Consider the following 72,089-nt stretch of genomic DNA (forward strand, 5'->3'; position numbering starts at 1 on the left):
AGCTGAAGGCACAAATTTGATAGATCTGCTCTGAATACTCAAACAGCTCATTACAGATACTGGTACTTGCTTTTGAATTGGATTGAATCCTGGCTGTAGGTCCAAACTACAGCCATATTTCATTTTTTTTCCATTGCAAACTCTGCTGGTGCAAGTACTTTTTCCCAAAAGAAATTAGATTACATTCTATTTAAATGTACTTGCAAACCCTGCAAATATTTAAGGCTATATTGTCAATCCCTTTTTTTAATAGACCTATAGATTTCCTCTTTTCATAATAGTGAAATTTCCATACCAATGACCAAGTCTTCATTATTTTCTTAATGACCTGGATTCTTAATTATATTATTTTTAAAAGCCTTATTAACCGAATCTCTCTCCCTTTCCACACTGAGATATCTAAACTGGATTTTTTACTATATATTAAAATTGTTCAGGATGTTAATCTATATTTAAAACAGCTTTCTCAAGGTATTTATAGGGGACTGTGAGGGGAAGAGAGCAAGTTTTTGTATCCAAGCACATAATAAACACCTTCCTGGTTTTACTGATGGTCTGAAGACTGGCATCCAGAAAGATGGAAAAGATGGAAGGAGAAGTGAAAAAAATTACTTTAAGGTCACCTTGCTAGAATTAACCTGCAAATAGCTCAATTATACATACACAAGTAATGTGTACATATAGTGATGCTTCAACATATGATTAAGGTTTAAAATATCTAGGCATAGTAGAGATATTCTTCTATTTAAAACAATATAAATAACCTTTCAGAAGCATCAAGCAAAATATTTATACAGCATGATTTTAAGAGAAAAGGAGTATGCCAATGTATTATTCAGGTTGATTAGCAGAGATACAACCAATCTGGCAAATCAGTAGGAGACCTAAGAAAAACTCTGTTCTATTTATAGCAAGGGCTTCAGAGCAAGCTTTGCTCTTTTATATGAAGCTGCAAAGTTACAACTGCAGAACAAGCACTTTGTGGATCTATGGCACTTGGCAGGAGAAGAAAACTGGTTCAAGGCCAAAGAAATAACACCAAAGGTGCTGCTGTTGGGACAAAAGAGGAAAAGCTAAAGGTAGTGATACACAAAAAGTACAAAACCATGGGTAGCCTCTGGAACCTAATTTTACCCAAAGCATAGAGAAGCAAGTTGTGGTGGGAATGAAATTAAAATGGGCAGGCATGGGATGGGTTTTGGGGCCAAGCAGCAGACAACCAAACAGGCACACAGTGTATTTCCAGCAGCAAGAAAACATTCTCCTAGGCAAGGACTCACAATATTTTCCATCAGCAGTGAACCGCTGATATTCTGCATGCAGGTGAGGGATGCTGGTCTATAAAATTCTGGTTTCCAGGTGCTGTTTTGACTGAAATAACATGCTAATGAAATGGGTGGCTGTTGGCTGAGCTGAAAGTAAGGCTGAACCTGTAGAGGTCACAGCCTATGAATACAGAAAAGGTTATTCCTGATTCCATTAGACCTCAGATGCAAAAATTGGGGCAGAAACAGTACCAAATGACTAGATGAACAGGGTGCCCCCCCAGCTTCTGATGTCCTGAAACTAATTTTTTTCAGTGCAGAAGCCACGTAAATCTGTCTTCCATCCTTCCTGAATGGAGTTAGCAGATTTATTATTCAAAATGTAACTGAGGAAATCCAGAAGTGCAGCTCAGCTATGAGTGCACATATTGTTGCCACTGCCCTCTTTGAGGTGGGTCCCAAATACAGAGGGCATAAATGAAAATTGCAAGGGGAAAAGATACTCTCTTAGGATATCCAATCCAGCATCGTGGAATACTAAAGGTGTCAATGCATTAGGTGGCATTAGTCTAAGTATTTGAGAAAGCAACTGTCAGACAACTTTTACTGCGGTGAGGGTTTCTGTGGCAGAATAAAAATGTTGCTGATGAGACTCTCAGGTTAAAACAAGCTTTCACATTTGACAAGAAAATGTTTCTTTTTCAACTAGGCTCAGCTTTTTCTGGATTTCTTTCTCATTTCCTGAAAAACAAGTAGAAATCTTAGGAACATGGATTCATATTTGGGTTCCCTAAGAAGTAAAAATAGAATCCCTAAATTCCAGTGAACTAAAACCAGAAACAGTTAATTTTTGTCTGTTAGCTCAGAAAAACATATGGATGATCATATGATGTCTACTGTCATCAGCCAGCTGAAATATGCAAAGCATTTTGCAAACCCAGCTCTTTCAAGCTGTTTCAGCCTATCTGGTTTTATTTTATTCTACCCCTAGATGGGAAATTTGTGTGGCTCTGGTGCTAGAAACAATCAGTACTATAGCTCTGCTAGAAAATTCTAATCCTGACAAATCAGTTTCCATTACTCATACTTTTATGAAAGTTTAATCAGTCAAATAAAAAAAAAAAAGTGGTAACAAATTTACATTATACTAACATCCAAAAGGTAAATGACTTTCAAGTTTTATCATCAATATTAAATGGGAAAGCAGATCTCTGATTTGCTCCCTGCTGGAGTAGCCTTAGCTCCCCAGGTCACAGTTTAAAACACAGTTTAAAAGATGATGAATTTTACTGGTTTTACTTAAGCCTCAAAAGGGAGCAAGTTATGTTTACTCCTCAGACTTCAAGGAGGAATTAAATGGCTCAAGCATGTGTATCGCCTTTAAAACTACACAGTGCTTTGCCTTAATGGCAAAAAATTATCTTTTTTTCCTTCTGCCCGCCACTTCCCACCCCCCCACCCCCACCCCCAATTAGTAAGTGTTTTTATTTCTTTTGTATTTACTGTATTTGAACAGAAGGGAAGTAAGTTTCCTGACCTATGAATTTTTCTGCTCTCCCAATGCATGTGAGCGTTACTAGTGTGTAAATGACATGGCTGCATGTTAGGCGATTCTGACTGTCGGCTGAGCACTCACTAGGCAGCTGAGATGTATTAGTCTGGTACAGTCTTGAAACACAATGGAACAAAGTCTGCATGCCAGGAATGAATTTCTGACAGGATTTGTAGCTCTGGTTCAAAAATACCCCTTAGGGTATGAGCTTCATTTAAAGATCACTTTGAAGTATTAACTTAATAGAACTAAATACACGTCTAAATATATGGATTTCCTTTAAAGCCTTGCTGAATTTATGCCTTTAATGAATAAAAGACTTGAACATCTGGGAAGAAGTTATAAATTGCAAGTGTGTGGTGTCCAAGGAATGATAAAAGATACTGTGAAGTAGACATGAAGTTGTTTGTGCACTAGTGCAATAAAAAAGCTTACATGATCAATGAGAGGCATAATTTTGCAAGTCATTGACAGTAAATTCTGAATCTGATATGGCATTGCATGAAGAACCACATGACAGATTCAAAGTGAGTGATGTAGTCAGCTAACCTGATGATCACGCGATTTGTTTTATGTTGACTGTGATTCGTTTCTCTGTCATCTAATAAGACAGAAAACATAAAGCAGGCTCCACCATTGCTCTCTGTCCTAGGAAGATCTTAGGCTGTCTTCTACACCAGGTTGCGTAGGTCATCTTTTGTGCGTTCCTCCACGTACAGTGTGTCTGTCTTAGAGATTTTCTTGATTGATTTTTGAGATATGCCTAATTATTTCTAGCTTCCAGAAAAATTTAGAGAAAAAAGTATTTACTATTTTGATGAAAATGGATGCATTTTCAAATACCCTGCATTAACTACATAGTGCTTTCTGCTCTAGCTATATTTTGCTGTGTCTTCAGCTTTAATTGTGTTAAATTAACTACACTGAAATTAAGTTCATAGGTGTTTTTAAACTGTAGATTTTTGATGATCAGCTGAAACTGCTGCTTTGGCAATTCAGACGTTATTTTAGGGGGGTTATTAGATTCACATTACCAGTTAAGAAAATGAATGGTCCGTGTATCCTTTTGCCTTCTACCATAATACCTGAGCTGAGACCTGGTTTGGTTTTGTGATTAATTATTAGCTCTGCTTGTGCAGTTTGGGAAGAAAATATTCTCTGCTGGCATGTTTTCTGATCACTTTTTAAAATAACAAACTCATGTAATTTCCTCTTAAAGATTTCTTTTAAAAAATCACTTCTTCAAAGAACAGTTACACTTAGAAAATCTGAATCTAGAAAAGAGGTTTTAAATCAGGTATTGTCAACATTGTATGAGTCTGTGTTTTACCACACTACAATCAAGGGCAACACAGGTAGATGTTAGAGAATAAATTCTCACTGGCATTATTTTCTGTTACTATAGACTTCTGCAATCTGACCTTAACCTTAATGTGAAACCTTTTCAAAGCTAATTATTTCTGTTGGTAGACCTTAAACTTCAAGATGTTCCTGAATGAATTGTAGTATGGAATGCCAAATACTTCATTAAAAACTAAAAGTTGCATATTAAAGGGGGTTTGGTGGCTTTTTTCAATCTGTTGGCCTTTTTGATATCTATACTAATATTGAAAATCTGATGAATGTGTGACTTTTCAGGTCAAAATCCAAGCTTTGTATCTTTAACCAGTTACTGCCTTCTTGCTGGCTAATGTGGTGCTATGGTAAACTGGTTATCACCAAAAGAAATAAAATGTCTCACTAACTATTGGAGTAACTTAAATCATTTTTCTTTGATACTTAGTCCATAATGACATTTTTTCCAGAGCTTTTATTCATCCTATATTTCATTTAAAAGACCAAATATATTAGTGATGAGTTCATCACCACAAATTTCCCACTGGCTTAGATTTACCAACAGATTTCCTTGACTTCAGCCTCTTTCTGCATGTATTGTTTCTTTGTGGTGTAAGAAACTGTTCTATGTAATAATGAATGTTTAATTTCCATTACAACTTAATAGATTCGTTGATGCTAATCCTCAAATAGTTCTTTGAAACATTTTATTATACTCTTCCTTTTTTATTATTATCACTGTAGTGAGGTTTTTTTTCTTTGTTTATTCTTATTATATTAGAACTTCTTATTGGTATGAACTCACTACTTGGAATTGAGGCACTATTTCGCCATCATTCTTTTCACCATTTTCTTCAGATTCTTTGCCAGTTATTCATGTATTTCATTTTCTTTCCTTCCTAATTCCTCTTTGCATTTTTTCCATGTTGTTTATTTTTCTTTTCACAGAGTTCTATTTTTCTTCACCCACACAGTGCAGTTTTTCTGATAATCATCTACTCTGATCGCAGCATCCACGTTGCTATTGTGCCAAAAATATTGTGTCAGTTTAATATTGATCCTTTATGTTGAAACCAGGTTTTGTGTATTCTTCAACTAGACTCAAAATTGTTACTCTAAGCTTGTATATACTAGCTTTTTGCTACCAATTTTCTTGAGTTTTCTGGTGGATCTTTTATAATTGAACTTCACTTTAACCATGTACCACTTACGCTAATTCAGATTTCAGATCTTCTGTACCCTAGGAAATGAATGTATATGTCCTTCATAGCTGGACATAACAGGTTTTTTCTTCTTTTTTCAAGGTACTTTGAGGATTTCCAAATTATCTGAAATATCTTTATGTAGGAATACTGGTCTACTAGCTATGTACTGACAAGAAACAGAAATGACTGTTTCTTTCACTACTGTGCTGGGAGAGAAAAGGCCACTGAAATTATGCATTCCTGAGCGTATGTTAAAGAGCAAAATACTGTTATCTAGGGTTCATAAGTAATTATGAGCTTGGTTGTAGTAATCTTTTAGTTTGCTTGGATTTTTTTACTGTTGTTTGATCCATAGTTTGTTGTTATGTCTGCACTGCTGAGAGCAACATGGGTTTGAGAGAGTCCTGTTGGCTTTGCATGAGGAAGGTGGTGGGAATTGTCTGGCTATAGTAGCAGAGGCATCAGCACTGGTTCTGTCAACTCACTTAAAAACAGAGCAGAGCTGCCAGTGAAGGGTCTGACTTTTCACTAGCTGAAATAGTGTGGTATTTCTATGTCAAAGTACAGCGCACAACAAACAGCAGCCTTTACCCTGGCTTAGATGTCTTCCCCTCTCTCAGTTCTAATACAGTTTTTCAATCATTATTACATTATTTATTCATTTCAGTTTTTAATTGTTTTTAGGGAGTCTTCAAATGCTAATGGCCCTTTATTCCAAGGGCTTCAAAATTGCATGCATTCAGTATTTTTCTTTCATAACTTGTTACTATCACAGAAATGCATCTCCACAGACACTTACTCTTTTCCCCCACCCTCTTCCTTTCTACTTACCAGAAATTCAAGCTCTGGTAGTGTCCCCAAGGCTTTCTGTCATGAAGTAGTAAGGGACTGCAGAAATAGAAAGGCTAAAGAGGAGAAGAACTTTTTATTATTATTTAATCTTTCCCTTTTCTCCTCAAAAAGCTCTTTGTAGCTTGCAAACAATGTTTGCAATATAAATGACCAAATAGTTGCCAAGGTAACAGCTAAAGTAGCTAAAGTCCGCAGAAGAAAAGAATGAAGCAAAAAATCTTTAAATTAGGAAATAACTGAGAGTGGTTTCTGGTAATGCTATAGCCATTCAAGTTGCTCACATTTTTCACTTGAAAGGGACTGAATTGTACCAGTGCTCCACAAAAATGTGTGATTATGATCAGGTAATTGAGTGAGTGAAGCGCAGTCCAGCTAATGTACTTTCCCAGTGAAATTCATGAGTGTAAAGAATGAAGGGCTGCACATATTTTTCAATTAAAAAATTATGAATCTCTCATTAGTTTGTTTTGCCTAACTTAAATAATTTCTGAATAGTTAGGCAATTAAAAGTAAGTAATTACAGGGGGTATTCCTCACATGGATTGTCACACATTCAGTGTTTTCCAAATGTCATTACTCTGGGAGATTTGAACCTAATAATTTTGAAAAAACTGTTAGTACAACAGGAAAGATTATGATCATTTATTCAAGATACAATGCCTTGTTATTGCTTATGTTCCTGTTTCATTTAGGAGCTGTTGTCATAGATCAGAACTTTACTGCATTGGAATGAACATCACCATGGGAGCAAGAGGATCCCAAGCTCCTACTCTCTTTCTGCCTGTTTGTTTCAGCAGTGTGTATTTATATAGAACCTGTTTAGATCTGAGGTAACAATATGAAAATCTATTTTGCAGCAGAAGCTGAGGCTGAAGGTGGTTTAATGTTAAAGCATGCTCGAACAATAAGTGCTTGTCTTGGATGCTTTGTTATGTACAGCCTGTAAAAGGCTGCTTCCATTCATTCCTCTCAAAATCATAGGATACCAAAAGTTTTAAAAATCCAGATCATACTGGTTTGAAATTCACATTCTTTAGATTGTATGGGATGTCCAACAGCACCACGACCACAGCTTTAGCTCTTTACTAGTAGGTTAGTTCTGCAAACCTGGAAAACAATTTGTTGCTACGTAACATACCTTCTTGCCCTGGGTGCACATCTGAATTCGAACTTATTCAAAACCTAAAACTTTGAGATTTCAGTTCCAATGTAGCTACCCACCAGCAGTGAATTTATGTGATTGTTTCAAAGCCAAATCCTAAATAAACCATTATATGGAGAAAAATAATAACTCATTCAGCCAGTGTGTGACAAACTGTTCAATATCAAAATTCATGTAAGAGCAGGTCTATGTGAGTTTTTCCCAAACTATGGTCACACACATTCTCTCCTGCTTAAAAAATTATTTTTCTGAACAATATAATTAAATGAACTACAGTTTACAAGATGCCCGAGAATACTGTCAAATATAAAGGGGACAGTTGTTTCCTTCTCAAGAAGGAGGAGAGAGGTAACTGCTGATTCCTTCACTGAACACTCAGCAAGTTAGTGACAGTAGATTTTGATGCTGATCTGTAAACAAAAGATTGCTAGCTAGACTATCAAAGTTCCACTGTTTTAAAGTTTTTTCAAGTAGAAGTGCCTCAAAGTTAGCCAAAGGAAAATATTTTATATACAGGTAGGAAAACCATTTGAGGCTAGTTTACAGCTGTCCTTTATCATTTATACCTAGTAATTAAAAATACGTGCTTTTGCAGTGAAATGTTATTTTTACTGACAGCACTAATACACCCAACCTTACAACTGAGAATTTTTCCAAGGAAACTTTACGTTACCTTGAATAAGTAATATTTTGAGGTAATCTACTTACCGAAAATTACGTAACTCAAGCAAAACTACTAAAATAAAAATAGAATCACCTCTTTATAGCATTACAGCCATACTACATTATCACAAATATATAGAAAAGGCAGAGGTGAAGACAGACAGACAAATGCATTCCTGTCATCATCATTAGTCATTGTGTTTAATTGACTTATGGTAGACATATTAAAAAGAAATCCTTTAATCCCTTCATTCATCCAACTTTCTGTTTTCCTCCCAACAAGAATAGCTAGGGTTTCACTTCTTTTCATTATGTTCTTTCCCTCTTGGCTGACAAATGCAGCTGTTACAACAAATCTCTTTCCACCTTTAAAGTCCAAATCTCTCACCTTCGCTGTGGCACTGATTGGGAACAGGGAGAAGTGATGCACTGGCCTGTACCTACCAGGACAATAAATCAGATGTGAGGTGAGCATACAAATAGACACTTGTCTGGAATGTATGTCATCTCTTGATAAACCTGACAATAGTGAAACACTTGAGGATAGTGGACCTCTAACCCCTTCAGCTTTAGTAAACTTCAGCACCAATTCAGTCACTTAAGAAATCACACTAGAACTCAAACAAAAGAGTCAGATGTAAATACATCCCAATTTTAGCCTAATTTTAGCCTACATTTTAGCCTTATAATACTTACACGAATGACAGCATAATAATTATGCATTAACTTTTGATATGATACCAGAATTGTTCCCATTTTGTGACTCCCAGGGTGTCTTAATATGGCTCATTTTACATGGGGGAGGGAAGAGGCTGTGTTAAACCAAAGGAACGACTGAAATCAAACATGCGTTTGTATGCTCAAAACAATGCCAGAGTGGGCAGCAGCAAAAAACCGATGGATTTAAATGGCTTTTTATGGTGTTTTTTCTCCCTTTGTATAAATGTGCCAACTGTTTCTCCTAAGCTGACTGCTCTCCATTTAACAAAGTGACTAAAACCATTGATGAAATCTTACCTTATAGTCAGCAAGCACAGTAATTTTTGACCATGAAGGTCTGGGGGATTTTAACACAGATTTGGTGGTGTTGGAGAATACCAAACACCTCAGACTAAATGTTTTCCAGAAACAAAAGCAAACAGTGCTCTTCTGCTCCAGGTTGTCTTTCATGGTACTTTCTCTGCTTATCAAAGACAAATTTTCCTCCCAACTGTGGCTTCCTGCTGTAAACTATTTGTCTGTTCAGTCATTTGCATTCAGTAGAACTGACTGTGATTTAAGTACATAGGCTGTTAAAAGTTGCAATTGGTGTAACAGGTACCCCAAAAAATGGTCTAAAAGAGCCCAATCAGTGAAATGCGAACCTGCAGAGTTCAGTGGTATATGGATGACAACCCAACAGCACAATTTCCTAAGGACCAGACAAGGTGCAAGTTACATCATTTCAATCTTGTTTAGCCCTTCTGAATCTGAGCGTATTTCCTGCACCTCACATGGCCCAGGAAGTAGTTGGTAACAGCTGGCAGTTACAACTAATTTAAGCTGTGTTCTGCCTGAAACATGTCTATAAAATAATCCCTCCCTTTTCATGCTGGATGTCTCTGATATGGTCTCTGCCTGGTGGGGATGGATTGCAAACATGGGACTGAAAGCAAGAAGTCATGAACCTGAGAGAAGTCCTCAAACACAGTGCTGTGTGTGACAGTTGCGATAGGAAGCCTTTAATATATAAGTTAAACATTCCCACTTTAAAATCTAGTAAGTGGAAAGCAAAAAGGGATGTGTTAAAATCAGTGATCCAGTTTCAGGGCAGACATTAAAAGCTGGATATGTGAAAACATGCTGTCAGTTGAAGTAAGTGATGGAAAGATTGGCAAAAGTTGTATGTTAAATTGCACAGCCCCTTTTTACATGACAGCAAGAAATACTAGGCAACTGTAGAACAGACATAAAAGTTTTGGGATTCAATTTATCATTCCACAATTTTCTTTAAAACAGAATTGTTCTTTTGGTTGTTTTTTTGTGGTTTTTTTTTAAGCTATGAAAAGCATGGGAAAAGGTGCTCTGTGCAGGTTCCCTTTCATCAGTTCCAGACATGAAATGAATGAAACTCTGCCATTCCTGGTCTTTCATTTGAAAAAGTATCTGGGTGGCTAGCTGCTCTGCAAGTTTTACCATAAGTCTTGGGTAAGAAGAATTCAATTCTCTTTCATGGAAAGAAAAATGAACTAGTATGCAGTCTGTCAAGTATTAATGGCTTAATGAACATTTACTCAGTACCTTTGCTTGTAAATATTTCACAGGCACACTAATAATTTTAAGTACAATTCATTTTTTTTAAAAAAAGTTCTCTAAGTGCAACGTTGTATATTAATTACCAAAGAAGTATTTGGAGATACATTGAGCAGAAAATGAGCAAAGTTCACCTAAATTTAGATTATCACCATAGCTGTCAGCAGCTGAGGCTAACACGATGACAGTGTGATTTAGGAGGCGTACAGCATAGTGTACCAGCAACAGAAACTTCTCATCTGTAATAAAGACTTGGCCCAGAGCTGCTTTTAAGCATTAGCTCCAAGGCTCAGCTTGACACACCCCACTGAAACCTGCCCATCACACTGAAGTTTCCTCAGGTGCCAAAAGGGCTCTCCATCACGTCTCCAGTAACATCAGACTCACTGTTCATGCAGTGTAGAGTCCTCTGCATCTTGGCAAAATTTTGCATGATGGTCCCAGAGGTTCCCAGGAAGCTAAGCTGATCCTGACGTATTTCTACTCATACTTCCCCTTGATTTCTCATTGCTGAGGCCAGCCTTTCCTCTGTGGATTATTATTTTGCAGCAAGTCATTGATCAGCATGAATTAATCAGAAAACTTTACTGGTCCATGCAAAGAAGATGTGCCAATAACCTCACATTGTATAAACTGAATTTCATTATTCCCTAGAACTATCAGGACTTCCAAAAAAAATCTTGTGTCAAGGTTTCTGCAAAATTAAATTTCAATAGAAATGTGGGCACAATCTCAGCAGTTCATATACTTGTTTGTTTTTAATAACGGACTGTGTTTGTTACCTAGAAAAAGGCATCCTGATTAGTATTTTGAGGGGTGTCTACTTTGCTGCTACAATTGTTGCTTCCTTACTGTGAAATTTTTATAGCAATTTATTCTAGATTAGGAAAAAAACAAGGTCATAAACTGCAGTTTCACTGCAACAAATTTGTTAAATGAAACTAATAGAAAAGAAGTACAATTAGCTAAAAGCTTTAAATCAAATTTCAGAACTTGGCAGACTTCCCATTACCCAAAACCAAGTGTTGAACTGAGAAGAATTCATTAACAAATTTGACAAGGACCTCAGGATGATTGCTAGCACATGGCCCATAAATGATTTGGTATCAAATCCCACAGTCACACAAAAGAAAACAAGTGTAGTTATTACAAATCAGTGAAATTAAAATAAAAAACATTCCTTTTCTGTAGTTGTGATGCTTTACACTCTAATGTTGTAATAGCTCACTGCTTGAGCAGCCTTATAGGAATGGAGTGGCAACTGCTTCTGGTATTAATCCCTAACTTATTTTGCAGACTTTCCATGTATAAAGGGTGGTTACACACAACTTTTATTTTATATGTGTGTGTGTGTCTGTGTGCGTATGTATGCAGTTGTGTGTATATGTAAGGAGTGTTTAAAATAAAAAATTCCTGTTACAAAGTTATTAAAGTGTCCTAGTCCAATTAAACCAAAAGAAACTAACATTTGCAAAGATGCAAGAGCTAAGGATGGAGAGATTTCTCCATCTCCAGTGAAATAAGTTAACGTGGCAGCTGGCATGGGCTGAGTTTCATTGATGGTAGTGTTAGCATGTGAGCTTTGAATAATCCTGCTGGGTATCAGAGCAGCCAAGTTATAAGAGTAGAGAAGCAGTCTCAGGGCAAACTACCAGCTGATGGATGTGAAAACTGCAGGTGCGTGGAGAAACTGGTGCTCAGGGTTGGCTGCGAGTGCCTGTGGTGGCGACAGCCTGCACTTGGGCGCTGAGTGAAGCTCTGTGAGTTGATGCAAAACTGGGTGTTTGCTACCCCAGCCCATCACAGAAGGTGTCTGGTGCCAGTCGTGACAACTGAGGAAAAATGGAGGCGCTCAGGAGAGGTGCAATGAAAAACACTGAAGAAAAGGTAAGCCACCTGCAAAAGAAGTTGAACATTTTTTTAAAAAAATTGAAAGTTGATTTGGAGGCAGAGGTGATTGTGCAGTAATATGGAAATGAAGGATGAAAGCCTTCAGTTTCTTACATGAGATAGACAGGGTGTCAAAGAGGGAACTTGGGATAAAAGCAGTGTGGTGAGGGGGAGCAGGTCACCCCAGAGTATGACCCAACAAACACGTCCCCTAGTCAAAGAGTAACCAGCATGTGGTCCCTTAGCTAGCAGTGATGACGAGAAAAAAATATGTTGAGGGAGAGAGATGGAAAATTAGAAATGGAACAGAAAAGGAAAAGAACTGAGGAGCAGGCTGATTTTCCATAATAAGGCAAATGTACTTGAGCTATTGGTAAATATGTAGCAAACAGGAGATGGATGTCCTTCCTCCCAGCCATATCAATAAACATGATGCACAGGTGAGGTGGTTGGAGTGATAAAAGATAAATCAAGGAAAGATGTTGAAAAGGCAGCTGGAGGTGTAATGCTTCATGAATTTAAATTGAACATGTCTGAGAATGCAAAATCACCAGAAAAGGCTGTGAAGAAGGAAATGAAAATAAAATTTAAACATTAATGGATGCCAGGGTCCTGATTGCACTTACAAGCTCTGCAACCTGGCTCTACAACCTTGCCTGCCCCCCACCCCTTGAAGTTTTGGCTGCCTGTGCTCATCGTCAGCTTTGCTATAGTGCGATCACAGACCAGTTTGCAGGAAAAAGAGTTTTTGGGAAGCTGTGCTGGGGGCTCTTCCCCCATGTGTTAGGGAACTGCTTGCTGGTGCTGGGTCTCTGCCTGTCAGGGACAGCTGGAGGGGGTTGCTCCACAAGGGATGGCAAGTCAGGTGCTGGGGTGATTGCAGGGCAGTGCTTCAATGGGACTTGTTCCTGCTCTTCCCAGAAGCCTACCCTGCCTCCTACATGGCTGTGCAACATCCCAGCTGCCCTCCAAAACAGACAGCTATGCAACCCCGTGCAGAAATGTCAGCACTGTCTTCAGTGCTTCAGACCTTAGGGCTAAGAGTGAAAAGGATGCAAAAATGCAGCATTTTCATTTGCAAAAGTGAAGCATATTTCATATGCAAAGACACTTCAATGAGATGCTTTAAATGAAATAAAAATCTTTTTTTCAGGTTCAATTTCACCTCTGTTGAAGAAATACCAAAGTCTCAATTTTGAAAACATGGCTGTTTAGCATATTGTCACACAGGTAATCAAACACATTCAGTGCCATTCAGACTGGAACTCACAAAAGGGAACCAGAGCAGCAGCACTTGCTTCTGCTCCGATGCCAGCAAACTAAGGAGTAAGTTGGCAGAACTAGAATGAAATCTACCCCTAAATAAAGGCATAGTTTTTCTAGTGGGACATTACAATGTTGAAAAATAAAATATGCAACAAAAGTAGAATAAATTCCACTGGTCGTAGAGGAGGTTGACATATAAAGACGTTAAATCAAGTTAACAAACCAAACGCCTCAGTGAGTTACAGCAAGCCTATTTGAATAGCTCTCAGCCCTAGGGCTCAGCTGTCTGCAATCCAGGGTCTGGTCTGGTACAACATGACTCTCGGTTTGCTCTGTCCTACTCAGGAAACTCTTCTGAAGGTAAAGGAAAATATGTGAGCTAAACCATGCAAGATAAAAAAGTGAAAACACAGAGAGTATTAGGAAACAGACACTCCGAAGACAGCAACAAGACAGCACGGAGGTGCAGCCCCAAGACCAAGGAGCAGCCGTGGCTGACCCTTTCTTTCTGTCTGACAATAGTCTGGCCAGGAAAGGCTCTACTGCTACTTCAGTGAAGTGGGTGTGAGCATATTAATGCTTAGCTTAGTAGCTCATTACTCTTCGTTTCCCTATTGTGTGCAATAGCTAATAAATAATTGCTTACTCTTAATTTGTGTATATCCTGCTTCCCTCTGTGTAAGATAAAAGTCCAATGTAAGTGACCCAGAGGGAAGGTTACATATAAATTGGTGTTTCCGTTCTAACAATGAGGATATAGTATTGGATCTATACAGTGACAACCAGGAAAGCAATGTTGACTGGGATATGCTGAAAGGGATGCAGAAGCAGGAAATACAACTGTAATGAGAGACTTTAATTACTCTCAGGCAGACTAGAGAAATGTCATACCCGGATGTGAAGCAGATGATTTTTAGTTGTCATCAGTGGCTCCTGCAATAAATAGCAAAACAGCCGATTAGGGAGCCTGCAGTAGGAAACACAGCCCTGGGCTGGGCTGCAAGTAACGTGTAGGTTCTGTTTCAAAGGCAACCAGGCAAAAAGCAGCTCTCTAGTACTGGCCACTGGGAACTGGGAATTGGAAATACAAAGGCCAAAAGTCCCCTAATTGGAGTGTTGAGCTTCAAAAAAAGGGAAACTAGTAAAACTGAGGGAAATTGTTAAAATGAAAGTTGCCAAAAGGAGCAGTTCAAAATGTCAAACAGTTAGATCCTTGCAAACAATAAGAAGAAAAAGCCTTACTGTAAGCACAGCAGCAGTACATATCCCTATTAAAGTCTTGAATAAGATGAGAGGAAACTATGTATCCAAATGAGGAAAATTAAAACATAAAACAACTTGAAAATTCTGGCAAAGGAGGTATAAAAATACAATAAGAAGAACAGGTCAGGAATGAGTAATAAAGAATCAAAATTAATATTAAATCCTTCTTCAAACACAGCAGGAGAATAAAGCCTTTCGAAGAGTCTGTAGGGCAAACTGGTGATCAGGATGTATAAAGGGAAGGCACGAGGAGGACAAAGCCATTATAGGGAATCAAAACAGAAAAGTACTGAGCAGCGTTCACTGCTGAAGAAGTGGGAAGGTTCCTTTGACCTAACCCTTTCCTTCACGAGGAAGGGTTCAATAAACATGTCTACAATTTAAGTGGTTCTTGCTGAGGCTTTGAAAACTATTAACACAAGAACACTAGGAGATCTTCAGATCAAGCAATATTCACCCAAATATTGTAAGAGGGCTCATGAAGGAAAGCTAAATTACTAATAGTGTATTTGGTAAGTCAGAGGTAGTGTGTAACTCCTAAGTGAAACATTTCTTCATATATGAGGAATGAAGGACGGCAAATAGATGTCGTTTTTAAACACCTTTGGGGAGAAGTCACACTGTAGTCCTTTGGTTCTCCTGCTTTCCTCAGTCTTGACAAATTTATTTTTTGTTTTTCAGCTATGTCCTCTCCCAACTGTGTCATAATAACAGTATACAAAAGCACAAAAGCAGTATTGAACAGTGTTCTTGTAGGTTATTAATACAAAGAACAGTTTTCAATCAACTGTGTCCATTATAATCTTTAATGCCACTTCAGTTATTGACAAAATAATTTCCAAGCTCAAAATCAGAATGTTAAAATGCTGTACAACATTCTGTATTTAGATACAGAGAGAACAGGCAAGTGTCAACCACTGAAATTGGGATTTCATTTCTTTTTTAATTAGTTCACAATCATGTAGTCATATCAATATTTTGAGTAATTTTAGGAGAAATATTTTTACTGTGAAATATTTTGCATCTCATATGTAGTTAGTCTTCTTTCAATGTACTGGAACAATAACTACAATTTTCTAGAATAAAGCACTGAATGTTCATCATCAGCTTAGTCCACTTTATGGAATGGCAGCAATGAGAATGTTCTTTTACCTTTGTTTTCCTAATTGATAACTCTGCACAGAATTCATCTTCCCTTGTCCCTCCTGGGCTTTATTATCAGATCTAATAAAAATTGCCTTTGTTCCAAGTGATTGTACAGTTTCCCACTACTCCTAAACGTTTGCTTCACTTCCCTTTCTTTTTGTAAATAAACGCTACCCTTTTTTTTCCCTGTATTAGATATTACTTGTAAAATATCTGATCACGCTTCAAAAGTCACAGACTTCAGGAGATGTAAAGCTTGTGTTGCATGCCTTAAAGCTACTACAGCAGCCTTCTGGCCACTTAATGTCATGATACAAAAACAATGTGCAGCAGCCATCAAAGCCAATGACCACTGACATCAGTGGGAACTGAATTTACCCCATCACTGTTTCAACTCTCACTGGTTTCTCCACTGAAAAGTCCCACAAGAGGACACAAGAGGCTTGGCCAGTGTCCAGGTCAGCAAAGGTCTTATCATGGACTTCGCTGAAGGAGAGTCAGGTCCATGGTTAGGGTTCCCTGTACCTCAGGGAGAGTATGGACTATGAGACTCCTTGATTTTGGAAAATATTGGCTCTAATAGAGTTCAGGACAAAGTACTTAACCCAATAAGAAATTTGACAAATAATAGCAATGGGAAAACCTGTTCATCCTTTACATTCAATGAAGGCTTGTTGTCTGAAAAAAAAAACCCTAATAAACAAAAAACCAAACCAAACCAAACCAAAAAAAAAAAAAAAACCAACCACACAAAAAAGCACAAAACCCAAAAAGCAAAGAGGGTAATCTCTAAAAGCAAAACTTTTAAAGGTCAAATGTACTCTCAGACAGGTTTTCATCATACCATTCTGTGTTACAAAAGAGAGCTAATGTTTCATTTCAGCTCTAAAGCAGTATCACTGGTTTCCTCTCTTTCATTCCTTTCCAGCCCTTGCTGGGCAGCCAGTGCACCAAGCACAATCACGCATTGCCCTGCCAAAGTTAGCTGGCTTTGCTGCTGCTCTCGAGCTGTGTGCTGCAGCGATCCCACATCAGTTCTACCACCACCTTCCCCAGACTGATGCTGCTGCTTCTCCACATAGAGCTGATTTCCCCTTACAGTGTTACAGGGAGAGAAGGCAGCAGAGGAAAAGAAGAAAGGAGAAAATATTGAAAGTTGGCTGAAGGGGTATTAAAAAAAGACCACAATGTCAGATTGCTGCACTAATCCAAGTATCTGTGAAAGCAGTTCTAATATAGTGTGGGCTTAGGCATTTGTTATTTGTTCTGCTGGATGGGTCTTACTGAATATAGTTTAATTTTATATAACATCTTTCAGATCTCTAAATGGTTTCTAGAAATAAATAACACGGTAAAAGCCAAAAAATCTGAGCTTAGAAAAGGAAGATTTTGGGTGGCTGAGTGGGCAGGCAAAGAGGAGATACATTTTTCAGATGAAATTTGAAAATTGAGTTGATGAGACAGAGATACAGAGAAAAATGCTTTCTTCAGTGTATTTGTATTACACAGAAGAGATATTTATGCATAAAAAGAGTTTTTGCAATGTGACAGTTATCATGCTTTCCAGGCAGTCAGTTGCTTGACTGTGTTCACATGGGAATCTAGACCCCTTGGAAGCTGAAAAAAAACCAATGTCAACTTGCAGAAAGTTTTGCAATGTGATCTGTTCTGCATCATCTCTATATTGCTGTGTTTTGGAACAACATATATCATCACACACCACAGATATTTGTTTATAGTTAGTTAATTTTCTCTTGATGACATAATCCCTTTTTGGTTGGTTGACCACAGGTTGTTACATCACAAAGCCAAGTAGAAATGCTGTAGAGAAAATCTTGTCTGAAATGATAGTAAGGAGCTGTAGTAATAACCATATATTCAGTGCCATATTTTGGCAAAGATTATATCCTAATATTATCCATTTCCAATCACTTCATCCACAGCCACTCATTTATTCAGGAACTACTTGACAATTTTAAGCTCCTTTATACTGTGTGTCTTACATCTGGGTAGCTGTGGCTGAATCCTGTATTCAGTTCCATGAAAATGAGGTCAGGCTTTCCCCTAGATTTATGCTCACTCCTAATTATTTAAGGCCTACCAAGTACTGTTGAAAAAACCCCTGTCTTTAAAGCCTCAGTTCTGAGCAAACTATATTGAACAGCTCTCTGGTTTTTTAGGGTGTAAGAAACCTCACATATATCCAAACTCTGATAAAGTCATAAACTGGAGGTAAGGCTGGAGCTGCCACGTGTGCTCTCCTCGAACACACAGCTGGTAGAAAGCTCATCCCTGCATGGCAGAGCAGTGATACAAGTGCTTTGCTGTCCCATTACACCATGTTAACTTGGCTGCCAAGTGGGTGGCCCGTGAGGGCAAACAGCAAGGTCTCGTGTGGAGAGAGGGAGCAGGAGACAGGCACTGTGCACCCAGTTGGGAAGATCTTGATGCAGAACATGCATGTGAACACAGCAAAAGAGCCGTTGTGGGTGTCTCACATGCGGGAAGTAAGACCAGGCCAACCGGTGTTTAAATTTGTTCTGAATATTCCAGGCTTTAGCTGAGTTTCAGGATTTCACTTTTAAGAGCCCTGAAACATTTTACACTGTCAGCTCTTCATTAATACCTATTATGTCTGGTGTATTTTTCTTACTGATGGAGATAACATACAGTCAGAAGCAGGGCTGCAGCGCACCCAGACATACAGGAGCACCTTTAAACCTTCTCAGTATTGATGTGCTGGCTTCACATTCTGTGTAGGTTAGCCAACAGAATATTTACTCAGGTCCTGGATAGGTTTTGCCAGCCATGCTGAGCTCTGCATTGTAGCAACATTACTGTTTCCATACCTGGGCTAGCTAGTTTTCATCTAGCATAGATATAATTAACTCGGTAATAATATTTTTTTGCTGATTTGCAATGGAACATCTTTCATGATCCTTCCACTTAGTTTTTCTTTCCTAGCTTTCAAGGCAGTTTGCAAAGGAAATATAGTGTTGTCACTTCTGCTTTATCTGTAAGGAAACTGAGGCCAAGAGCAAATGCCTGTAGTCATATGGAAGTCACCGACTGAAGCAGAAATAGCACCCAGAAATCTTGCTTGCGGTCCAGATATGGATCTTCTGAACCATACTGCCACCCACACATAGATTAAGAACTGTACATTTCCATAAAAATTAAAGGCTAAATAGTAAACACTGGCTCTAAATTTGCATCCCAAATGTTCACCTACCAATAAAAGAAATGAATGGCATACCCAGGCTGCGTATAGTATGTGTAACTCACAAATTAATTCGCTATTTCAGTATAGCAAAAAGGAAGGCAACAAATAAAAATAAGCAAATCTTTACCTTTATTGCAGAGACGCTTAATAAAATCTGACGCATGAACACTATGTTTCATATATAACTGCTCATAAAATTCTGTAAATAGAATCTATATTACAGAAGGAAATACAGCATTTTATCACAAAGTGAAAAACATATCCTGAAAAATGTATATGCCTTTGGTCCAACTTAGCCTCCAGAATGACATGCCTGCGGTACTATTGCTATCAATCTTCACTTGTAGTTCAAGAAAATAAAATTATGTATTTGAAAAAAGAAGTAGATCTGTCTTGCACGATCTTAGTTCAGGGTTCGTTGTTTTTCCTACAGACTCTCATACACCTCAAGGCATTGCAAGAACTTGTTTTTTTCCATAACACTTCTGTTACTTTTGATTTTTAAAAAATCTTAGAACTTTGAATACTGTTTATCACAGAAATTGTTTTGGAGTATTCAATTGCAATCTAAAGACTGCACTTGCATTAAAAGGAATGAGCGTTTTAAAGCAGGATTATTCACTTGTTTTGCAAAAGTATTTCTTTTTAATGATTTTAAAAGGAAAAGAAATCTATTGAAATGTTTAATGTTGTTTTGTGGTTTTTTTTAATTAAATATATGAAACCAGACAGGATAGGTAGCATGTTACCCAGCTTTGAAGTAACAACTTTGGAGGAAGCAACTGTCAACACACTGGATTATTTCCCCATACAGCTTGTTTACACCTGCTCCTGTGGGGCAAAAGATGAAAAGTATTTCTTTCCCTTGAGGAGATATATGCATCTTGCCAAATAACCTTCACTGAACAGTATACATGTAAGTGTACAGAGAAGCAGTTCCCATGATGAGCTATTATGATGAATCAAAAGAAACCGCAGAGGCAGTACAATGGCAATTGAAGGTTTTTCAGTGGTGTCTCATATATTTGCACTTTAGAACAGAAGCTAAAAACATGAAGTGACGCACAGAAGTGCAGTGAATTGTCTAAAATATGCACTGACGTTTTAAGAATATGCCCACAGAATATTAAATAAAGGCCTGAGTTCATATTCATACTTCTGTTCTGCTTTGAAGAGATTAATGTCTTGAAGGTTTCTGGGCACTGAGGCACACACACTAGTGAAAAGATGGTTCCTGCAGAGATGGAGACTTTTAAAACATGCCAGAAGTTCAGTTTTGGGAAATGGTGTCTAATTTTAATAGCATGGTCCAATTTTTAATAGCAGCCTTTCTTATCACCTAATAAACCGTATGCAGCAGAGCAGACAGGAATGCTGCTGGTGGGTATCTGAAACTTCAAATCCCACTGTGCTAAAGCTGAGATCTTGATATTTAATCCCACCTTTCTTTTCTGCTTTGACTGCTCCTCCCCAGTTTCATTGCCATACATCTCCCCAATTGTAGCAGGAGGCCTGTAGCTGTGTTTGATTGCCCTTGTACCTTCCATCGCTCCATCAGCCACCCACTGCAGTACCTTCAAAGTGCTGCCCTTTCTCAGTGGCCAGATCTTCTCCTATGGTTTAAGTGCAGCTCCACTTCTCCTGCTATTTAGATATCATCCTGGACTCACTGTCTGCATCTATGCTAGTAAATTCAAGTAAACCTGGAAAAATTGCTTCCTACTGGACCAGGACTATTGATAGTAGTAACTAGAGAGTTCTTTGGCATGAATTTGGCCAAAACCAGGTAGTGTCCTCCAGAGCCATCCCTTGCCACAGCTCAGCAGCTGGAATGGGGCAGGGATCACTCTCAGTAGGCAGTCTGCAAGCCATACATTAGCATAGACCAGGGGTCCTCAAACTACGGCCCATGGGCTGGATATGGCCCCCCAGGGTCCTCAATCCAGCCCCCGGTATTTACAGAACCCCCCTGCACTGCACACATACACACACACACACACCCCGGGGGTTGGGGGGTTGGGGGGAAACCAAGCAGCTGCAGATGACTGCCTGCCACTGCATCCACGTGCTGGCCCCCTGGTTAAAAAGTTTGAGGACCCCTGGTATAGACCCTGTGCTAGTATGTAGCTGCTGAGTCTGATCTGTATGTTGGTAACAGAATGGTCCCTTAAACAATTATTTCCAGTTATACCATCTGCTTTTTTTAACTCATTTTACTTCTTTTTTTGTTATATTGCACTTATACTTCTTTCTATACTTCCTGTGTCACCTACAATTAACTACAAGTGCAGAGAAATTAGTAACTTCAGAAGTAAATAGCTTTCCATACCTTCCTTTCCATTCCTCACCATCTTTGCTTGCATCATTTTTCTTCTTCCATTTCTCATGTTCATCTTTGTTTCATTTCATTCTTTCTTTTTCTTGCTTTCCATGATTTTTTTTACTAGTTCTTTTTTTATCTCTTGTATCACTCTTTTTTGTTTCTTTTGCCTGCATTGCCTCCCCTGGCATGACCTTTCATCCCATGCTGCAGGTCTTTGGCCACAAAAGAATTTTCTCCTTCTGGGTGAAAGCAAGCTGTCTAAGTAAGAGGACACCTGGCTGGAAGTATGTCTCATGATAGAGACCCCAGTGTTCTCCCCACTTTGTGATAATTAAGATCTTGTTTGCCTTCCTCCACTCCCCATAAATGCCATCTGTCTACTCAATTACTGAGTTCCCATTTCTTCTGGACCTTTTCCCTTTGCCCTTGTATTAATTTCCTTTACTTTAGCTGAAATACTGCAGTACTACATAATATCTTGTTTTAAGTGGATTGCTTCTCATAACTATCATTTCTTACCTTTCTTCTGTTGTTCCAGAGTTGCCATGAACAAGGTTTGGAGGCACCTGGATCTGGTCATTAAAAGTAGAGCCCTGGAGCAGCTGGAATTGTGACATCCACTTTGGCTGACGATTCTTCTGTTGCAGTCTGTGCCAGTCTTGGCTGGTACCTCATTTTACCACTGAAAAGCTGGCTGTTAACTGAGCTACCACGAGTGACTTTCAAAAAAATTAATGCATATCTATGGTCTCAAATTTGTAAGGATTTTCATACAGTTAAAAAATTTAGAGAGGCCAGGAAGGACTATTGGTTGGTTTATGCAAATCTGATCTGTGCTTAAGGCTTGTAGACCTGCCACTAAAAGCAAAAAGAACATGTTCTGGCCTCTATAGTACAGACCAATGCACTTATTTAATTTACCCTATATTGAGCCTAATGCTTATATTTAGCTACGCTATAGGGAGACATGATATGGGTTTTGAAGACATGAAGAGATAAGGATTTATCACTCTCCCAGGAGTTTGCTTCAGTGGTTAATGATTGCTAATATTTGCTCCAACAGTTCAAGCTCAATTCATCTTTCATACTGTCTCTTATGATACTTTCACCTGCTAGATGAAAGAGACTGCTATTGTTTATTTTATTTATTTTGATATTTTTTCACTATATACATGTGTACAGATGATAGAGGGTCTTTCTGATCTGAAAAAAACCCCCACCCAAAAGTCTTATTAATTGCTTTTGCCATGATAACACAATGAAAGCTCATTGTCCAACACAACTACCTCATGAATTATTTCCAGTCACTGGCTTCCAGAATGCATATAATCTGGGATACTGTTTTAACAGGCAAGGAAAAAAGTTAATTACAATAGTGGATGCACAAAATCTTTTCAGTTTCTAAAGATCAGCAGAATTTTGTAGAAATGATAAAAATGATGAGTAATTAAACAATTACACTTCTGAAAACAAGTGGGCAGTATATTTGCAACATTCACAAGTGAAAGAGGAAAAGAGTATGATTGAAAGTGTGGATTAAAGCTATTATTATTATGATGTTTTCCAAAAGGTCAGCTAATGCTCCAAGTAATTTTTAATGTATTGTTTATACGTTTTATTGTATACAGAAATACATATCTAAAAATGAATAAAACTACATTTGAAAAAAGAGTATGTCAGACCTGAGAGGTTAAAATTATTAATTTACAACATTTGATGCATTAGGAGTGTTTTTAAGCTAACCCTACAGGTAGTTTAGAAAGTATTATTTATATTTCTTGGGTATGGAGAGTGCTATAAAGCTACTTTGAGAAATAATGGTAAAAACAGTTTAAAGTGTATCCTTTAAATAAGACCTTTAGAATTCTAGGCACTCTAAAAATTCACAACTAACACAGAGATCACTGAACATAAAGAGTTTTATCTGACCAAAATTATCTGGGAATAAATAAAGAAAAAAGGCCCTAGAAGTCTCAAACTGCATAGTCAAAATGAGGGGGTACATCCCCATCTAGCAATGAGAAATGTAACTTCCACCAGCTAACTCACTAGTGCATTGTGTAGGTTAACTTATTGTCATTTACTGTTGTTATTTTAAAAAGTGGTCAGTAAACAGAAAAAGGCTACATGTTTAACAGCATTACTAAAAATTCTTCATTCAGATACCTCCACCCAGCTAGTCCTCTGAAAGCAAGGAACTTTGTACAAGTTCATGGGCTTTATATTCCACAGGGAGCCAGTACCATATTTAATTTCACAGCCATGATCTTGTAATAGAGGTTTAAAATAGTAATGGGGTTAGTTTTATTTAAAGGTACCTATTATTTTGATAAGGCTATATGGACTGGGTTTTACATCAATAGTACATTTATTTTCTGTGTTTATGGATATTAGGCAGAGCCTACTATTTTCATCTGTATTTTTATCAGTTTAGTCGAATATGTTCAATACCGTCAATAGATGCTAATAGAAGCTGCAGTCAGCTTGCCAAGCAGTACTGTATGCAGTCATAAGCAAAACCTTTCTGAAGAAAGCAACTAAGTTAAAGCAGAAACATAACTGTATTTTTTCAGTTCAACCCTACTGCCAAGAACAATTAAATTAAGTGTAGATTTATAAATTTTTTTTGCAAAGTTTTATTAAATTATTAGTATTAAAATGATTTTTAGATTGTAATAGTGTTTACTTCTAAGTAGCTTAAAACACTATAGATTAAAATAGCCTTATTACGGATTTATTCTAGATCTTTGAAGCTCAGCCTGTAAAGGTCTTTAACTTATTGTACTGGTATGCTTCAAGTAATCCAATGCAAATGGTCTATCAAAAACCAAAGATCCACCTGAGCTTTGTTGTTCCATGTAGATAATACTGTCTTGTAGCTGCAGCTCTTACAGTCAGTATTGCCTCTAACAGCTTTTGAGTACCTGAACAAAATGACCATGAACAAAATTTCAGTTTAAGTAGCTAGGTTCGGCCTGTAACAGAAGCCCAGAGTGTGACTTGAGATGAGGCTTCTGAAACCAGAGCAAAATTCCTTAACAACTCAGCCCATGCTATGCTCTTATAGCTAGTATTAATAATTTAGTAACTATAAATTATGTATAAGTGTCCTCTTACTACAGAGCGTAATCTTTATGGATATCACAAATTTCACATGTATTTTTGAACTCCAGACTGGGCATTTAGCAAAAATACCAAGTATACAAATAATGAAGCCACTATTGCCAGTGTGCGCAGGCTGCCTGCTCCTGGCGAGGGCACCGGGGAACACGCTGCACTGCAACCCCGCGGCGGGTACCCACCGACCCAGGCTGACTGCAGGCATTACATGCTCGGACACTGCCCACACAGCGATGTCCCTGATCTGGACACCTTCTGCAGAACTGGGGGCCGAAGGCGTTTTGCTGTGACCCAGTGCCATCCCCTAGCACTGCACATCGTACCTGTGATATGAGCAGCTGTGATTTCACGTGAGAACTTTTCTTTGAATATTGTACTGTGATTACTTAAGAGGTGTAAGCAGCACATATTTTTCTTAGAAGATTTACCAAGATTTTAATTTCAAAATGGTTGTAAACTGAGCCAGCCTTGTGCCCTGGCAGCAAAGAATTTCTCCTTGGGCTGCATTGGCAGGACTGCAGCCAGGAGTTCAAGGGCAGCCGCCCTTATTTTTTATTCAGCACTTGTGACACCCACCTGGAGTGCTGTGTACAGTTTGGGTCTCCTCCCTACAAAAAGGACACTGGCAGGCTAGAGCATGTCCAGTGAAGGGCTGCCAGGATGGTGAGGGGCTGGAGCACACAAAGTGCAATGAGAGGCTGAGAGAGCTGGGTCTCTTCAGCCTTAACAAGAGAAGGGTAAAGGGAGACCTCACTGCTGTCTTCCACTGCTTGATGGTAGGGAGTAGAGAAGAAAAGAGTCAAATTCTTCTCAAAGGTAACACAGTGGTAGGGTAAGAGGCAAAACACACAAGCTGCAACATATGAAATTCTTTTAAAAATAATGAAAAACTATTTTACTGTGAGAGTGATCAGACAGGTTGCTCAGGGAAGTTGTGGTGATTCGATCCTTGGGTATATTCAACTTCAACACTGTTGAACAAAGCACTGAGCAACCTGATCTGACTGGAGCTGCAATGAGGAGAAGGTTGAACTAGATGAACTGCACTGATTCTTTACAGAATAAATTATTCTATGATTTCAAAAGAATACAAGTAGATTCATCAGCTGCATCAAAAGAAGCATGGCCAGGTCAAGGGAGGTGATTCTCTCCCTCTGCTCTGCTCTCGAGACCCCACCCGGAGTACTGTTCTGCTCTGGGAGGCCAAACATAAGAAAGACATGGAACTGCTCGAGTGGGTCCAGAAGAGGGCCACGAAGATGACCAGAGGGCTGGAGCACCTGCTGTAAGAGGACAGGCTGAGAGAGTTGGGCTTGTTCAGCCTGGGGAAGAGAAGGCTCCAAGGCAACCTAGCAGCAGCTTCCAGTACCTAAAGGAGCTCACAGGAAAGATGAGAAGGAACTCTTTATCATGGACTGCAGTGATAGTAAGAGTGGCATTGGTTTTAAACCGAAAGAGTGTTGATTCAGATTAGATACTAAGAAGAAATTCTTTGCTGTGAGGGTGGTGAGACAGCGGAACAGGTTGCCCAGAGAACTTGCAGATGCCAAATGCTGGAAGTGTTCAGGGCCAGGCTGGATGAGGATTTGAGCAATGTGATCTAGTGGAAGATGTCCCTGCCCATGGCAGTGGGGTTGGACTAGATGGCTTTTAAAGGTCACTTCCAACCCAAACATTCCATGATTCTATGAGTCCCGGTAATGGTTTCAAACACAAAGAAATAGTCTCAAGACTACACATGATATCCATGTATATGTGCAAAAAGAATAAAATAGAAATAAAAATTATGCCATCTACATGCCATAGGTAAAATATCTACTTCATAGCTTCATTCCCACTGAAAATAATTTCATGGTCTTTCTAATATTTTATATAATATTAGCTCAATAGAATACAGAAAAGTAGCATCAACATGTAAGTTATTCATATTTTGAAAATACGTGGATTTCTGCTTTGAAACTCTGTTACAAAACTGAAAATTAGGGCAGTCTGTAAACTCCATGGCTAATTTAAAGTATTAGAATCTAAACCAAATTCAGCTTAATCGTCTTAAAATGTCAAACAAGTAAGCATATTCTGAACATCTGTCATATCATATCTGAGCTAGATGTATTATAAACTTGCAGCCACTGAGGAATCCTGTAGAGTTTTTCTTCCACTAGTTATAAGATACAATGCTACCTAGACTGAATGTCTCAAATGTGTAAATATACATATGTTTACACTGACAGAAACAAGACCCTTCTAGAGAATTTCTGAACTGGAAAACAAATTGCTTGCAAGCTGTCAGTATTTCATATAGAGCTTAGAGCCATACGCATGGTGCAAGTTTCTTGCAAGAGACAGAGTTTGTCCACAATTTATCGCAAGTTCCGAAATTGCATATATTCACTAAAGACATCATTCAGTAGACATGAGTCAAGAAAAATCAGTGAGACATTTGCAGTCAGAGTTATGCCAACTGCTTCTCAGTAACACTCATGGAAAGGTGGGTAAGCAGCCATACAGGCTGCCCGCACCCCAGCAGCAGGACCAAGGTAGAGCCCCATGCTGCCACGTGTGTCACAGACCTCACTGTCAAGGCTGAAGAAGATACATGCCAGTTCTCAGCTATGCTCTTAGCCCCTGACTGTTTTGGATGTTGGCATGATTCCTTTATAAATCAAGAGCCCAGGAGTTATTCTAGGGCAGCAGTGAGAGGATATCCTGTAATGAACAAGCCTCACATGTAGTGTTGCAGCTCCTTTTGTAAAAGCTTCCTAAATTATGGCATGTGCCCTAATGTGAGATTTGCAAAAGGGACATTGGGAAGGACAATTACACTGCATCTCCAACCTAATAGGCTGTCTAGCAGAATGAGTCCCAGTTACCACATTCAGAGGATGGAAGTGGAGAGTGGGAGTAAAAGAAGTTTCTTTTCAGTCTTGGTATTTAATCTTAAAGCTATCTTTCCTGTAACACGTTTTCTGTTAAATATAGGAACTGGACAAAGATACAGCTAAAAGCTGAATGTAGACATGAATGTATAGTGAGCTCAAACTGTCCTAAAAGGGAATTGCAGATTTCTCCTGATTTTCCACAGAATTGAAAGCCTGTCTCTAAGTAGCTATGCAAATTTTTGAAGAACATATCAGCTTTTGAAGCTCTAGAAATTTGCAGATGTTTCAATATCTACAAAAAAAAGAAAAAGAAATAGAACCCAAATTCTATAAAACAGAAACCAAATGCAGTAAATGAAGAGTGGCACTTTCTAGACCTTTTACTAGATGTACATCTACAATATGCCCTGAAAAAGAGATGTCTTTTTTCTTCACATTCAGTTTGGTGAGGAAGTAGCATAAACTGTCATAATGATTTCCAAAACCATCTTCTACAGCTCTGTAATGGGGTAAATATGCTGCATCCCTAGGGAAACAATGCTAGGATTTAAGCTGGTCCTCTGCAAAATTACTCAGCTGCCTGGCTTTATTATAGACATCTGCAAAAGAGTACAGCTGGGCTTGCTGAAGGGACTTCAGACTGCTAGTAGTCTCCTTTAATAGAATAAACATTGCCTAAATGAAGATGTGCACACAAATAAGTAAAATATGAGCTTTGTCTCTTCCCTACTGTAATCCCATGGTACGGTGAGTGCATCACTGCTTATTATGACCTGGTGCAGACAAAAGAGAGAGTGGTGATCCATAAAACCGTAAAATGAAGATAAGACATCAGTAGCAAGCCCAGGACCAATGTTCAGCACCCCAGGTAGGACCTCTGGGTCATTAATGTATGGGCAAGTATTTACAGAAGCCGATATATTATCTGGGAAAGGTGCTGCATTAAAGGCATGGGAAACAGTGGATGGATGTCTGTATAGCTGAAAATGTAGAACTAACACATGTGGAAATGGAAAATTGCATTTCTCTTTAGTAAAAGACAGGCTTGTAGTGGCACAGCGGAGTGGAAAAAACCAAAATGGTTGTATGAGGTATAGACTGTCTCAGGAAGCTAATTTAATCTTAATATGAGCCATAGACATCTGTCAAGCCAGTAACATTGGAAACAGACACAAGCTCTAAAAAATCCACTGGAACAGCTGGCTTACACAACATTGCTCCAAACACACGAAATGAAAAGCAAAAGGTAACCAGATAAATGAAATGGATGGATTAGGAACAAGGAAAATTCTTACTTCCTGACAGCTGAGAAAAGCAAAGGCTCGAGGCAAATAAAATAAAATGGAAAATAAAATTCTGTGGGATGTAAGGCATTTTGTTAACAACAAGACTGTTTTGTCCCTGCAGAAATATTAAGGCATGTCTCAGATAAAAGTGCATTTTGAAAAATTAGTACTATGGTGAGAATCAGAATGGGTCTGTAAAACCTCTGTTAAACAAAACATATACATTATCCTGAAGCTTTTTTCATACAGTCAAGTGAAAAAGCAGGGAAAATATTGAACAGAATAGGGTGGCTCCGGAATCAAATTCAAGCGTATTAAAAAATCACTAATTTGGAGCTACACGTGTCTAATTTACTAAATTTTCATCCCATGCAGATTATGTTTACTTCCATGCATTCATATGAACTGATATTTGTCTATTTTATAGTTTTTTAGAGAAAATGGAATATGTGGCTTTATGTTTTAAATGAACCATGAGACTTCTTCCGTTTCTTTTATATTTTACTTCTAAATAAGTTATGAAGCAGACACACAAACAAGTCCAGAGAGCATGACATACAATTTATTAATAAATAATATTTAATTTCTACTAATTTGCTTCAAAAATTTAGGCTGGAAACAAAAACTTATATAACTGCTCAGTGCTTAAAATTCAAGAGTCATGTAAGTTGTGTGATACATTCTCATTTGTTTTCACCCTGATTGTGTTAACCCTTCATTATTGCACAGGTTCTTAATTTGTTTATTTTGAGGTTGCCTGATGCTCTTTCAGTCACAGGTTTGTGTGCATAAAACCTTGCCTGTTTATTCCTGTTACTTCAGTTAAGCTAATAATAAGTATTGCTTTGCCCCATTGCTAAATGTATCTGACATTTCATAACTTTTGAGTGTTTTATTCTCTACTTTTAATAATCTTTTTAAGATAGAGTTCCATTTGTAATAGATACATTTATCAGCAGAAATTAGTGTTAGCAGTTTAGGTAAGCATTGTAGTACTACTGTAAAGCAATAGTTCTGGGTGTTGCATAAGAATGCATAAGAAGTCCTTGCTTCTATCACTGACTGCTCTTTAAAGATTTTATGACTGCACATTTACTTGGACATCTGTGCTTGGATGTCACCCTATAGCATTGCTACCCTGAGCTCCTAAAAAATCAAAGGAGCTTTGGCATAGAAACTGAAGTCAGTAGATTTCTACATTACAGTTTATAAAATGATAGCTAAAATAAAGGCAAATCTTTTCTCAGTAGACTTAAAGTCTTTATACTGGAGTCTGCATCTCCTCTAAGAACATTTTTTTATATCTGTAACTCAAAATTTATTGAAGACAAACCAAAAAATTACACAATATTCCACAGGGGAATACTCTTTGTTAAAACTAAATTAAGATTGAAAGTATATCTTTATAATTAATAGGTTAAAGAATATGACAGATATGTCGTAATTATATGAAATGTAGCATTAGAAAACCTCAAATCTCAAAAGTAAAATTGCTTTTAAGTGCACAGTTGTTACTAACTAACATGGATTAATATCATGATGTGGAAAATGTTTTTAAACTCTATTGGTTTTTTAAATTAATCTACTTCATAACCATCTACAACAGATGTAAATAATTGATCAAAGGTATTGTATGTTGTCATTACATGGAAAAATTATGGAACTCTGATGCTTTATCAAGCATTGATATGATTTTTTTCCTTGCATAAATCCTGCCCGTAGATTTATGTTGTGTCCAGAAATATATTCATTAGTAACTTGTAACAGAATACAGACAATTAAACACGGTACCCAGTGCCAGAATCAGAGGCACTGGGCACAAAATGAAATACAGGAGATTCCCTCTGAACATCAGGAAACACTTTATTGTGACAGTGTTGGAGCACTGGCACAGGCTTCCCAGTGGGGTGGTGGAGTCTGCATCCTTGGAGATACTCAAAAGATACTTGGACATGGTCCTGGGCAACTGGTCCTAGGTGACCCTGCTTGAGCAGAAGGGCTGGACCAGATGACCTCCACAGGTCTTTTCCAACCTCAACCAGTCAGCAAATCTGTAATTTTGTGAAATCATGGACAAAATACCAATTTCTTGGGTGTATTAAACAAAAACAAAACCAAAAGTACTTAATGTTTTCTTTTCTAATTCAGTGTTTGGTTCTGGTCATTGTAACTCAGAAATAATAATGACTGAAATTAAAAACAGAAGAAAATTAATAACAGTAATGGAGAAATTCTGGATGCAAGGGTCAAAGAGATTCTATTTAATCCAGAGAGAAAAGATATAAGAAAGTGATAAAAGGCTGTTAAATGTATTTTCATATGTTACAGGATGAGAGTTCTCAGGCACCTATTTACATGCTGTAGGGGTCATTGTTCCCTCAAACATAAATTCAGGCCTACAAGAGGCCTATAGAGACTATAAGAGTCTACAAGTCTTATAAGAGGACTACATTTAAACAGACATCCTGGGGGGAAAAAAAAATCTATCAAATAAATAAAAATCTAATTCTTGTCTATCAGTCATGTAGGTGATGTACATTTATTTTTAAATCAGAATAAATACAGTTTCATTTATAAATTCACTGTATGGTTCATTGTATGTTCTCTGTCTACATCTTACAAATATGACAGTTTCAGCTGCAAGTTAACAAAATAAAAGAAAGCTTCCTGAGCATCTACAGTATAGATAGCTCCCTTGAGATACAAACATTTGAAACTGTTGGATAAATTTATTTCTTCATTTAAAGTGTACCTGTATGTTTTGACTTTTAACTGATTGATGCTAAAACCCTGAATTAAAAACACAAAGGGCAAAATTCTCTAAGCTTAATACAACAGACTCTGACAAGAGCAATTTTTCTTTCATTTCTGCATACCAGAATAGAACTCATCATCACTGTTAAGATCCACTTCTGTTCTCAAAGAGAAAAATGGTGTCTTTAACTAAAAAATGGTATGTAGAATAATAACATTAATATTGGTAATTCTGACTCCTCGTTTCCCTTCAAAGTTCATTTTTAATATAATTTTTTTAATCTGCTTTATGCAATGTTTTAAGCCAGTGAAATTGAGTTTATCTACACTTCACCATTGTCACCCTTCCCAGTGCCCTGCAGGGACTCATGTCGAGCAGCTCATTAATGAAAAACAGGCAGGTAGCCCTGGGAGACAAACCTACCTCCCTCTCCCATTTGGGTAGAAGAAATCATGCTCTTTCTCTTCTTCTGCTGGCTTAATGAAGCTTTCTTTCCTTTGATGTGAGACTCTCTACAGGGGGGCTGAAATATCCTTACCCTGCCTTTTCACCTGGTAGTTATGGCACTTCATCACAAGTGGGAAAAATATGGATGCAAATTCCTGAAGCTTAGAGTTTATAAAATCCAAACTTATTACCAGTGCATGTTGCCGCAGCCTCTAGAGCACAGTAATTATAGACGAGGAGTGAAAAGAATTAGATGAGCCCATTTGCTAGTCTCTCCCACAAGAGACTCATACGCTACTCATATTTGCAGTACTGCAGTTTTGCTCTGACTCCCAGGCCTTATTTAGCAGATTAACGGAGCCAGAGAAAAGCTGTGGAAGGGCTCTGGAGATGTAAACGGGGTGATAATGTGGCAGAGGAGGGAGGAATAGGAAGGACACAGAAGACCCCCACCAGGAGAAGTGCCCTCCTCCCACCCACCAAAAAGGCAGCCTCCTGCTATGCGCCCAGCAGGAACTGGGGAGGGAAGGAAAGGGAGGAAAGCAAACTCAGCACCCTCCTCCTTCCCACTCCATTAATATCAAGATATTTTTGTGCCCACAGCTGTGTTACTATACTTGTTCTTTCTTGTGTTGAGTCTAGGGAAAGGCACATCTCCTAGGACAGGGGAAATTTGTCATGTACAATTAGCAGGGGCATCAAAACCTAAAGTGTCCTGATCTGGAAAACCACAATGATTAAGCTACACAGTTTGGGAAAAGAGATTTGAATAAATGTATCTAATTTTTGTTAAAAGTCCCCAGGCTAGACCTCAGTTCTGAACCTTACTCCTTTGTACCAATATATCTTTGCAGTTAAAGAGGAAGGACTTTTTCCAACAGCCTCCTTTATGCCCTCATTCAAAAGGTCCATACTATGTTTTAAGTACTACATCAGAAAAGAATTGTATAACACTATCTGCACCATTAAGTATAAAAAAAATCTGTGAAAAAGCATGTAAGTATATCCTTATATATAAGGATAAGTAAGTAAGTACCAGGAAGCATATAGCATTATAAGTTGTGGGTTCTTGCTCTGCTGTCCTAGATATGAACTGCTATCATATTGGATACAAATGATAACCCAGTAATTCAAGAATACTGTTTAATAATTATTTTATGTGTAATTATATATAATTTTGCAGGTATAAACACAGGTTATATGCTTGTTAATGTAAGGACCACTCATGGATGTCCTTAGTACACATACTGATGCTATTAGTTTGCTAAATTAAGGAACTATATTATTGTTTTCTTTCAACAAATATCTGTGTTCACCTGTCACCAGGCTCCCTTCATAAATCTTTCTTGGAATATTTCTAGCTTTCCAGCTTTTTAATTATCCCATACATCTAAATGTACTTTTCACATAGTTGTCAAGACTGTAGGTACTCAGAGTGATGAGTAATCTGCAAAAAAAGTCCCCACAAAACTTAACCATTCAAAACACTGATTAGAAGATTTGATATGTGCAGAAAAAAACAGAGTGAAAAAAAAGTGGAATGAGAATTATACCACATAGAAATGAACAAGAATACAAGTATCCAAATTATGCTTATGCATATATATTTACAGATGTGTATATATATATGTAAGTATATATGTTTGTACGTACATACATTCTCACTTTCTGTGAATTATAAAGTTCTATTATAAAGTACTATTCATGCAAAAACATAACTGTCATTCTGGAACCCAAATTAATGGTTTTAGTGATTAATGACCCGTTATTGAACATTTTTACATTTCACTATACAGAACCCTTTTAACTAAAAAGAATAATAAAATATCTGTGGAAGCAGGTGAAACACATCACTACATTGCAACAGCTACAATGTGAAAGGAATCTCTTGTTTTCTGTATGATAGCATCCTTTGTCTTCCGTTGAACAACCCTTCAGTTCATGCTTGACCCACTTTTGACAGAATTTCACATCACAGAATATTTAAAATGGCTACAACCCTGAAAGGCATTTTAACTGCAAAATCTGTATCACGAGACATTTCTACAGTACTATAAAAATAAGGGAGAATGTATGTAAACAACATGAAGACTAATGCTTGTTATTTATCTACAAGACTTTTACCCTGTAGAATTCAGCATCTTTCTTGTATTTTGACAAACATTTAGGTTCTGTCAGAACAAGGAATAGGTTTGCTGCAACAGCTAGGACCGCTTTTGTCTACACATGTAAACATCGTTGGAAAAACATAGTGAAGATCAATTCATTGCACTGAAGTGCTGATAAGAGCTTAAAAATATTTCATTATGCTTTTGTCACGGTCAATCTTTTGTTATCTTACAAGGAATGTTAAATTCAACACAAGTTGCATGTCAAAGCCATATACTTCCAAACGTATTCCGTCAGCTTTACACATACGCTTCACCAAGTGCAGGCAACCCATCAAAGAAAGAGCATCACAGGAACAAGCCAGCCTTTCATTTTCTGCCTAGTTGTACCGCATCCGCATTCTGCTTACCTGTCTTCAGTTCAGCCAGCTTCCCTTTTAAGATCCTTTCTAAAGCAAATTGGTTCAATTCCAGGTTTTCTGTTGAGAATATTTTAAGATGAGATGTTATGCTTTAAGCTGAAAATTCTGGGTTTTGTTTGTTTGTTTTTATATTAGAACACAAACAGGCACTGGAGCACTTAATTGTCTGTCCCCTATTTACAAATCTTTCAACTTACATTATTTCTTTCTGAAAGAGAAATAGAAAACAAGGACTTTTGATACTAATAAATATTTCACATCACTGTTAGCTTGATGTTAACAACAATTTTCTTTACTTCATTTCTCTTTTTAACTGGATTAGCCCTGGCTGTGTAACTAAAGTAAAAATGCCTTTGAAGTCTGAATATAATATTGCTTCACTTTAGTTAAACATTTTTAAATATCATAAAATGACTCAAAAAATTAATCCCGTAATATGTTCACTTCTGTGATCTTTTAATGTGAGAAGATGATGTGTTTAATCCCTGTGAACCATACTGAGCAATTATTCAAAGCTTTGCTTGTACTTTTTGCAAATCATAAAAATAGAACTCATGTAAACACGGAGCAGCTTCTGATTTTGCTTAGTAATTTTTCATTATATTACTAAGAAACATTTAAGAAGCAACCCAGCTCCTTCACTTCCAAACTATACTTGAAAGCAAAGAAAAAAGTTGCCATGTTATAAATTATTTGCAATTGTGCTTGCAGTTTTTACTTCTCAAACTGAGGTGTGTATTGACAAGATTTTAATTCATGACTAATCAATTAGCCTTCTTTACAGCTGCCAGTAATGTGAAGTATGTTTTAACGTTTAAGTAAAGAAAGGTTAAGTAAACACATTAACATAAAGACTGAGACCAGAATAGTTGTGATTGAATAAGATATTACTCTGTAAGTTTTCAGTCTGAAAGGAAATGCAGTGAGGCCCTTTTTTGCAAATATACTTTACTATAGTGGCACAAAGTGTATTTCAGTTTCATTAAGATGTTTTGAGGATTTTATTTTAAAATATTTGTTCTACATCTCGTAAGAGCCACTGCTTTTTCATTAAGAGTTTGGTCTAGGATTGTAGACTCTAACTGTCTTTAACAAATTGCTCATAAACAGTTTTCCCAAGCCATATCAGTAGGCATTTTGGTAGACATGATGATGACAGTTGAGCAAAGACTTTTGGTCAGACACAATCTAGATCTGAAGAGGTGTGTCCGCCATACAAGTTTCTTAGCTTGTCCTGAGCTGTTGCCATTTGATACACACACTCATTTTAGCAGCCTGTCAGCAAATCTGCCTAAAATGCAAAGTCCTGCAAGTCCTGGTATGAAAAAGCCCTCATTCCTGTGCTTTCTAGTTTGAAGTCTAAGACCAAGAGATCTTTGTCTGGTGATTAAAAGAAAATTATACTTAAAAGGGGGCATCTAATGGTATTACCCTTTCCTAGAATTTTTAAAGTACATATCATAGGGAAACCAAGAAAAAGCTGTTCAGTCACTTAAAACATTTGTTAACGGTATTTTGTGTCCCTTATGTGTCCTGATACAAATACTGCAGATGCAGAACAAAATGCAAAATTAAATACTAACTATACCTCAGTTTCATAGCTTTCTGAGTAACCATTGAACTTTGGATGGAATTTCTTCCCATCTAAATCTTACACTTTCCTAAGTTCCTTTGTAGCATCCTAAACTGGGATTCACCATCCCTAATGATAACCATCTGAAAGAACAATTATAATTTTTAAAAAGGCAATGTATAACTAAGATTCCTAGTCTCCTACATAGTAAATGGAGAGGAACAGGCACTTCTAAAGGATAATTCATCCTGTCCTAAGGTATGTAAGATACATTGCCCTGTGGTCGTGTTTTTCTGCTTTACTGCAACATTTTTTCTGTTTTTCGAACTACTGCAAAACTAATTGGAATTCAGTTTGGCCTGGATGAAGCATTAACATCCTACCACATATTTCAAAATTCTATTTTAATGATAATATATACACTATTTGTGTTAAATGCAATCAAATTTCAAATCATCTTGAGAGATCCATTGGTAGTGGCTTTGAGGCTATGTCACAATAGCTTATTCTTTAAATGTCTGCATTTTGCTTTTTGCCTTATTGTCATACCACATGAAAGCTTCATCACAGTGATGAAGAAGGTTGAATGGAGAATGCATTTAGCTAATCATAATTCAGGAACTTAATTGCCTATGGGCACATGGGGCTAAAGTGGAAGAATCAGTAACGCAAATAGTCTTCTGGTGACAGGATGACTTGGCTAATGTTAAATGACAGAAAATTTACCTTCTTATAGGTCAAGAAAAATTTCTAAAAATATAGAAGATGTGGCATCAGTAACTTTAAAATAATATTTCTAACATAAGTCCTACCCCAATCATTCTTTAAAAGATACTGCAGGAACCTTGTCAGTGGTGTGGATAGATATCTGGGTGCCCATGCACACGTGGATTTACCTTATATTCATCTTTCATGACCAGCCATCGTTTCTTTTTGTGAGCCTTAGACTGCAATTCATGGATCCCATGAATTCTTATTGGGATATATTTGCCTACACACAAACCAAAACTTTTTCCATAACTCATGACAAGATACTAAAAAAATGAAATCTTCCTCCTGACAAACTTTTCTGATGCTACGATAAAAATGACAGCAGTGATGGCCATTTATTTTAATGTTATGGATCAAACAATCCCAGAATCTGTGACAAAAATGAAAACCATAAATGGCAGCTTCTGAGATAGCTGTTATTTCATTTCGATGCAGTCTGAATCCTGTGCATGACGAAATTGCCTTACCATGCCTGCAGGAGCAGCTGAAGGGACCATTCCAACACAGCTGAAATGAATACTGATGAAAATTACAAGTTTTCTCGTTAAAGATCTGAAGTAATTTACATGTAAGTTCAATAGCTGCTGAGAATTTCAGGTAAAGATTTAGCTTTAATTAACACTAGTGAAATAGTCAAGACCTCATTAATATGTCAGAGTAATATTATCTGGAAGGGTAATACAGCTATCTAGAAGTCATAAGCAGATAAAACCTTATCATAATTAACCAGTTACAGCCATTTTTTCTTTGTATTAACCCAACCACACTTCAATAGGTAATGGCATAGGTGACAGAGTAATATGGAGCTACATTGCTGGCACAATCTAATTAATACTTTCTTATTTAACTTCTAAAACAACATAGTTAATCATTTTTATCGAGACAGGTACATACAATTTGTATATTATACACGGCGTATGCATGTCTGTAAGGGTTATATAATTTGACATGTGATTTTATTTTAATTATTGCATATTAAACATGTTCAGTAAAATAAAGAAATATTATTCTGCAAAAAGAATCCTGCATCGAAAAGAAATCATTACATACTTGAGGAGTCAGGAAACAATTTTTTTGGTTACCACAGAACTGGCATAGAGGTATAGTAGGCTTCTTTACTATTCTCACAATTTCCAGGTAGACGCTGGGTAGCTTCATAGTAGAGGTGCTAGGCAATTAAGGAAGTGTAGTTTCACAGTGCCACTGAGAAGTGAAAACCTAAGGACCTGAAAGATAAAACTACCTTTATAGTACCTCAGCCTTGTCCCATGTAAAAGACTTAAAGATAGAGGGGAATCTTATTGGTATGTTGAAGATAATTGGTCCTCAGAGATAATTATTACAATCTTCTTTCAAAATGGTTCAATTTTATGATCTTACTGTACTTAAATGAAAAATCCCTATTACATTAATTTAACAAAATTACAGACTTCTGTGTAGAATCCATCCCCTTGTCTATCTTCATTCACATATATTAAATCTGTTTCAGAAATGTTTTAAATGCCTATTCTGATTTAGAATATTTCATTTATGGTTTAGAAGATGTTCAGGTAAAATGAAATGTGTTTAATATCATTCATTTAATGTCTTTTTCCATGCCTGGAATAATCTTTTTGGTCACAGAATTATGTTGCTTTTTGTTATATATCAACACAAAGCGCAGTCAATTTTCTATTATAAGGTGTTTCCAAATTACACATTTTTAAAGTCATATACTTGTTATTTCTATTTTTAGACATTGTGTAGAGCAAAACAGTAAGTCTATTAAGTAAATGATTCTATGTATGTACAGACACCAATAAGGCCTTAATATATTGACAAAGATGCATATCATGCACACTGGAAGATGTATTTATGAAGTATATACATAATATATATATACTATTGACATGAAAATAAACCTTGTATTAATAAAAAATTTAAAATAATCTTTTAACTTAGCAACTTTGGAGGCTAAATTTACCATCATTACTACAAGAAATTACAATTGTATATCCCTTTAAATGCTCCTGAGCTTGCAATCCTGCCTGATTTACATCATCACTCCTTCCTAAGTTTGAAGGCTTGCCAAGCTTATATGCATGGCATGTATACATAGCATAGGGCATGTAGGCATGCATATACATATGATACACATGTAAGTGCAGTTGTAGACTATGGGGTTTTAATATCCACACATAGCAAATATGTGTAGTAACTTTTAAAGGAAAACTCAAATGAATCAGTGCAGTATCTAAATGTCCACCATTTCCTACGCTTAGAAATCCCACTGATAGCTCAACATTACAGTGTGGGACTACACAGCACTGTCAATGAAGCTGCGGGGAGTCAGTACATTGTGTCAGCCAAGGGACCCACAGATGTTTGCCATGAGGCAGGAAAGTTGTCTTTAAAAATAATTAACCCTTCTGATGAGGATCAGAAAATTAAAAGCTTTCTGGCACACTATTCTTAAAATCAGCTGCTCTCCATGCCAGTCCCTGACAACCTCCTAATGGATTTTATGTCCTGTGAAGAGCCTAAATTCACAGGATTTTCACCAGAAAATGTATTTGTTCCTTACATGAATAATTCCTGGAATACTGATATATGAGATGAATGGGAAAGTATATGTGATATTCTAATGAAAACTGCTTTCTGGTTCTATAAAATATGGATAATTAAGTATTTTATGACTACAGTTTCGTTATCCAAGAAAATTTGCACAAAGGTACAAGGTTATTTTCTTTTGAAAATCTCTTCCTAAATTTTATGCATCTTAAGCTTCACAACATTTATGCAGTAATATATCTATTCAGCTAAAAATATGCCGAAGATAAGCCTTCAGGTGTATCTGAATTCAGTGAAACTGCATATGAATTTTATTGACAGGATAGTAATACCAGTTGTGCTGCATAGCTACTAAGAAAGCAGAACATTTATCGACAATTTATTTTTTGAGCTTCTAATGCACTATGAAGGATGAGTATTTCCAGTCTTATGACAAAACCACTATGTCTGGTGCTAAAGAGTAAATAAAAGAAAAGAATGTAGGAGTTTCAGTTACAAAAATGCATTCAGGTAGATCAAGATTCAGTGTCCAAGTTGTGGGGAGGAGGTAGCATCATCTGTTAGCCAAAGATTGTGTTTATATAATTTTACAACTCTTCCAATCCTTACCACCATGCCACCTCATCATTTTCCAGTATAATATACACAGTGCATCTTGCATTGCTTTAACTGTAATGATCTACACAAAGAAATACAGTTCTCTGCTTTCATCAGAGCTACGAGTTCACTTATATTAAAATAATTGTCTTGGCATAGTTTATTGCCTTGTTTGAGCCACTATACTAACATATAAATGCTCGATTAATATAACTACATTACTAAACATACAAAAGTGAATGTAAAGTTCCAGTATTTAAATGGTACAACATCACCGTATTCAGAGAAAACCTCAGGAATTGTCCTGGATTATTGCCTGATTTTGAAAGAAGGAAGAGAAAAAGTGTGAGGAGTTTGTGTTAGTTAATAAAGAGGAGGCCATAACTTCCTCAGCAGACAGCACTGCTTGTATCAATATAGACAAATCTGTTTTTTTGCCCTGCCACGTGTGTGACAACAGGACAGCATCCATGCCTAGGCCACAGCCCTACCTAATTCACTACTATAAGTATAACTTACTAATATAAAGAGGCCAATATTTACAAAAAATTACATACAAAATTGTTTTCTGCATAATTAAGTAAAAACAATAAACCTTGTTTGAAGTTTTTTTAGGGGAGATTCACATTGCTTTATTTTGACTATCCAGTTTAGGGGCCAAAATTATGTGCTCAGAATTATGCAGTGTAACTTGTTTAAAGTGTCTGAGTGGGGGATTGCATTGATTTAAACAAAGTCTATTTAAAACCAAACGAACTCAATGACCTTGTGCATGAGTCACCTTAGAATTTTAAATTCCTTTATAAAGTATCAACCTATTTCTTCATTCTGAACACACACCAGTTCCCTTGCACATCAAAAGAAGTAAGAGTGATTGGAATCTGACATGTTGCTACACATGCTTTCAGAAATGTGGTACCAGCTACAGCTGAAAAAAATATTATCCTGTCCTCTTCATTGTACACCTCAAATTTTTATTATAATTTTATTTTCACAGTGGGTTCATCTGAAATCACATCTTTGGGAGTCCTTCAGGCTGCAGGTTATTTCTTATTCATCTTAAATCTGATGTTTTATCTCTGTGATGCACCCCACCCAGTTATGTCCTTCCACAAACTGACTGATATGACCAGTGCAATGACTAGTGAGCCTGAGAAGTGTAAGTACAGAACCAATGCAATCACCCTAATATCCTGAAGATGTAAACAGAAGAAATTGCAAGAAGGAATAAGAGTTTCATAAAATAAACCAGGTTTCTTTTTTGCATTGCTTTAATCACTTTAACCTTTTAATCTATTGCTTAAAACAAAAAAATTCTCCTCTTAAATAGCAAGAAAACAACTTTTGTTGAATTACCTACTTAGCAGCAGTGATAACAGGTTAAACAAGCATTGATTATCTTTCATTGTTGAAACATTATTGCATACATGTTAGGTTTTGTAATGCTTTTTCTCAAGTCTCATTCAATCCTAATTATAGAAATCTACGTCTTTCCAAGCGTAAATGAAAACTGTACTAAATATACTGAATGATTTACAGAATGACCAATGATTTACTGAAAGAAATACCTCATGCTAGGTGTTTGATGTGCATCCCTCCTTGTGCACTAATTATCCATACTTCTATGGATATTAGAAAATCTAGACAGCCATGCTGCAATTAAGTGCTGCACTGAAAAGGAAATCGCAGCATGTAGCTTACAAAAAAACGTATTATCTCTACTCCAAATGAAATGCCTCTGGAAGTGTCCTTACTGCATCCTGAATCTTTCTTTTCCACAAACACATAGAAACACCCTCATGTCCCAAGATGAATAGAGAGCTTTTATGCAACAACCAGCAGAGCTTTAAGACACATCTTTGAAGATAAATAAGGCCTAAAGACAAAGGTTCATATTCTGCAACAGTTTCAAGATACTGCTGGCCCTTCCCAGCTGCCATGGCTGCTTCAGGATGCTGCTCCCCCAGAGACCCCAGCGCAACCATTTGTGGGGCTGGGCTGTCAACCAAATCAGGCTTAACTTAAAATCCAAAGCAGCTGACTTACAAATTTTATAGCTTATAAAAAGAACAATTCTAATTTTCCTTGGTTATATTTTGGCTTTGGAAACGAGTTCTTGGAAAGCAGGAGGAGGAATGAAACCCATTTAAAACAGCGCTGTCACTGAAAAATTGTATGTGGAACTATGTGAAAGTCCTCACGTAAAAGCTAAAGTGCACAGCTAAGGACCAACTCTTGGAGACATTTGGCCAGCTAGGGGCAAAACTTGTCAAGTGCCACTAGGTATCTACTGATGTTTTCAGGTTATTAAGTACCTTTACAAAATCTGTCTTGGCATGGTAATGGAAGTGAACAACACTTAAGCTTCCCACACAAGAATTTTTAAAATGTTTAGTCATGGTACAATATATAAATAGCCAGATATATCCTGTCCATTTCAGATGCTCTTAGATCAGAGCTGCATTTCTTGGCAGAGCTTGATTTTGATGACTAGTTTCAAGTTCTGCCCTCATGTTATGGAGTCAGTCTTTGTCCCATAGAAATTGGCATATTAATTAGACTTACACCATAAATTTGTCATTGTTATAACTATATCATAAACACTGAATACTCCCTAGGGTCCAGTTGTCCTCATGAAAAAAAATGTACTAATATAAAAATACATAAGTATTTCTGCGATAAGGCTCTTCTTTCAAAGGGTTACTTCCAATAAACTTCAGATACACTGTTGCACACTAATCCTTCACATGTGGATATATTTACTGATGCAAAAAATTAATAAAATATTGTTATTGGCACTGGATATATTAAATGTAATATATCTAGAGTTTAAGCAAAACACACATCAGGTAGTCTGATAGTATTTTAATCAGTTTGAAACTTACTCAGGAAGTCTCGCACTTTAGCATGATCAGCAATGGGAAGAAACCCACACATTCTGCCGGCTTTTTTTGTTAGACGAGGTTATGAAGCTGTACTTGAACCTGGTGAGGGGAGTGTGGTTGTCATCCCTACCCTGCACAATACACTGCAGGGCAGTCTGAGCCCTCTGTTATCTACAGTGCACATTTAGACCATTCCCTACATATTGTGAATGTTTCTAGGAGGGCAGCTTGTCAGGAATACCTACATGTCCCCAATGGCATTCACATGGTGTCCAGGTGCTGGGCTGGTGATTCCAGACAGCAGCCTCCACCAGCTGCTCTGTCATTATGCAGAATGTCAGTCCCTAGGTCACCAATTACAGACATGCACGACACCCTTACATCTCTGTGATGAGTAGGGACCGTCTCCATCTGCCCTGCCACCTCTCTGAGCCTGTGGTGCAGCCCAGTGTGGGTTGTTTAATGCCAGTCCCTGAGATTGGACCAACGCAGGCATGATCCGTAGTGTCAAGAGCATCCTGTGACAGGACACAGTGCCTGTCTTCTGGTCTACTCCTCACAACTAGGCATGGCTCCTGGAGCACTAGAGATGCCAGCAGCCTTCCAGAAGGCACGGCACAGACAAACCTGCTTGGGCCACGATGGCTCAGCTCAGCACAGGGCTGAGAGGAAAAAGCCTGCCATCATTACAGCTGTAGGATACAGCCAGTCTTCTGTGGAAGAATATAAATCTGTGTGGAAAAAAAAGCATGCTATCAGATGGTTGACATAAATAATTGAACTACATCAAAAAGGCATTGTACTGTTAGTCAGAAAAATTATTCTGCCTCCTGTGTTTAGACAAGAATGTTTAATCATGAAATGTACTTCTGTGTGTTCGTCCATTACTGATGTCAAAAATGAATGCGTGAAGAAGTTAAACAATTCCTCCTTTTGACAGCTTTGAATCACTTAGTTTCTCTGCTTAAGAAAATTAAGAACAAATTCATCAGCATCTATACATACATTCTGTATTAATTACCAACTGGTACTACATTGGAAGCTACTTCTCTTCATAGTGACACACTACACAAGAGTGAGATATCTGTTTTACTTTATGCAGTTCTATTCTAAAACCATCCATAATAAGTCTGTGCTTCAAGTGATTCCTGAATTTATGAATTTTATGAGTTTGAGCACTTTCAGTACTCTTAATTCACACATTTTTCTACATCATAATTTCAAATGTTGTGAAGATCCAGATATAGTTCTTGAAATCTTGACTTCTGGGCTCTGAGATGTTTAAAGACAGACTTCTGCTGACTCCATTGACTAGAGAGATTCTGTCTCAGCAGAATATGCAGAATATACCACAGCACAGGAAATAAAAAGCTTATTTTTATAAACAAATATTTTCGAATCTTAGAATGTACCTTGAGCTGGTGTTCAAATGAATATGCTTTCCTCCACCTTCATTATTTGCTTTAGCATTTGACCTGCAATACACTAATTTGACCTGCAATACACTAATTATACATGTCAGTACATAATGTATGTACAAACTGCTTTACAGGTCTAGCTTAGAACATTCAGTCACATGCAGGTATAAAAAATTTCCATGATTGCCTCCACAAGTTATTATGTCTTGTTTGAGCAAGGAGACAGAAAAGCTTTTCAATGACATTTTTCTATCTTTCTATTTTTGTATTAAAATTACTTGTATAATATTGTTTTATATTTATCCTTATTTCTATCTCATATAATTTCCAAACATATTCCTTTGTGGTTAGAAATAGCATTGCAGTCATCATTTAAGAGCCAAGAATGTGGGTTTCCACGTCACAACATTCTTTCTTAATGGGTTGCAGAAGCAATGCAATACAATAAATTAATTATGAGAAGTTACTTTTGGGAGTAGAACCCAAAGTTTCCTAAATAACTCCATTAACTGGAGCCAGCAATGTGTCTTTGTAGTATTCAATCAATGCAGACTTCCTTTCATTCTGTTTCCTCTTTTCAGTCAGTATAATTGATAACTATTACACTTTGTAGTTTGATACACTCCTTTATCTGCTGTGTGTTTTGCAGCACTCTTGCAGTTCTTTTAAAGCTCAGAAGCAAGTAAAAGCAGAAATAACTAAATGTATGGGAAGTTCTTTAAATATCCATGCAACTTTTGTTAACATTTCAGACAGGGTAGTTTGAAAATATTTCTGATTTGCGGCGCTTTCCTCTCCCTTGTTCTTTGTGGAGAAGATCATTTGCATCTTTACAGTCTCACCTGCACCTCCTCACCCAAGAGGGCTAAATCGCTTCACAGTGTTTGCCCTTGTGTTTCTGTAGCTTTCATCTGTAGAAAGGGCCTTGCTGCACAGACAGATTCTTCCCTGGTTCTTTTTACCTAGCAAGATCTGAAGTTTAATTTATCACTCGCCAAATATTATCTTACACTTTTATGCTTACAACTAAATAGATTTCAGCTACCTTTTCCCTTCCTGAACAAGAGAGAATTCTGTCTTTTCCTATCTAGTAATAGTGATGTCTCTCACATTGGTGAAGTTTACTGTGGTTGTATATGACATGCCTACAGGCAAAAGCATTTATTGCATTTAAAAAAAAAAATATATATATATTAGGCAAACTATTCTGAAGATATACCATATCCTATGATGTTTCTTAAAATCATCATATGTTACCAGATGACAGTGCATTTCTGTCTTTCTTACAATAGAAAGAATGTAGATAGACAACTTAAGGTGGAAAACATTCAGATGGCTGAAATTACACTCTGTCCTCTCTCCCTTATGTTCAAAGATACAAATCCAAAGTGTACAGAAGCTAAATGCTCTTACAGCTGTGAAAAGTACCTGTGCAGCAGGAAAAAGGAAAAACAGGCAATCACTCCATAAGGTTCAGCCAGGCTCAGGAATCCATCTAAATAGGAAGTCTTGCAACACCACAGACTAAAATAATATTAGATCAAGTAATATTTTATATGTATGGATTCAGTGGACTTGATGTAGACTTCTGATCTGTCAAAATAGATGCAACTAGAGAACAAGGGTTTGGATGTCTGTTTCTCTGAGTTCAGTGTTGTTTTATTAGTACTGCAAGCTGCATTTCACACCATCCTAGTTTTGAACAGGTTTTCATTGTATGTAATTTCTTTTCTTTTTATTCAGAGGTTGACCCTTAGTAATTAACAGTAATTTTCTGCTAACTAACACATCAGCTTCATTAACTCAGCTGGAATTAATGCAATCTCTCAGTTACTTAACCTGGACCTTCTTCTGCTAGCACGAAAGTAAAATTAGTTTCATTAACTGGATTTGTTATATACCAAAAGCAGAAGGCTAAGTTTCCTTCATTTTACTTATGTAAATGCTTGTATGAGCATAACAGAAGTTATTTTAAACAGATTAATGTTGAATATCTATCACACAAAAATACAATTCTGTAGGTAATGGAAAACTGTGGAAAAGGTGAGTTGATTTTCAAGTTCTAGCAAGGCCTGCAGGGGAAAATGCATGAAGACTGAAGATAAAGGAAAATATCCATTGCAGGTAAAGTATTGATTATGTTTAGAAAATAGGATTAGATAAGTTTCAGGTGAGAGTTACTGGTTTATTTTTATTGGAAAGCAATACATAAGGAGTAATAGTGCGCATGGTTAAGGTAAGTATCAGAACAAATTATCCAGTGACTAAGTGAAAGGAAGGAGACACCCCTGTCAGCCATTTATGGTGGGTGCTGGCATCTTCATGGTTCAGACCTGTTCACTTGCCTGTCACATTTGCTGTTGGGTAGCTATTACATTAACCCAGAACTCACTTCTGTCCTTACATTCCGGTTTGGTTCAACTACTGTATTTCTGTGTCTTTCTTGATATTTTTTTGAAGGATTATAATTATATCCATCCATCTCTAGGTTTGGGTTTTGTTTCTGAAGTCATTTCATCTCATGCCAAAGTAGTGTTTAAATTGTACTCTATTTTGGTAACTATTTCATGCAGGCAGTTCTGATTCTTTCAAATGGTTCTGAAGCGGAATCTTCTGATCGTGCTGTCAGCTGGTGTGCATGACCATATTTCCACTGGTTTTGATGGGTTATAGCAATTTTTGGCAGCTGACAGCAGCAGTTTTTCTATACTGAAAAATACTGTTGATTTGTAAGAGAATCAAAATTCCCCAGTGTTTAGAAAATTGAGTTATTCCTCTGAAACTAATACACTGCTCACTAAAATAATGTTATCATTGCAAATCTTTTTTATCTGTTCATAAACAAGTAAGTACAAATAAAATGGCTAACTATAAGGTGTAGCTTTCATGTTTTTAATGGTACAAACGGTACTTTCAAAGTAAATATAAATCACATTTTAGAAGGAATTGTTCTGTTTAACTTTTAACAATAGAGTGTGATTGGAATTATTGTCTAGCATACTTAATAGCCTGATTTTTGCCTAATCTGCTGCAATGTATAATGATCAGCTGCACTGATAATAGCAGCTTGGTGTATGCAAGATGAGAATCAGGCCTGAAAACATCAGTTTATGAATTTCCTATTCTGACATCTTCTGCAACCCAGCATATTAAACACCACAAGTTAATTCATGCATCAAATTGGATTGGTTTATTTAACTAGAACTGATTCTTTCATTTTTTTAAGGAAAATAGTTGTAGCCATGTTATTTACACACAAAAAAATGAACATTTAGAAAAACAAGGCTGGAAAACAGTATCTAGTTTAAAAACCAAAGGCAAAATCTCAGTAATATACTATGTTATATTTTTGAGCCTGTGTTGGTTTGTGTGGCAAGGTTTGGTAATGGTCAGTGCTACAGGGATGGTTTCTGTGAGAAGCTGCTAGAAGTTTCCCTCTGTCTGACGGAGCCAATGCCAGCCGGCTCCAAGATGGAACTGCCACTGGCAAACGCTGAGCTCATCAGCAATGATGGTAGCACCTCTGGGATAATGTACTTAAGAAGAAGAAAATCTGCTGCACACCACCACCTGAAAGAAAGGAGTGAGAAAATATGAGAGCATCAGCTCTGCAAACACCCAGGTCAGTGAGGAAGGAGGGGCAGGAGGGGCTTCAGGTGCCAGAGCAGAGATTCCCCTGCAGCCTGTGGTGGTGAAGACCATGGTAAGGCAGGCTGTGCCCCTGCAGCCCACGGAGGTCCACACTGGAGCAGACACCCACCTACAGCCCATAGAGGTTAATGGCTGAGCAGGTTTGCTGGCATGACTTGTGGCCCATGGGGAACCCATGCTGGAGTAATCTGTTCCTGAAGTACTGCACCCCTTAGGAAGGACCCATGCCGGAGCAGCGTACAAAGAGCTGCAGCCCATGGGAAGGGCTCATGCTGGAGAAGTTCATTGAGGACTGTCCCTCATGGGAGGGACCCCATGCTGGAGCAGGGGCAGAGTGTGAGAAGGCTCCTCCTGAGGAGGAAGGAGTGGTAGAGACAGCGTGTGATGGACTGACCTCAGCCCCCATTCCCTGTTCCCCCATCCTCACATGCTGCTGCAGAGGGGAGGAGGTAGAGAAAACTGGGAGTGAAGTTGAGCCTGGGAAGAAGGGAGGGATGGGGGGAGGTGTTTCAAGATTTGGTTTTATTCTTAGTATTTTACTCTGATTTGATTGGTAATAAATTAAATTAATTTCCTTGAGTTCAGTCTGTTTGGCCCACGACAGTAACTGCTGAGTGATCTCCCAGTCCTTCTCTTCAACCATAAGCCTTTCATCATACTTTTCTTCTCCTGTCCAGCTGACGATGGGAGCGATGGAGCAGCTTGGTGGGCACCTGGTATCCAGCCAAGGTCAACCCACTACAGAGCATTGCTGCATTGAAAGTTTTATTTTTTATTTCCAAACTAATTTTTTAAATTAAAATAACTTTTACTGAAAATTCTTAAATCTCAAAATCACAATATAACGTGTTTTAGGTTTTTTGGGTTTTTTTTTCCTTTTTGTTTCACTGATAATTCCATAATATGTTAGGGTATTTTTAGGCTGGACATCCTGGTTCCTATCCATCTCTGTATTCAAATACAGTTCATCTATCTAAACTATGCTTATTTGTATGAATTATACTGGGTATCTGAAAATGCCTGAAAGACTTGTTTCACTGAAGTAGCTCACAGAACAAGTTTTCATGAACAACAGAGCTTGATAATTCTGGAAAGAGTGTCTTGACAGTAGCTGGTGTCCTTTCTTCAATAGAGTAGTACTGAGCACTTTTCATGTGTTACTGCTTTGCCTTTTCAGGTCTGTAAGCCAGCTGACAGTAAGTGAATCTGAAGCAGGTAAATTCCCTGTTTTTTCAATCAGCATCTGCTTCCTCTAATAGTATCAGTGACCTCCTAAAAACTCCCTTAGGTGCTGGAGGTCTGTCCTTTGTAGAAGTTTATTAAATACTTTGGGCCAAAGCACTTGGCAGTAAACAAGCCAAATTAAGCAGGTAAAATACTGCAGCTGAGAAATATTTAAGATAATTGCAGGTGTTTGCTTACCATTTTCTTGAGTAACTCCCCCTTCTGTCTTACCTAGACCCATTTCTGCTCACATGCAACTTGATGGCAAAACTCCATGGCAGCATAGAATCCACAGTGTTTTATGAACAGTAAACATGATTTATATTTAGACATTCCCATAAGTAACAGTCAACAGCATAAAGTAATATAAGCATGCATGTAGAGCACCAGGGAACTCTAAAGCCTGAACCATAGTTTGCAGGCACAGCTTCGGTGTGAACATTTAAAACATCACAGTGAAATTTGGTTTAAAAAAAAAATAATCTGTTTATTGTGACTGCCTACCACCCATAAAGATCTTTACTATGCAAAATAACAGAAGTATGTTCATCTTTTTATTGCAAGGAGAACACTCATAAAAAGGTAGATAAGCAGAGTTACAGTTCTTGAAAGGTAACTATGACAATTTACGCTCCTCTTCCTCTGGGAAAGCTGCTACTGGGTCAGCTGGTTTCTGTAGTTACAATCATAAAGTACTGCCGGGAAGCAAGGCAGCTGAAGGGATGACATGGGGGGAATGGTTCTCCATAGCTCCTCGTTCAGTTGCTGCCCCTCACACAGCTAACTTCCAGCACAGGGCCTCATGCCATCTTGTGCTCTGCCAGCCACCCCTGCAGCAGTGCCTGACCTCCTTCCTGGCTTTCTCGCCATGTCTTGCCTTGCCTTGCCTCTCTCACTTGCTTTTTCAGCCACTGTTAGGGATGGACTCTCAGGCCACTGTGTGCTCTGTGAGTTGTTCCAGAGATGGGGTACTTGCTCCATTGTGTGCTGGCACAAGCCATACTTATCGCTGTTGAGTGATGTCACCTGCTAGGTATTCCAGGGCTATTGGTCTGCTTGTGCTCTGCTAGCTATGCATCACACGCTCCCTTGTCCTGCCAGCCATTCCTCCCTCCCCTCCATGCTCCACTACTTGCTGAAACAAGTTGTTTCAGTTTCAAAGGATGTGAAAATACTGGGTTTGACATTTGAAAAGAATCCTGGTCTGAAAAACAGCCTTAATATGTGTAACTTTTCCCAATAAGAAGGCTCAAGTGATAGTGAGTGTGCCATTTTGTTTACTGATTTATTTATTCTGTGAATGTTCATAGTCATTGGATGTAACCCAGAGAGACCAGTAACTTTTAGTTAGTTTTCATTCATCTTCTACTGGTTAAACACTTTAGCTGTTGAGTAGTAAGCAATACAACTACGCTAGGGCCTTGAGGCTGAGGAGCACACTCGTTCTTTGTTTAGTTCCCATATCAAATATGTGATGCCATGGCTGGGTGGTACAAGTGTGACTACCATCAGGTTTGTGGTATTAGAGAACCAAACTCTTACTGAGCATGATCTAAACTTCCTGGAGGTAGCATATGTTGAGTGGTATCTCCACAGTGTACAAGAGCTAAGTTCAGTCTCCCAACAAACCGTTCTGTTCCCAAGACATGGTTTTGATGCCTTCTTAAATGCCAACTTGTGTCTCAAACACCAATAACATGACGGCGTCTCAGAGGCAGACAGCAACCAGCTTATTTCATTTGCTCTGCTTAGTTACGGGTAGCTATGTTTTTAGGGCTGTATGTGTCCCAGATCTTCACCTTTCAATCCTCTTCTTCCCCTGATCATGTCCCACCCTTGGAACACAAGCCATGTTTTGGCACAAATACAGAATGAAAAAATTGGAAAGGCAATTGAGATACTGTTTATGTGAACAAGCAATAGTTAAAATAACACCTATAATGTATAGAGCTGCTATCCCATCCAGGATCAATGACTTTTTTAAGCAGGATCCCTAGTTAAATTGGTATTGATTTTTACTATAGCAGGTAATATATTACGGAATTTAACAAACCCATAGTGAAAATCCATAGTTAAAGCATGGGCAATTGGGGTTTAATAATGAGATATATAGGCTGTATTCTATCTAGCTATGAGAAATTTGACAAAGAAAAGAGTAATCTAGATCTTCCTCCTTTTATTCTAATGGAACCACTGGCAAGCTACTTTAGGAATAATTGAGCTTGCTGCATATTAAGAGAAAAATCTTTGTGGCTAATGAACTAAAACACAATAAATAAAAGTGTTTTATTGCATTTTTAGTATTAGTATGTAATTTGGTATGTTAGCAAAGATACAAAGGCTATGTATGGGCAACAGACAAACATTCTTTCAGCTATTAAGTAAATAGGTCCATCTTGTGTCTCTTAAGATAATTAAAATGGTAGGAAGCATTTACTTGGCTCTAATGTTCATGGTTATATGCATTATTGCTAATTAATAGCATTAAGTGTTCTAGCAGTAGCATTGCTCCTCCAGTGCAAAGTAAACAGAACTCTAAAATCACGAAATCAGGGAATTGAACACATCCAAGCAGAATGAAAATAACAAGTAGAAGCTGTTGTTCTTCTGTTGTGAAGATTTTTTTCTGTAAACCAGATTTTTGAGTACTGGGGATACAAACTTGTAGCACTAAGTTCTAATGTAATGGTCTCAGTGGTTTACCTAGCATGCTACATTAGTAGGAAAAAACCAGTATGAGCTGTCTTCAGAGATGTGGAACTGCCTAGAATGATCCCAGGTGGCTTAGCGATAACAAGCTACCAAAATCAGGTCCCTAGGGTTAAATCAGATGTCAAAACATAAGGCATCAAGCGAGACCTGTACTAAGCAACCAAAACCAGAAAGAGCCACACCTATTAGCTGTAGGTAATGCTCATAGCAATTTTGACATTTTACAGCAATATCGAAAGGAAAAAAATGAAATAACAATTAAACGCTGTAGAAAACCAACCCACTAAATAGAATATAATCCATTATTGAAGAATCAATTTTCATTTTAGCTTTTACTCTAAATTTAAAGAATTGTAACAAAACATTCATCTTCAACCCCAAACTTACCATTTTAAATATTTAGATTTATACAAATGTGTCTTTGTAATTTCTTCTGCTTACATATCCATAAGTGGATAGTTAATTTTGTGTCTTCTCAGTACAGGAAAATAAAAACCAAGCCTCTTAAGACAACTAAGTCTCTCCTTCCTTTAAGCTACTTCCACAAGGAGTTCTGTGTTCGATGTTGGTATTGTCTACAAAAGAGTTCTCAGCAAAAGGTCCAGGAGTTCCTGGTGCTTCTGCTATTAAATTTCAGGAATATTACCTCAAAGAAATTGATTGTGACTGGCAGATTATGGGTATCAAAGAACTAGTGATACAAAATCATAGTACAACCATTAGAACAAGTTTAATGTACTTGCTTTGGAAAGTTTCATTGAGAGCATTTCTTTCAAAATTAATTGGGAGTTCTGAGATGTGTTGCAGCTCAGATACACAGACAAAAATTGCCTGTTTGGAAACCTAGCTAAAATAACCTAAATCCTTTCTTACTGTTTCAATTCTTTCTCTAAAATATTTTGTTATTTCTATCTCAAGATCCTGTTAGGGTACTGCACCAAATATTATCAAAGCTGTATACTTCAAGTGGCTCATCAGCTTCTCTCCGAAGTCTTTAGTACAACTTTTAAGAGCCAGCCTGTGTATTTTAACAACCAGCTAATTCAAAAAGTACAAAAGGCTTTAAACCAGATGTCAGACGTAATCATTATAACAGCCAGCTCCTTCCAGAGAACATATGCTTAGCAGTGATGTAACCAAGGCTCTGTCTCTTAAAGGGCATGTTGATTTTTTATTTCTGGAGCAATATATTCTCAGGTTAAGGCATCAGTACCACCTTTTATTTCTTGTCAATTATGTATTTATCTATGACAACCAGTTTTTCACAAAGACTGTAGAGTTTGGGTTGTATCTATCGCTCAGCAGGAACATTTCTTGTCTCACATAAAGCGCTGTTTAAGCACACAAACAAATTTCTGTGGCTTTCCCTTTGGACCAATTTCTATCACATAGCAACATCTGCTAAGGAATGCGCTGCAAAGCTTTCTTTGTATTTTTCCTCTCTTCCTGGAGATAAATTTGTCCACTTCTGGGAAATGCATCCCACATCTTCACAATCATTGTTAAATTCACAATACACATATTAAAATGCCATGTGACAAACAGGCAACTGGAAGGTATTTTATATAATACCCTGCCTAATATAACAGAAATAGTGACGGTACTGAATGTAAATTCTCTATTATTTGCAGGTACAAAATTTAGCAGAAACAAACTTAAAGCATGCTTCTTAAAAGTTCCAAACTGTCTTAAAAGTCCATCTGTCATTATTTTGTAAAAATATGGTAAACCAGTTTAAAAGCAAACAAAGAAACAAATAAAACAAACAAACAAACAAAAGAACGCCCAACAAGGAAACTAACCAAATCTGCTTCCTTGTCTTCTTTGTTTGCATATGAAGCAGCCCTCAACACAGTTACAGTAGTGAAAGCCACCCTTTCATCTTCCTTAAACCATCTTCCTGGTATCACATTCTGTGAAAGTTCAGTATAGAATTACTCCTCAGAACTCAGTCCCTTTCTCCTATGCACTGGTGAGTTGTGTAATTCCAGTGTCCTCAGAGGAGTTTTTTGTGGTAGACACATTTATGGGAGCAAAGAGAATTCTGATTTCAGACTGCTTGCTATTTCAACACATTTGTTTGTAATTGTTTCCCTACTTCAAACAAACACTCCTGTCTACATACTGAGAATTTCCTGTAGACAGGAACATAACCATTAGGCTAAGTTTCACATTTACAATAAACATTTCAGAATTTTGAAACTTTCAGTTTTCTGCAGAATTATTAAGGTAGTTAAATGAACTTGCATGTGATGTAGGAGAGCTACTTTTACTGCAATACCTACTACCTGAATTAATACACTAGTGAATGCATTGTTTTCCAGCACATCCACTTTCTTTGGGGACATTAAAGGAAGACACAAGCTATGAGCTACAATATCCTCATATAAAACCATATTTTGTACTGTCATTTAACATCTTAACACCTCATGAAGTGGGGAGTAATGAAAAATTGCCAACTTTCAAAACACTGTAACCAGAAATAGTCATGGATTTCCTAAATATATGTTATATATTTAAGCTTATATCTTAAAGACAACATTGAGATCAGTCTTATCTGACCATAGCCCAGCTATGTCTCAACAGATGTTTAAGGAACAATTAATAGCCCAAGAGCCAGCTATCTAAAGACCAAAGTTGTCTGTGAATTAGGGAGCCAATTCTGCTCTCCTGTGACACTTCCAATCACAAAGTCCTTATGATGGCTGCTAATAAAATGCTCTTGACTGGAGCAGCTCAAAACTGAAAGAGTTCAGTGTTTACTTACATCACAGGGTTCTGAAAAACTATGGTCTATGAGGTCTACTGAGTTTAACTGGAAAGCACAAAATATTAAAGAGAGGGAAGAAAAATGATATGACAGTCACTGACTCAATACCCTGTAGTCTGATTTCAATTCTATGAAAGATATTAGAACAAATTATGAAAGCAAGAAAAAATAATACCTGGAGAAAAATAAAACAACATGCAACAGATGATATACAGGATTAAATTATACCAAATTACTCTGTGAGATAACAGGGGTTTTAAAACTAAAGAAATACAGTGAATCCCTTCTGTCTAAAGTAAACCATGGAAAAGATTTCACATTACCTTTTAATTCTGAAATGTACATTGTAATGTAAAAGTCATGCACTAGTTTTGGAAGTAGTTTAATAGGTGGCCATAAGTATGCTGAAAGGAGAATTTTCTTGGTAGGTTGAATGCTAAGAGGATACAACACCTTAAAAGTACAGGTCTCATTGGGTGTGATGTCCTGAGATTCTAAGATTTAGATAAAGGGAGAAACTTGCAAATGGAAGGAGGCAAATGAAAGCACTGTGCTTTGCAGAAAAAGCTACAAAATCTTCCTTGAGAAAGCCTTTCAAACACAGCAAGACATATGCTTTGCAACATGAACATCCTTGTATATGCTATCTGCTAAATCTGAAAAACTAGCAATAAAAAGATAGTAAATCAAACTAAACATGTAATCCTAATATAACAAGATTATACCTTGAAAAAGAGACTAGCTCAAATATAAATATAGAGCAAATACTGATAGCAGTATAGCAAACCAATTTCCAATGGGAGATATATATTAAATATCATAGCATAGAAAAAATACAATCAATTATAAAATATCCATTACTATTTATAATTATCAGTTCTAAACAAGAAAGAGTCAAAAAATTCCTTTACAATCATTTTTGAAGGAACAGGACACTCCTTTTCAGAATGACTGGAACAAGAAATAGATATTTTTCTATACTGTACACCATGTTTATAGGCAAATTGAAGCATAATAAATACATGTTAAAAAAAGGGAAGTCTAAAACCTTGTCATTTCACCTTTTCCACCTTCACTGATAACAGTAACCCATTTCAGGGCTTCATAAAGCTTAATAATTTAGGACTATCTACAGCATAGAAACATTCTGCTCCTGAGCATCTTAACTCCAGCCATACTGCCTTTTCCATCCTCTGACAGGTAAAGCAGATTTGCGTATTTCAATATTGGCTTTGAACTATCAAAACAGAATTGATTTGAAAGCAAGGTCCTTCTACCAATGATTCAGTTTTGTCCCTGGCCAGACTCAAGAGGCAGTTTAGTGCACAAGAATGGGACTTTGTCTTCTTGCATACAAAAACACTTAACCCACTATTAAACAGAGCTACATCACCTTCAGAAAGCCCCTGGAAGGAATTTTGCCTCTATCAGTTGTTTCTTCAAGAATTACTATAAAGTGCCCTTATTTGTATGACATGTTCTTCCCAGTGTCAGCATGTCTCACTGTGCAATTGGAGGAATTTATTGTGTTAACATATATATGCATAATAAAATGTGTAGTAAAAGTGTACAGAGCTGTGCTGAACAAGTTTTAAAGCAAGGAAAATATAAAAAAATGAAACATATGAATGGTTCTATTTGATCATGTCATTTCTTCATTATTTTCCTGGAGTTTCATTCATTTTTTAAACATGTTTGTGTTAAAACTGTAATAATCAAGAAATGGTCACCAAAATTCTAAAACCTCATCACTGGAAAACATTACTTAAATACTTTAGCACACTGTTAAATTTTTAATTGTGAAGAACCAATTATATAGGTCATATATATATATATATAGGCTATATATAACCAAAAATAGGTCCCAATAACTCTGAAAGACCAACAGCGGCAACAGCCAACAACGAAAAAGCAAAGCAAAAGTATCCTCTTGAGAGCTAAATATTTCTAAGGAGCCACTCAGAATACAAATGGGAAGAAATGGTGTCAGTATGCAATACCTGTTTGCCACCAAGGTAAACAGAATAAAAATCACAGTAGATGATCATCCAGAAACTGACAGGGATACTCACAACGGGAAGACTGCAATGTGATCCTTCAGCTGTTTAAGAAATGCTTTGCATACAACTTTACACAGAAGCTCTTACATTTCATTGTGCCATATGGCAGTAAGGCAGAGTACAACATATGGAAATCCAGTCAGGCAAAGAGAAACATTAAAGAAGGAATAGTAAGCGTATGGTGGCATTGTGAATACCTGTAAGGAATCATTTTGAGTTGCTTGCTGGCCATGTCAACCAGTGCAGAGGCAGATTAGCACTGATCTTAGATTTGATGGATTTTTCTGTGTATCTGTCGGGTCCCAGTTTCTTGTGACACTCAGTTCAAACCATTCATTATCACTACTCTGAAGATGCTGATGCAGCATTGTTTGGTAGGAATATTTTGTTTTCCTTTTCTCCTCTCCTATCTTTTCTTTCTGCTCTCTTCCTCTTCCTCTCTACTGGTAGCAACTGCCTTTCCTGCTATAGTCCTTTATCCTGTCCCTACCCCCATGCTCACATTGGCACTGAAGGTCTGAGGCATCTCAAGCAGACATGTTTTAATGCATGTCTTATACACATGATAATGCCATGTTATATTTTAAAGAATTTCAACTTTTGAAATTAACTGGTTAGATATTTTGCAGGTCTTCACTGCTCAGTCACTGTCCAAATAAAATTGGGGTTTATTTTAAAATTACGTTTGCAAATATTGATGTCTCCTCAACAAAAGACTGCTGTTCGAATACCTGTGAATTTTATTGATGAAAAAGGCAGCATTTTATTTGATAGTATTAAGAGTGTTTACTAAGATATTTGATATAATATTTGGGTCCAGTTCTTACAGCTATCCTTATTGAAATGGAACTTCCTAAAGCTCTTAAAACCCAATTAGCAGACCACGTTGAAGGTAAAAGTTCTTTTTCTGTGCAGCAGCATTCTCTGTTGAGGGAGTGTAATGAATAAATATATTATTCATATTACAATAGCATTGAAAAACCAAAATTCCATCCACAGCCAACAACAGTTCCTGCTGCAGGACTTAATCATGCTCACTCACATGAAGAACGAAATATGGGAAAATGACATAACATATAAGCAAAGTGTCAGTAGTGTCAAATGGAATGTATTTGCTCAATTCTCATATTTCTCCAATTCCTTTAAATACAGTTTTAACAAGAAAACAAAGAAAAATAGGAAGAATTAGGAAGGACAAATTATGTTGAAAAATAACAAGTTTGATAAATTGAACACAGAAAATTTTAGCATAAAGTAGTCAGATGATATATATCTTAATAAATCAAATGTGCTACTGGACTTATTTTGGCACTGAAAATTATGCCTCTGACTCATTCAAACGTAAACATTTGAACAGCAGGAATCATCCCATGATGTGTGATAAAATAGAGAAATGGGTAACAGAAAGAGGATAGAAAGGAAGGCAGGCATTGAAAGAGTGAGGGAGAGAAGAGACGGAAGGAGTAGAGAGGAGGAAGGAAGGAAGGATGGGAGGAATTGACAACAGGAGGGAGGGAGGAAAACAGGTAGCCAAGTATGGATCATTGGTCTTGATAAATACTACTTTTAGATTTGACTTTATAAAGCCAAACTTGTACACAGGGCAAATATTGACCAGATTTTTTTAGTCATAAAACTATCCATAGCTGGCAGAATCCATAGTTTTCCCATGTAAGATTTACAGGAACATGATTTCAAAGCTTATTTCAACCGCCCAATTTATTAATTTTTACAGTTTGGAGATTAGTCAGTTACTAAGATTGAGCACTATATGTAAGGATTACTTCATTCATGTTGACAAGCTTCCAGCACTGTTGGTAAGAAGCCATTTCATGACTGCAAAATATTTTTAAGACAGTGAAGGAGAATAACTTTAAATCTGAAGCAAACAATTTATTTTCTATATTGGCAGCATGTAAGTACCTTAGTTTGATTTTTGGCCATGACATTTGGTGGCTTGAAAGGAAAAATTAATTGTTGATGCCAGGTCCATGTTAAAGAAATGAGGGGGGTAAATATCCAGAATTTATCAATGATTTCTCTACACTTCTGATCTTCCACAAGCATTCAAAGAACACTTTTTCAGAATCTGGGGAAAATACATGCACACAGCAGCCACCAGTACAACTGCCACACAAGTACATACAGGAAAGCTCATTTTGCATAGAGGAAGCAATAACACTGATTGCAAGGACTTTGCCATATCTCAAATTGTGAAATAAAAACTCAGGATCTGTGATGGCTTTTTACTGTCCTTTCTTCAGAGTCCTCATTTTTCATTTATTTTGGTGTACTTTGTTAGATCCAAAGTAGTCCAGCTATGTCAACTCAGGCTACAATTACAATTCCCATGCTATAAAAGGGTTTGAGCTTCTGACTGACAATTATTAAAAAAAAAAACAAACCTCTTCGCAGACTATTGGTAATTGGGGAATGGGATGAAGTGAGACAACTACAGCCCAAGAGCATGTTTATTTGCTCTCAAATCTCTGATGGGTTGCATTAGAGTCTGGAGGTAGCCTCCAAAGAGTGATTGCTCCCGGCTTTCTGAAGCTGGTGTGGCAGCTTTGCCTGTCTGGGTTCTGGCCAACCATCTGTCGACAGAGCTTGCCTTGTTTAGCCTAGCAAAACAAAAGCTGAGAGGGAATACAGTCACTCTCTATAAACACTCTGGGGATAAACAAGGGAGAGGAATAAGAACTATTTAATCTAAGGGACAATGTTGACATAAAAATATATAGAAACAAACTGGCCATGAATAAATCTTGGTTAGAATTTAGAAGGCCTCCCACAGAAGTACAGTTCCAGAATAGCCTTCCTACAGCTGTACTGGGAGTTGAATAACTTCATGATTTTCAAACTTGAAGTTAACTCCATTTATAATGAGAATTTTAAGATATTGTCTCCAAAAATCAAAGTCAAATACAGGGCTTCCTTCTAGCCTGTTCCTTCAATAAAACTGTTTAAAAATGCAAGCTTATCGAAAAAATGTAAGTTCTTAAAATAGTGATGTCTACTCAGTACCAAAATATTCACCATTGATCTTTACTTCCATTCATACGGCCACAAAACAGTTGCCTCTGCAAAGCCATATGAATATTAGTTTCATAAGACCATTAAATGGATGCATTTCTGAACATACAGCTTTGAACTTTGCATAATCTGGTTTAACACAAATTCTGAGAAGCAGCTGAAGCAAACTAAAATTACCTTGGCTACAAGTACGAGTTGTGTTCAAGTAAGTAGCATTCTGGTTCTCCTTTCACAATTGGTGATGCCATCACAAGTAACTAAATACCACCCTTAATGCAGATCCTGTGGGCCTTTAGGGAAGCTTCCATGTCATATGACCAAAAAATATATGCGGTATGATCCAAAATAGTGACTGGGAGGGACTGGAGGGAGGATGTACAGTCTATTAACTTTCTAGGTAAATCCTAACTCAACTACATGAAACCTTGATCTAACTCCATAGGTAAATCCATGCTTGGATAAATCTGCAATTAAGGTAGAACTCCAGTACTCTTTTTGCAGAAATTGGCTTCAGCAAGGCTGCAGGTAGACTCACATTGCAGAACTGACTGAATCTATTAGTTTTGTGCTGTGGCAATTGTGTTGCTGTGGTAAAGGTTGCTGCTGTTTCTAGGATTTAACAAGGATTTGAGATAATTTCAGCTGAAAAAATTTGTTTCACCATTAATATTGAATTATAGTATTTGTATTATTTGAATGATATCTGTAGCCCTGTCTCTTTCTGTACTTCTCCAGACCTTTCTCTCGCTGTTTAGTGCTTAGTGATGAAAAAAGGAGCTCAGTACACAGGTAACTGCACACAAAATCACTGTACAAAAATAAGAGGATGAGACCAATGCATCAGCTTAAGAAATCATGTTATTAATTCAGCAGTCATAATCTTTTTCTTCAGAAATCTTTTGTTATAATATTAATCTGAATTATCTAGGATCAGCCTTATGTCTATATCTTACTTTCACTATGCATGATTTGTTATATTTCTCCAACATAAATGTAAGGGTACCAGTTGGCTTATTGTTACTGGGAGTTTCAACCTACCAGCCCCAAAGCTTAATTTCCTAATGTTTCCCATCCAGTTATGCTTTCCTGTATTTAGTACAGAGTAGAATAACTGTTGTTGAATCATATATATTAATAATCTATATTAACAGGACAACACTATAATAGATTACCTACGGTGACACTACCTTAACTTAAAGCTTACAATGAAACCTTATTATGAATACTATTTCCAGACCATGACTGAATCATTATATGTTTACATACATGTATATATATATATATCTCCAAGTACATATGCAGACTATATTTGTATATAAGTATAGCTAAGAACATAACATCCTTGACACTAAGAAATGCTATCAAAAGCCAAAATGGCCAGGGAATAAAATGTTGTACCAAGTTCTTCCACTTGCTAAAGTTGTATCATTTACTGCTACGTATCTTACCTCTCTTCTGAGAGACTGTGAATGAAGAATTGTTTAGGTGAACAGAAATGGCTGATTATAAATGTTTATATCTGCACTTTTTCTACAATTTACTAGCTATGTTGGGGGAGGGGCAGAAATCACAATACTTTTTTTAGGGAAATATAAATAGGAATATTTAAAGAGTCGTTTTAACAGACCTGTTTTCACATTTCTCACCGAAAAAATCTGGCTTCCTGAAAATGTAGGAACTGAAGCAACATGCATCAAACAGAACAATCACATTCCTAAAAGTAATATAAAATGGCCTTCCACACACAGGGTGATCACTGTCTTGGGGGAAAACGTTACTAGGTAGTTTGGCTTGTCTACTTTCAGTTACCAGCCTCCGCCAGAAGACACACTGGGCGCGCTTTCCTTGCCTTGGAGAAAATGATAAGATTCAGACCTAAATCTTGCCTGTTCTTTGCACTGGGCTAGAATAGGAAGCAAGGAAGTATTACAAATAGTGATGAATATCTGAAACAGTTCAAAGTTCTGGTTGCTATAATATATCCAAAGAAGATATATGTGTATCTAGAGCGGGGCTGAGGGAGTTCGGTATACATAATTAACTTATTTGTGATACATTTCTGTGATCTTTCATATAGAAATTATTTTCATGCATAAGATGAATTAGGGAAATTATTTCTTGTCATTTTTATTTACTCTTGGGGTAAATATGGAGATGTGAAAGAACAGAAGACTTGCAGCTTTCATGAAATTAAAAAAAAATAAAATCATTCTTCATTTGTTTTAAACATTGTTTTATACCTATTCTTTTCAATCTCTTGTTCTGATCCTGAAAAGGCGTGTTCATAGAAAAATCTTGCAGCTGACTAGATTTCTTCTCTTACATTACTTACTGTGACAGTTGTCCTGTAAAGTTACATTTCGTGTACACGTATCACTATTCTTGGAAGACCCAGCAGCCACCAGTTAGATACTGATGCAGACAGCACTGAATATAGGGAGAAAATGATGGCCAGTATTTCCTGGGCCAACCTTACCTCTTATGGAAATCTGTAATAGCTCTTCAGAATTTAAGTTTAAGCCAACGTTTCTCTTCAGTTATCAAATCAAATATACTCTAGTCTTCATCTGGTGTATTACTACTAATTACTTTTTTCAGCTGGCAGGCAAAAGTTACATTGCTGACCCAAATAAGACTCTAGTTAGAACTGCTAGAATAAAAAAGATGAATTAGAGTTTGACCAAAACACTTTCAGATGTAACTCAATCCAGCATGACTGTTTTTCATCACACTTAAGATGTTTGCTGTTAACTTTTATCAATGAATCATGAAAATGCTCTATCTAATTAAGCACTGTGGACCTCATAGGAGCTAAAAAAGTTGAAAGCTGGGTTCAGTGATGATTTCGTATTTGAATGTAAGTGAACCTGAATTTACCTATAGGTTTCCCATTTGGAAATCACTTTTTGTGTTAATTAACATGTAGCTATTTGAACTCATTATTAAAACTTAAAATATCAGATAGAAAACAGGTGCTTAACAGAGCTAAAGGTGCTGTGTGGAGTCAGTTGAAAACATCTGACATTTGAAAGTGACTGATGAAAAGGTCAAAATAATCTTTAGCACTGTCACGTGAATCCCACTTTTTCCCTATCTGTGGATCTCACAAAAATCCTCTCATTTTCCTGTGGTGGTGAGACACTGCTGACAGTCCAGGCTTCAGAGAGCATGCTCATTGTTTAAACATACTATTTTTTTTGCTGGCATAGTTATTATGGAATGAAAGAAATGCAGACACTGCATAAAGTGTAGCAAAAAGTCTTCCTTTTTGTCCAGAAATTCAGTATTATAAAATAATCCAGACACAGCAGTGAGAACATGCGACTCTCACTAAAGTTGCTTACCAAGATCACTGTCAGGGACTTTTGGGGACCAGGGCTCCCTCACCCTGCCTGCAGCCCAGGACCCCATGTCAGCCCCCGGGGCCATCAGCAGGGCCGGCCTCCGGCTCCCCACCACCCTGCCCTGCCCGGCCATGGGCCCCACTGCGTGGAGCCAGTGTGCAGGCCCATGGCCAGGCCTGGCCTCCGCCCATCGCCATCCCATGGCCCTGCCCAGCCATCCCAGGGCCATGCCTGCCCCTGGCCTGATGTCCTGGCTGAACTTTGGACCCACCCCACCACCACGATTCTGTCTTATGAGCTGGGCCCCTGGCTGGGCCTGGCCATGGTCTCTGGGTCTGCCCTGCTCCTTGGCTTGGCTGTGGGGCTGAGCCCTGGCTCCGAGCCCCTGCTTGGCTGGCACAGGGACCCCTAGGCTCCCTGCTCCCCACCCCTGCTCTGACTGTTCCTGGGCAGCTGCATCCTCTCCCTAAGCCAAGCTGTGTCGGAAAAGTCAGAAAATTCACTGCTTGGCAGCTCTTCCTTTTTAAACGGAGGAGATGTTTTATAAGGTCATTAAATAGTTAAGATCGTTTTCGTTCTATGTTCAGTTTAATCCATATGTACAAGCCATATACACAGAAGAAACTGGAAGGGACAAATGCCGTTGCTCAGCAACAAGAAACTGGCAAAAGCTCAAATACTCCACATTTTCAGCAGACAATGGCTCTCTGAGCTCTAGCAATCAATAGCGTTTGATGCAAAGGAAATGCCCGGTTTATCACACTTGCCATCTAATAACACCTCAAGTGTATTTGTGGCTGACATACATAAAAACATGTCTGAACTCCAGCTGTTTGAATAATGTATTGAAAATTTCACCCTTTTTTTGCTTGAAAGCCAGTTACAACAAATGAGTTTGTTATTTCTAGGTATTCAGTGAATAATTTATGGAAACAAATGTCACTCTATAGGTTATTCAAGAGATTCAGTTTAACTATTCATGAACCAGGCTATTCAAAGACAACTCAAGTCCATCATAAAAATAAAATCTGAATTATGTCTCCTTCTTTGTTCCAACAGTCTCTTTCTCCATGGTTCTTTATATATCACCTTGGTTTTATGCATACGCAAAGTCCCACATTTTGTTTCTTCTGCTACAGCTGTTCTTTTCCTGCTTCTCCATTTCCCTTCAGGCTTTTTCCTTCGAGTTCTCTCTTGGCCCTTTCATCACTTCTCCTCTCCCCCCAGGGACCATGAATATCTACTTTGGAAGCCAAATTTGTGTTATTCCACCCGCATACACAGCGAGTTGCTCCTCTGAGGCAGCCAGTTTCTCGCTTGGCACCTGGCAGAGGCAAGCATGGCCCCACCAGCCACGGCAGAGGAGGACCTGGGAGCTGCCAGCCCGCAGGGAGGAGAGCAGGCAGCGGCACCAGCAGAGAAGGAGCTGTGGAGCCAGGGAAGGTGCCAGCATACAGCACAGAAATACACCTTACAGAATCTGAATTTCCTGGTATTGAAATACTGTGGTGATGGGAACTTCGTTACAAAATGAGGCTTATTGCCCTTTGTTTTAGTAACAAAACCTTAGGCACCATCTGCTTAACGATTGTCGTACAGATGTTGACCACAGTCAGTCATGGGGGAGGCGGAGAGACATTGCTAGAAAGCACACTATCCATCTTGCCTTAGACAGCGGTCTTACAGCAGGAAAAGCCAGCGTCTGACTGGGTCTTATATCTATTTTTTTCATGCCATATAGAGGGATCCTAAACAATTAACTTAGATGAGGTGTCTAAATTTAAAAAATTGAAACTTGGCTGAGATTAGTCCCCTCCAATTTTTAGAATTGCACCAACAGCCCACAGGGTTTAAATATTTTTTTCCTTCATATCACATAGTAGCACTTGAATGAGAGCATACAGTTTGGAAAAAAAAAATTTAGTCTTGAATTTAAAATGTTACTTAGTGACAAATCAGAATCATGGGTACTGAAAAATGTATTAGATATAGGACTAAGAGTTCTTTCAGGGTTCCTCGTGGAATCTCACAGTGGTGGAGAATGAGCTCTCATAAAATGTTCCAGTGGTTGAACATAGCTTCCTCATCTGACCTGAGATATGCTGTAATTGCTGAGGTATGTTTATGTTTAAATGTATTGATATATGTTTAGCTTAATTTCACCCCAGATTAGTGGGAAAAGTTATATCAATGAAAGAAGAAACACAGAAAAGAGTAGGGGGCTATATTTTAATGTTGTATGTAGAATGGTCCTAACAAGCATGTCAATGTTTAAAAGCCCCCTTGTTCCTTTTACCTCTGAAAAATGTAAGATTTCCAAGCCATTCAACTTTTGATTATTAAATTATCAATATTAGTGATATTATGATCCTGTTAAATATAATTATATGTGGTTATAAATCAAGCTCATTTTTGGTTTGTAGATAAAGGGACTGCCTAAGGTAAAAGGATATATTTTAAAATTTGCTACCTTCATAAATTGTCTGAAGAGTGCAAATTATATGAAAGGTATAACCTAAGTTAGCACTTCTCATGTCTTCCTTCTTCCTAAAATTAAACAGAAATCTTCTTTCCTGGTTTTTATAATGAGAAAAACATTCATATGCAAGACTCAGGGAGCCTTTTGTTTCCTTTCATGGAAAAAAAAAAAATTGTATCTGTCTTGGAAAAGGTCATTGTTTCCTACATATGTCTTGAGATTTTGATCCTTTATCACTGAAGGTATAACCTCAAAGAGGCTAGGTCACAAAAAACAGCTATAAAAAGAACCCTTTGCGTTTATTTTTATTTGTTTTCTGGAATGTGTGCCTTTATGGGCTTTTTAAAACATATTTTCTAGTTTTTATCTGCTTCTATAAAGCCAGGATGCTTAATAAAGAAAACACACAGAAAAAAACTTGCAGCTGAATTTCTTACTTAACTGTGTGAATCCAGGAGATAGTTCTGGAAAAACAATATGGTTAAGCCAGATATTTGACAAAGGTATGTTTTAGGGAAAGCACTCAAACATGTCCTTCAAGTAATCCTGGCTTTAGGTTTCAATGAAAAGAGTTAAGGGTGAGCATGATTTGAATCAGGATGAATAACTCTGAATGAAGTCAAAGTGAAGTCAAAGAAGAATCTTATAAAGCAAAATCCTGACTTCTCTGAAAGCAACACAGAGCTCTTATTTATATGAATTGTTTTTTCTTTTGCACTTGGTATTTTTTATTGATTTCTAAACAACACCATTTTTATAAAGAATGAATGGAACGGTTTTATTTTTGCACTATTGTTCCTGTATTTTATTTGCTAATACTACTGTTTGTGTTTTCATATGAAGTACTGTTCTCGTGAACTGCATGAAAAGACCTTTTAATGGATTTTTAGTTTATGGAAGTTATTTTTAAGGTTCAGAAATTGAAATGATATATTTTATTGTATTGTTTTATCTATTCTTACTTACTTTGGTTTTGTGACACTCATTAATTTAGTACCTGAGCAACTCAAATTTTAGACTTTTTCTAATAGTATCTTTGTGAACAATAGCAGTGACATATAACAGTAATATCATCACTTCACAGTGAAAAACTAAAGCAGAAAAAAAAAAGGATCAGATACAATAAAAGATTTAGGTATATTAAACAGACATTATCTTCAGTACTGTAAATGCTTATTTTTTGATGTCTGAAAATCAATAAAAAACAAGCTTTCAATTAAGCACTTTGCTTATAGAGTTGTTGGGATGAGTCAAACACGTGAGATGGCAAGTGCAAACTGGCCAGCACAGTCAGCACACAACTCCCCAAACCAATCTGGAGGCAGGAGGTACAGACCCTAATACAGCAACCAGAAAACATAGGAGTGCCTTGTGGGTAGAGTACTTCTCTCAGAAATGCTTCTGCCATATGTTCAAAATCTTTTTAATGAAAAGTGTAATCAGCCACAGAAGTGGAGGGTAAAAATCTTTTATTACTCATTCATATGGGAACACCCAAACCATCATGGTCCATCGTGATCCTGCTGTCCATTCGCTATTAAGAGAAGAGTAAGTTAATTGTTGCAGAATACACAGCTTCAATAGACAAATTTGAGGGTATTTTCCCCCAGCCTCTAAAGAAGGAGTTAAATGACTTGCACAGAACGTATCTTGGTTTAGATTTAAATCACTTTAAGTGGAAGAGAAGAACTAATCCAAGATGTTAGCCATATATCCAGTGCTCTAACAATTACTATATAGAAAGAGGTGTCACATGCTGGTACATTGTAAAAGGTGGGGTTCATTATGACTGATTTTAAAATACTACTAACTGTATCAGTTTGTAAGGTATGAAAACATGTAACATTAAATTTGTTGAACAAGGCAGTTGAAAGAACTGTCACTACCAACTTCAGAAAGCCAGTGCTTACACCTTGCCAGACTTCTATTCCTTCTCTTTCTTCCTTTCTTTCATTTTTTTTCAAGCTGTAGATATCTATTTAAGTAGTAGTTTTTAGAATAATTGCAAAGAATCCATGGATAAGTCCCAGATCCTTTAAGGTTATTAAAATAGCAACTGTAATAAACTAGGTTTTGCTGGTAGTCTTGGTGAGAAGTCTGTGAAGGTTGGGGGCTGGTTTTCATTGAAAAACTGGGTTATCCAATATTTGCTTACAAAGTTTCTTGTGTACAATAGAAGAGAATAATTATTTGTCAAATCAACAAGAAAAGATAAACCAGAATTAGGATTTGTGCTGATGCCCAATATTTCAGGTGCAAAGTACCTCTGATTTGGCTACTTTCCTGATAATTCAAGATAACTTCTTAATAAAGAATTTGATCTAGATGATTACCAAAGTAAAATGCCCATGTTAATGAACTGTTGGAATATCCTAAAATACAGTATTTTTTTGAGAAACCAGTTATAGATATAATTAAGAACATAGATATAAATTGGCTAGACCAATTGACCCAGAGGATTTTGCTGGGCCGATCCCACAACAGATCTTTTAAACAAAATACATACTTGATTTTGTTTAGGTGATTCATGCTGTAGGAGACCACGCATTCCTTTTTTTTTTTTTTTTGAAGATTTTTGTACACTAACCTTGTAGAAACAACAGTTGAAGAATGTTTCAGTTCTAGAATAACAGACAGTTCACCTTTAGAAAGAGATTAATTCCCAAAGGTGGAAATTCCAAGGGATTTGTGGAAAAATAGTTCCTCATCACTTGGATCAGATTCTGTTCCTACTGCTTTCACTGGTAAATTTTGACTAACCTCACTGGGATTAAAATGTGTAATATTCTGTAGGTTATTGATAAACAAGTGTTAGTATGCCTCAGTTATGCACATAAACATTCAGTTACTCCTCAACAAAACTCCATATTGTTCCATCCTCTGCTCCAAAGTATTTACAAATAATTATCTGTGCTAAGGAACATTATCAGCTCCAAGAGTTATAGGAAAACTATGGGAGGCATCATCAGCTTCTTTCAATTTTTCATAACTTTAGTTTCCATGACAACAAAGGAGGCCATCCCACAACTCTAGCAACTCATTATTGGAGACAGTTTGCTGTTTTCTCTGGAGAAGTGAAACACTTATTTTTTTAAGTCTCTTGTAAGAAATTCATAATTCAATGGATGAAATCCAAAGCAAAAATAATTAAAGTGAAGCCTCTCTTTGGAAACAGTGTATATTTTGTGAAGAACACTTACTGTGCCTTATATTGGTTCTTTCTCCATTCCCAATTTAATGACTGATGTTACTGATATTTTTTTCTGTGACAAAATCTGACATAATTTGAACTCTCATCAAGAAATAAATACTTGTAAGGTCAGGAAGAAATTGGTTTATGTTTCTTTGCCTAAAACACAGCATGCAGAAGAACTCTGCAGTTCCCCACTCAGTGACTGAAAGTCCTGTCAATCTTAGCCATGTGTGAACTGTCATTATGTTGGGAAATACAACCTTTTAAAAATGTGATTTTTTTATTACTAAGCAAGACCCAAGTTCTGCTAAGAACTGTTTTTAAGAGTTATTTATTCTTATGTGTTACATTTGAGGAATCCACATAAAGGAAAGTAATTTTCTAAAGAAGGCCAAATCAGGTTTGTTATAAAAATACAGGCAGTAAAATGAAGTTTCTTTGTCAGTGACCTGGTCCCATCACTGAAAAAAAAATCTTCTTAGGAAGGGAATTATTGCAGTGAAGAATATGTCATGCCTTCCATATTTTTCACCAGTTCTCTAAATGTTCCACATGCAGGCAAGGCAAGAGAAAATATGTGAACATTTGAATCGTGAATTGTAAGCAGAAAACCCTTTAAGAAGCAGCATTTCTTGCTATTATCACCATTTAAAATGCAATACCATAATACATGAATATCCAGTTTCAGGATTTGGTTCCAAACAAATTCTTCCATGGGCATTACAAGGTCACACTGGCAGTGATTCCCAAGAATCAGATGTTGTAGGAAATTGTTATATTCTTCACAGTCTTCATATATCATTACTAAACAGTCCTTTTTATGGCATGAAGATAGCCTTATTACGACAACTTTAGAAAGGCTGAAAGCCTGACACCATTGTTGAACAGTAAATGTATTGCTTGCAGTGTTGCCTGCATTTTCTAGTTTAGAATGAAACCAAATTAGCTGCACAGAAGTTCAGGTCTGTTAAATCTGAATTCATCCACAGCCTGTGTTTCCTAATATTGCGTGATGTCTTTGATTCCTGGAAATGTTAGCTAGATTCCAGAAAAAAAGAAATCAAAAGCTTACCTAAAAAGAGGAAGAGTTGAGTATCATATAATGGTCCAGCAAGGTCTTTTGGAGAGGCGGGGATAGGGGTGGTGTGGGCCGGGAGGAAAAAAAATTAGTAAAGAGACATGGACCATACAAATGCATGAGGTTCTTCAGTAAAGCAGCAGCAGTGAGATGTATAGTATGAGGTAACTGTCTCTTCCCCTTCTTCAGCAACAAAAAAATATATAATGCTTCCCGGCAAGCAATCCCAGACTATTTTCTGAAGTGATGGGACTCCTAGAGTGCATCCAGCTCTTCTTCCTTAGACTCTCTTGCTTAGCATCCTTGTGTGAATGCCCATAAATAAATTCTCCTACCCAAAACTGTCTATTCCTACTCCAGGTGAGCTGAATGGCCTCTCCTCTGAAAATCACGCTTATGTATTAAGGCAAAATGTTGTTTATGAAACCACTATATTAAGAAAAGGCTGATTTAAAAGGGATCCATCTGGAAAGACTTCTAGTCAAAAGATGTAGCTAAAGATCTGATATACTGCCCTGACTCTTTATTTTCCCTCCTTCCTGCATGTGATTTGTAGCTGCTGGTTTCCAAACTTCAGCTGCTTCTGGCTTGACTTCAGCATCCAGATCCCAGTTAACAATATATTTGCTCAATAATAAAGATTGCTTTTTGGATCATGATCTACATATTCATGAGGTTCCATCAACTACTTCTAAAGAAGTAACAAAACATGACTCAAAAAAACACAGGGCCATATATTGTTATGCTGCAGTCTTTGTGTCTGGGGCTTTTTTCTGTAGCGTTCTATGCCATCACTGGAAAAATTCATGTAGTTCACAGCTGCACACCAGAACACCCCCCCACACACACACACTCCCCATAATGTAACTGTATACTATAGTAGGATTGTAATAAGCAAAAGCTGATAACATTAGAGGATATAAATAACCTAGATACATCATTTTTGACTGAACTCATGCTTCATTTTACACTAGCATTAAATCCACCAGTGAATTTAAATCCATGAAGTAGTAACTACATAAGTATTGAACTACCTTTATAGAATTTTGCAGTTTGTTTTCAGAACTGTTTTTTGTAAATGTTTTATTGACCTAGTAGTTGAATGCAGAGACATGTGTTTATTCAGACTATAAATTTCTTAACAGTGATTCGAAATGATATTTTGGCTTTTGCTTAAGAAAATGTTGCTTGGGATGTGCAAGTGAAATCCGAAACCATAGGACTTCCACTAACATTGTGTTTTATTTTTACAGTAAAGGATACAAGAAAGTTTCATTCATCTGCCTCTAAAGTGAACTGAGAACATCAAAACTAGTTGTAGTTGGAATTTACTTTCTTCCCAAAATGCCCTGAAATGCTCTCTGTATGCTGCATGAAAGCAGCATGTTCTGCAAAATGCTTTGCTGTACCATTGCCACATCGCCAAACAGATACGCCTTTCAAAGACATGGCCCTGGGTGCACATCTGAGGTGAGACATTTGTACCTTGACACCAGAGGGAAGGTGACTTATGCTTGTTAGAGGATGTACTACTCCCTGTGTACTGATACATGGTATTTCCAAGCAGAGGAAGAAGTTGCTAGCAGGAGCGATTTGAAAGGGGGGTGGGGGTGAGGATGGGGTGGGGGTGGGATGCGGTGTAAGGAGAAATCAGTGGTTCAACATGAATTGACTGCATTTTCCTTTGAGGTCATAAAAGTATGTGTGTTCTCTATCACAGAGACAGCAAGGTCCTGAGGCACTGTGCTGGTGCTACCATCCTCATACAGTAGCAAGAAAAAATAAAATATGTTCATCTGGAGGTCTAGCAAGCTTGCTTTTACAGCTTGAAAATTACTGACACATCAAATTAAGGTCTATGGTCCACAAGATCTATCAGGTCTTGTGATCAGATCTTTGAACTCTATCATTTCAAGAAATGAAAGACTGGAATGGGGGCAAAAAGGTTAACAAAAGAAACAGAGGGGAGAAAATGTGGCATGCTGAAAACACAAGGTGAAAATCTAAGTGCCCTCAATATATCAAAATTTTACTCTGAGAATCAAATAAATAAATGAAGTTAATACTAGCTGCTTCAATTATGACTAATCATCAGACTTAAGCATCTGCCTATTTTTTAAATATTAAAGAATCCGATTAATTTTACTACTGCTACTATTATGTCTTTATGACAGAAATTTAATTTTCTTTTCTCAAAACTAACTTCAAAAATACCTGATGTTTTCTCATTAGAATAGTTCTACTGAGTTTAAAAACAATGGAATTATTTTTTATTACTTTATTTTCTGGGAGATGTA

This window comes from Falco cherrug, chromosome 5, assembly GCF_023634085.1.
Source record: "Falco cherrug isolate bFalChe1 chromosome 5, bFalChe1.pri, whole genome shotgun sequence".
Taxonomy (NCBI): Eukaryota; Metazoa; Chordata; class Aves; order Falconiformes; family Falconidae; genus Falco; species Falco cherrug.